A 72,089-nucleotide genomic window follows, 5' to 3' on the forward strand; every position below is an offset into this window, starting at 1 on the left:
GAAACCAAACTATCACTCTTTGCAGATGATATGATGGTATACCTAGAGAACCCCAGAGATTCTACTAAAAAACTATTAGAAATAATTCATAATTTTAGCAAAGTAGCAGGATACAAAATAAATCCCCATAAATCCTCAGCATTTTTATACATCACCAACAAAATCCAACAGCAAGAGATACAAAGAGAAATTCCATTCAAAATAACTGTTGATAGCATAAAATATTTGGGAATCTATCTACCAAAGGAAAGTCAGGAATTATATGAGCAAAATTACAAAAAAAGTTTCCACACAAATAAAGTCAGACTTAAATAATTGGAAAAATATTAAGTGCTCTTGGATAGGCCAAGCGAATATAATAAAGATGACAATGCTCCCAAACTAATCTATTTATTTAGTGCTATACCAATCAGACTTCCAAGAAAATATTTTAGTGATCTAGAAAAAATAACAACAAAATTCATATGGAACAATAAAAAGTCGAGAATCTCAAGGGAATTAATGAAAAAAAAAATCAAATGAAGGTGGCCTAGCTGTACCTGATCTAAAATTATATTATAAAGCAGCAGTCACCAAAACCATTTGGTATTGGCTAAGAAACAGATTAGTTGATCAGTGGAAAAGGTTAGGTTCACAAGACAGAATAATCAACTATAGCAATCTAGTGTTTGAGAAACCCAAAGCCCCTAACTTTTGGGATAAGAATTCATTATTTGATAAAAACTGCTTGGATAACTGGAAATTAGTATGGCAGAAATTAGGCATGGATCCACACTTAACACCATATACCAAGATAAGATCAAAATGGGTCCATGACCTAGGCATAAAGAACGAGATTATAAATAAATTAGAGGAACATAGGAGAGTTTCTCTCTCAGACTTGTGGAGGAGAAAGAAATTTGTGACCAAAGATGAACTAGAGACCATTACTGATCACAAAAAAGAAAATTTTGATTACATCAAATTAAAAAGCCTTTGTACAAACAAAACTAATGCAAACAAGATTAGAAGGGAAGCAACAAACTGGGAAAACATCTTCACAGTTAAAGGTTCTGATAAAGGCCTCATTTCCAAAATATATAGAGAACTGACTCTAATTTATAAGAAATCAAGCCATTCTCCAATTGATAAATGGTCAAAGGATATGAACAGACAAATTTCAGAGGATGAAATTGAAACTATTACCACTCATATGAAAGAGTGTTCCAAATCATTATTGATCAGAGAAATGCAAATTAAGACAACTCTGAGATACCACTACACACCAGTCAGATTGGCTAAGATGACAGGAAAAAATAATGATGAATGTTGGAGGGGATGCGGGAAAACTGGGACACTGATGCATTGTTGGTGGAGTTGGGAATGAATCCAACCATTCTAGAGATCAATCTGGAATTATGCCCAAAAAGTTATTAAACTGTGCATACCCTTTGATCCAGCAGTGCTCCTACTGGGCTTATATCCCAAAGAGATACTAAAGAAGGGAAAGGGACCTGTGTGTGCCAAAATGTTTGTGGCAGCCCTGTTTGTAGTGGCTAGAAACTGGAAAATGAATGGATGCCCATCAATTGGAGAATGGCTGGGTAAATTGTGGTATATGAATGTTATGGAATATTATTATTCTGTAAGAAATGACCAGCAGGATGAATACAGAGAGGCTTGGCAAGACTTACATGAACTGATGCTAAGTGAAATGAGCAGAACCAGATCATTATACACTTCAACAACGATATTGTATGAGGATGTATTCTGATGGAACTGGATTTCTTTGACAAAGAGACCTAACTCAGTTCCAATTGATAAATGACAGACAAAAGCAGCTACACCCAAAGAAAGAACACTGGGAAACGAATGTGAACTATTTGCATTTTTGCTTTTCTTCACGGGTTATTTTTACCTTCTGAATCCAATTCTCCCTGTGCAACAAGAGAAATGTTCGGTTCTGCAAACATATATTGTATCTAAGATATACTGCAACATATCTAATATATATAGAACTGCTTGCCATCTAGGGGAGGGGATGGAGGGAGGGAGGGGAAAAATCGGAACAAAAGCGAGTGCAATGGATAATGTTGTTAAAAAAAAATACCCTGGCATGGATTCTGTCAATATAAAGTTATTATAAAATAAAATAAAATTAATTTTAAAAAAAGAAACATACCATTTTCACTTTATTTGTTGATTTGTTTGTTTCTCAGAGATTTTCCAGAATATTCTATAAGTTAATGACATTTGAAAAAAAGATGAACAAACAAAAAACAGTTTCAAAAGGTCAAGTAGAAAGAAATAAAACTATAAAAAAAAAAACCCACTGAATTTAACCATTAAGAAATCATTTCATACCCTTGAAGATAAAAATTTTAGACAACTGATAAAGTTAGAAACAATATTAGAAGAGGTTTTAACTGAGTTTTTAATTGGTTTAGTGACTTGAAGTCTTTGAAGTCAGCTAAAACTTCTCTTATTTTTTTGTTATCTTGTTTTTCTCTTCTCATTAACTATTTTTCTTCTCTGCTTTCCAATTCAAAGACAATTCTTATCAGCATAGATAATGTAGCAAAATGGGTTCATAGTTCCCATTTCTCTTTCTTACCTATAGTCCTTATTTCATTCACTCCCACAAGAAGCACCACTATCTTTGTCCTCTTTTCTCACAGAAAACTATTGTTGGGCTAGAGAATCTCACAGGATGACAGATAATTAGCTTAGAAAATCATACCACTTTCTTTTATTGGTCTTCTGTTTTCTATTCTTTTTTTTTTCCCTTTAACTATATCTTTGCAAAAAATATAAATTCAATTTTATTAAGATCTTTTTCTCTTCTTTCTTTTTTATGATTGGAATCAAACTCAATTTTGTGGACAGAATTTTCTTAACTCTCCCATTCTTGTATCGTATCCCCAGGAATTAACACAATTTCTGGCATATGGGCAATGTTTAATAAATTCTTTTTTTTTCATTCCTTCATTCATTCAGAGGTGACATTCCTCTCAGTGCATAAGGATATATCTGTTTCATTCTTGAACCCTTTGAAATATTATTTCCACTGCTTATCTATCAGTAATTCTAACATGACATATCTGGTCACTGCATCCAAAGGTTCTCAGAATTTTCATTGCAACTAGGAGCTCCTTTTGATTGGTCAAAAGGAGGTCAAAAACAACAGGCTCTCTTGTTGCTTTCCTCCTGAAAGATGAATTTATTATCTGCTTTGCTTCTAGCAGGAATCTTCTGCAGATGTTGAAACCCTCCTTTGCATCACATTGTGAAATATGTGTGTGTGTGTGTGTGTGTAGACACATATATACATATATGTGTGTATATGTGTACACACATAAATACATTTGTACATATAACATTACATGCTTAAATACATTCATCTGTAGCTATATAATTTTCTAGATATAGATATAATATTGATAGTAGACTATTGAAAATGGTAGAGGGAAATAAAGATAGAAATAGAAATGAGCTTATATAATCAGTATAAATTCCCTGTGCATCATTTCTTCATCAACTACACAGGAACAATAAGATCTTTATTCAGGAACATTTTGTTATATGATTTTGCACAATATACTTTTAATTATTTTTGTAGAATATTATTTCCTTGAGGGCAGAGTATGTTTTTGTTTCATTTTGCCTTTCTACCTAAAGCATCTAACTCAATGCTTGGTAATTGGTAGGTGCTTAGTAAATACTGGGCAGCCAGGTTCTAGATAGAGTGGCAGGTCTAAAGTAAGGAAGACTCATTTTTGTGAGTTCAAATCTGGTCTCAGACTCTTATTTGCTTTAAGACTCTGGGCAAATCACTTCACCCTGTTTGCCTCAGTTTCCTCATCTGTTAAAATGACCTGGAGATGGAAATGGCAAAGCACTCCAGTATCTTTGTGAAGAATATCCTAAATCGGGTCACAAAGAGTCAATTGAACAACAACAACCTAATAAATGCTTATGGAAGTGTATGTATATTTTATAATTCTGTTTCTTCTTTTATAATTTATAATTCTTGCTTCATTGGTTCTTTGTAATTAACATCATAATGACTCCTCCCACTCAGCTAGAGATAATCACCTTCTAGAGGGGATCCCCAAGAAAACTATTTCCTGTTAATCTTTGTTCTCTTTCTCTCCTCCCTAGTGAAATTTGGCGAGTATCCTATCATTTATAAAATAAATAGCACAACATTCCTGAACACTCACTTCTGCTAGTGACAAATATATAAATGTAGAATGCATTAGTGAAGCACCCGGCATTTTCAATAATGCATGTTTGGCACCATTTAATTATTTTGAAAACATCTGTTGAAGAAAAATATGCTCCAGAGGGGAATCAGGAAGTCAAGTGCACTGGTGACTATGTTAACCACATTTCACTCTGTCAAGTTAAAAAGCCTAAAGGGAAGCCCAGGATCAAGGAATCAAGGATGCTGAAAGAAAACTGGAAATGTCAGGCTTGCCCTCCGCACCCTGAGATGAAAGAAGCAGAGGCTATTTAACACTGTGTACTGAGTCAGTTTCTGCACCTAGGAGTGAGCTGAAGAGCACCAATCTGTCTCTCTTCCATTCTTCTTTCTGGGGATTATGATATTTATGTAAATGAGATTAGCCAGTATATTTAAATACTGGACACTATGTATGTTTGTATGTATATATACACATAGATATATGTGTGTGTATGTATACATATATACACACATATGTGTATATATGTATATATGTATGTATATATATATATATATATATATATATATATAGAGAGAGAGAGAGAGAGAGAGAGAGAGAGAGAGAGAGAGGCTCACATGCCCACATATCCACACCCAGGCCCATACACACTTATATACACAAATATGTATATGTGTGGACACATACATAAGTACACATGTACATATATAACAATGCATGCTTATGTGCATTTATATGTGGCTATATCATTTTCTAACTAAAGATATGATAATATTGATAGATAATTCAGAAGTGATAGAGAGAACTAAAGATAGAGATAGAAATGGGTTTTAAACATATATGAATATATTAAATACTAGAATCAGCAGTTATATCTCCAAATCCACAGTACATTTTTCTTTCCAGCAAATCATATGTCTTAATTGATCTTGCTACTCTCTATATCCTGATTTATTAATGTCAAAAATAGTGTGGTTATACTGATTATAAAGACTTCTTCTTTGTGAAAATGATGACAAATCATAAGTAAATAGAGTTCATTTTGCGAAAGTCCTACTCTTATGTACCATTTATCTCTCATATGAACTTGGTTCATAATTTGGAAATCATCTATTCTAGCTGTTCCATTTTTACATATGATTAAATAATCCCAGAAAGGTAAAATGTGTCCAAGGTCACTTCACTAATAAGTAAGAATAGAATTAGAACTCAAATAATTTTGATACATATATTCATATTTGAAGATTTTGAGAAAAATCAGTTGGTGCTTCTGAGACTTAATTACAATATCACTTATTTCCAAAGTTAGAATATTATTCTTAGATCAAGGTTTTTTACTCATTTTGTGTGATTAATGGATTCCTTTCATAAACTACTGAAGCCTATGAATATCTTCTCAGAATGTTTTAAATTTATAAAATATAAAACAAATAAATTAAAATAAAGTCATAATACTAAACAAGTTTTAGGCTACAGGTTAAGAACTTCTGGCATATAAGGGTATATAACTACCAATGCTTAATCCATTCTTAGAGAGTATGCCTGAAAAGTTTGGATGTTGGCCTGTTGAAGTATGGTTTGTCATCTCAAGAGGAGAAACAAGCATTATGTACCAGTCACTGTACTAATTGGTTTATGAATTAATCTCATTTGATCCTCACAATCATGCTGGGAAATAGATACTATTATAATCTTCATTTTACAGTTAAAGAAACTGAGTTAGATAGAGGCTGAATTGTTTTCTCAAGTTCATATAACTAGCATCTGAGGGTAGATCTGATTTTTCTGGTTCTTGGCCCAGCATTCTGCCTCCATTTCAGGAATGGCCTAGCTCAATTTAACACAGTTCCTTCCTAGAACACTTGAAGAGAGATGATTGATTTTTTGAAGTTCAGAAACTCAGTATGATTATTACTAAGACATAAAAGTAAAGTATAGTAAATATAGTAGTAAATATATAGTAAATAAATATTAATAAAGTATCCACACTGATGAAATAACCAGTTCTTGAGTACAGAGGGATGAACACAAATTTCAAATTTTAAATTTCCTTTTGATAGTTTCATAAATTTGCCCTTGCAGTTCTATTCTTTGAGAAGTAATATGGTGTAGCAGTTGGCCAAAGATACAAGAAGACCTGAACTGAACTCCTGCCTAGGATGCACATTAGCTGTTTGATATTTGGCAAGTCCTTTAACCTCTCCTTACTTCTGGGGACTTACTAAGACTACAATTTGTAGAGTAGGTACCAATGTGCATTGATGGAGGAAGTTAGCTCATTGAGTTCCCTATACACATGTAATCATAGGACTAATTTAGCTCACAACAATAAATCAAATCTTCTACCCTCCTCCTTCACTACTTTCCTTCTGCAATTAGGTGATACAATGGATAAAATGCTGAGCCTGGCTTCCTTCCAGTCCAGGAGACCTGATTCCAAACCTAGTAATAAAAATAGAGACAAAAACATTGTCTTTTCCTTCAGGAAGGTCACATTTTAATGGGAGGAGGGAGGATTGAAGAACTAATAGAAAAAACAGAACAAAATTATGTATAAACAAGATATATAATGATATGATGATCAATTGTGAATAATTTCGTTATTCTTAGCAATACAATAAGGACAATTCTAAATGGTCTTATGAAAAATGCTGCTTACTTCTAAAGAAGTTAATGCAGATTGAAACTTACTTTTTAAATTTTATTTTTTCTTGCTTATTTGTTTTATTCTGTATTCTTTTTTGTAATATGACTAATATGGATTTTGCATTTTGCATGACTGCACATGAATAATCTATAACAAATTGCTTACTATCTTAAGGAAGGGGAATGGAAGCAAAGGGGGAATTTGAAAATCCAAAATTATAAAAATGGATATAAAAATTATTTTTACATGTAACTGAGAAAACAAATTTTTAGAATCTTAAATACAGAACAAAATATAGAGAGTATAAATGGAAGGTACAAATCCAAACCCTATTGTGCCCTAAGATTGAAAGAGAAAGCCATAGGAGTTCTCTGCTTTCCTCTTTTAAATTTTTCCACTCCTTTTTACAGACTAAATGAAACTTCTTTTCTCTCTATCATCCCTCACTTGAAATTTAAATTGAAGAGTTCTTTCCTTCCATTTAGGACTAAAGGGTCATACTGATATTTTCTGGATTTCAAAAATTCCAGAGCAGAGGTCAATCTTCTCCAAACTGTTTTTTTCCTTCACCTTTTTTAAAGAAGACATCCTTCTTCAATATATAGATTCCCCTATAGATACTATTTTGACATGCTTTGTTCTTTTATATCTTGTGGATGTTGCTCTCACAGAATGAAAGTACATCAAAACTTAGAAGTGTACCTACAGGTCACAAAATTTGTTTTTCCTTATTAGGTAGGGAAAGTACTTACCAAAGTTACTGAGCTAATAAATAGTAAACCTAAGGTTTTGAACCAAGACTTTCAGACTCCTAGTTCAGTGCTATATCCTTCACTCCATGCTTCATGCCTATACAATGCATACCATGACTTCACAATTCTCTTATATTTGGCATTAAATTTATGCAAGCAACAGGTTTGTGGAAAGGTGAATATGAAAAGGAGCAACTATAATGAGAGTAATTTCCCAAGTTTCTCTTATATGCTTCAAATGGATCCTGTAATCTGGAATAAAGTAATTTTTAAGACACTTAAAAAAAAATAAGGCATACCAATGAACTAAAAATGTTATTTCTTGCCTATGGGATTACTCTTTCTTTCAGTCTCTCTAATGATCCTAACTTTGACTTGTCCAAGACCGTATCTCCCATATACTTTATTACTCAGATGAAAATTTATTGCCTTTTTAAAAAAATCATAAAAAAAATCTTCAAGTAATCAATTTCACTATTTAATAATTCATACTTTTGGAGACTCATACTGCTCAATCTAATGTTTTCTGCTAAAATTTATTTTTAGTTTATCCTCTCTTTACTAAAGAAAACAATAACTTCAAAAGAAAAATGTTGATTTCTACATACAAACATTTGACTTTCTCATGTTTTAATATATTAGCTCATTTTTTTGTTCTTTGCATCATTCTTTTTGGGAAATAACATATTTTTCAGAGACTATCAATAACTTAAAAGACAACTATAGTTATGTCACAGTGTATAGTTACACCAATTATTTGCTATCAAGTGATAATCATGGAAAAAGTTACAATTAAAAAAAAAGAACCTGGTCAAGAGGATCCACTTTCAAGTAAAATTAGTAGATATGATTAGAAAAGTCTTATTTCCCAGTGTTTAATTGCTAGACATTCTAGGAGTTATAGCTACTAAGTAGTTGTCATGAATTTTGCAGTCCCAACATGAATCACCTTGCTATACTTAATACCTGGAAATAAAAAGGATTACCTGTGGAAAAGAATCCAGTCTCTTCTCCTTCCAAGCTCCAATTTCTTCCTGATTTTGCCTGAGCCAGTATATGGGTCAGTGGGTGAATAGAAATTGCTTCCCTATGAAACATTCACAAAAGATAATTCACATGGGTGTGTGTGTGTGTGTGTGTGTGTGTGTGTGTGTGTGTGTGTGTATCTATCTATCTAATTGAATGAATTATTATTCTTTCTCTGTCAAGATAATGGAGATTCAGCAAGGGAAGGATTCTACATTCTCTGATTCTTCTGTATCTTCCCTAGTTAATAGATATTTGTGATTGATGAAACTATGTGGACATAAAGAAATAATTAACATTTAGGAGAGGAACCAAAACAAATAAAAAATTCAACGTTAAGGACTTGGGGACTGAGGTTGATATATTTCTTAAAAAATGTTTCTCAGAAAAGTCTTTTAAAGTTTATAAGAAAAACTAGGACACTCTTGGATACAAATATCTCTTGCAAAATAGCATTTTAATGACTTGAGTGTAAATGAATCTGAAACATATGAATTAAATGTCCTATAAAATACACATGAGTTTCAATTTAATGAGAAAATGGTTAGCTAAAACATTTGGGGATTTTTAAGCTCCAAATATTTGAAAGTTATTATGATATTTTTGATAGTCCCAAATGATATCAAATTTTCCCATGTCTAATGTAAATCAAAATCTTTCTAAGGAAAAAAAATGAAGTTTTCACAGAAAATGCAAATTTTATAATAAAAATTCTGGAAGCTTTTTTTGGTGTTGTATTAACTCTGAAGTTCCAAATACTAGAAGCCAAGGAGAAATTAAATGTCACAAGATTTCACCACAAGCAGAAATCAGAGGCAAAACAAGAGGATGAAAAAACTGAGAGATAGTATCATTTAGTAAAAAGATCCCTTTTCAAAGAGTCCTGGAGCATAGAAATCAGTACCCTTTGGTCCAGTCTTAGATCTTCCATTTTCAAACTACTCAACCTTGGAAAAGTCACATAATCTTATTTAAATTAAGCTTTCTTCTTTAAATATTTGGGATAATAATTCTTATTCAGAGTTCCTGTGAGGGTTAGGTGAAGTAAAATATGATAGGGTGCTAAAGCAAGGTGAAAATCACAAGTCAATTGTGAAAAAAATTATCCTTAAAATCAGATGGATACAAGACACTAAAAAGTAAGAAGCCATTTTTTTCCTTTTTCTTTTTTTTTTTATTTTATTAAAGCTTTTTTTTTAATTTTCAGAACATATGCATGGTAATTTTTCATGCAAAATCTTCTGTTCCAAATTTAATCTCCTCCTTCCCCCTGCCTTCTAGATGGCAGGTAGTCTAATAGATGTTAAATATGTTAAAATATATGTTAAGTCCCATATATGAATATATTTATTTATACAGTTATCTTTTTGCACAGGAAAAATTGGATAAAGAAAGAAAAAACTGAGAAAGAAAAGAAAATGCAAGCAAATAACAATAGAAAGAGTGAAAATGCTATGTTGTGCTTCATACTCAGTTCCCCTCGTCTTCTACTATGGGTAATGATGGCTCTCTTCAGCATTGAACAAGTGGCACTGGTTTGAATCATCACATTCTTGAAGAGAGCCACGTCCATCAAAATTGAGCATCATATAGTTTTGTTTATACCTTAGTCTTACATGCTCTTTGATCCAATGAAACTTGCCTTCTTAATGTTGCAGCTACAAGACACTTCTCTCAGCTCCAGGCATTTTCTCTCACTGTTCCTCATGTTTGGAAAGTTTTTCCTCTTCATCTATCCCTTCTGGTCTCTCTGGCTTCCTTTAAGTCCCATCTAGCCTACTACCTTCTACAGGAAGTTTTTCTAAACCCTTCTTAATTTTAGAGACTTATTCTTGTTAATTATTTCCTATTTGTACTATATATTTATCTCTACTTGTATGTATTTATATGTTGTTTTCCTCTTTTGATAGTGAATGCCTTCAGGGTAGGACCTGTCTTTTTTTTTTTTGTTTTGTTTTGTTTTGTTTTGTTTTTGTAATATCCTCAGAGTTTAACACAGGACCAGGTGGGAAACTTCTTTTTTTTTTTAATATTTTATTTTATTTTATTTAATAATAACTTGACAGAATCCATGCCAGGGTAAATTTTTTACATTATCCCTTGCACTCATTTCTGTTCCAATTTTTCCCCTCCCTCCCTCCACCCCCTCCCCTAGATGGCAAGCAGTCCTATATATGTTAGATATGTTGCAGTATATCCTAGATATAATATATGTTTGCAGAACTGAATAGTTCTCTTGTTGCACAGGGAGAATTGGATTCAGAAGGTAAAAATAACCTAGGAAGAAAAACAACAGTGCAGATAGTTCACATTCGTTTCCCAGTGTTCTTTCTTTGGGTGTAGCTGCTTCTGTCCGTCATTTATCAATTGAAACTCAGTTAGGTCTCTTTGTCAAAGAAATCCAGTTCCATCAGAATACATCCTCATACAATATCGTTGTCGAAGTGTATAATGATCTCCTGGTTCTGCTCATTTCACTTAGCATCAGTTCATGTAAGTCTCTCCAAGCCTCTCTGTATTCATCCTGCTGGTCATTTCTTACAGAACAAAAATATTCCACAACATTCATATACCACAATTTACCCAGCCATTCTCCAATTGATGGGCATCCATTCATTTTCCAGTTTCTAGCCACTACAAAGAGGGCTGCTACAAACATTTTGGCACATACAGGTCCCTTTCCCTTCTTTAGTATTTCTTTGGGATATAAGCCCAGTAGAAACACTGCTGGATCAAAGGGTATGCACAGTTTGATAACTTTTTGGGCATAATTCCAGATTGCTCTCCAGAATGATTGGATTCATTCACAACTCCACCAACAATGCATCAGTGTCCCAGTTTTCCCTCATCCCTTCCAACATTCATCAATACTTTTTCCTGTCATCTTAGCCAATCTGACAGGTGTGTAGTGGTATCTCAGAGTTGTCTTAATTTGCATTTCTCTGATCAATAATGATTTGGAACACTCTTTCATATATGAGTGGTAATAGTTTCAATTTCATCATCTGAAAATTGCCTGTTCATATCCTTTGACCATTTATCAATTGGAGAATGGCTTGATTTCTTATAAATTAGAGTCAGTTCTCTATATATTTTGGAAATGAGGCCTTTATCAGAACCTTTAACTGTGAAGATGTTTTCAGGTGGGAAACTTCTTAATAAATGTTTAAAAATTAGTTGACTGATAGATTTAAAAACCTCTAGGTTCACCAGAAAGCTTTCTTGACATCAGTTCACTGATCACTGTTCTGATCACTGCTAACTATTCTAAAGTTTCCCAATCGGATTTTAATCCTGATTTTCGGCACATATATATGTTCTTAATCTTTCTCTTGCTTATTTTTATTTCTAATCAGTGATATGAACCAATGCCTGATGACTACATATTTCCTGACTGCTCTGTGTCTTGTTTCTTCTTGGTGACCTCTGCTGGTCTGAAAAAAAAGAGTGTAAACAAATAGATACCTTGTTTTACCCATATTCTTTTTGCTTCTATATATTAGACCAGACTCAATTAAAAATAATTTTTTCCTTTTCCTCTTATATTCTTGTACAAAACTTTTGTGTACTTTGACTATTTTCATACCACAGGGAATCTGCATCTCATATACCATTAGGTACTCATTCCCTATGTATGAGGAGATGATACCTAAATTAAGATCTTTATTTTCTTATTTTACTCTAAAACAAGAATGCTTGTCTTGCAAATCTTTTTCATTTATCTTGTATGCCTAAAGCTCTTATTATCTTTCCTTGATTAATTCCTGAGATTACTTTGGATATTGAATATATCTGCACTTTCATTAAGAAAAGCCTTGATTTGCCTATTCTGGGACGCACTCTACTTAGTTTACCAATTTTATTCTATCTCAAGTAGGTATGGTAAAGTATCAAAGCTTGGTAACTAATTGGATGGATATGAATGACCACATTTAATAATGTTTTTAAAACCACCAAACATTTTATATGCATTACTTTATTTGATCCAAACAACAATCTACAAGGTACATATTATTATTACCATCTTCTAGATGAGAAACTGCATCTCAAAGAAGTAAAATTAATTGCCCAGTTTATAATAGCTACCTAAGATAGAATGCCAGGAACCCAGAAATATACTGGAGGAATTTAGAATTTTTTTGGAAAAGAGTAGTTGAATCAATCCTGGACTTTATGTGGAAGCAATAGGCAGGCTACATGAGTTGTTGCTATTAGAATGGTTTGGTGTCAAATCCTGGGGAAAAGTTAGTGGTCAATCATCAGAAAACATTGGTAAGGGCTATAGATATAATCAGGAGTTTTACATTTGTAAAAAAAAAATAAATAGAGAAGAAAGTGGGGCACAAGTCTCAATGGAACTGGATAGTAGGAAAAGGTATCAATGTAAGGTCTAGAAATTGTAACTCTAATTCAAAGTGGTGATTTATTGAATAAAGTATCAGCAAATTTTCAGAAATTCAGTTAAACAAACATGAGCAAATATTTATCTAGTACCTGCCATGTGCAAAGAATCATGTTGTTTTCAGGGTGTGCAATAGACATATACGATCTGATGGTAAAGATATATGCATGTCTATAATGGAAGGGGAGAACATTTAGGAGGATAAGCTTACTTGAGAATGTTCCCAGGCTTTGCTTTTATTTTGGGACTGAAATTCTCTTTACAAGGTGCAAAAGATACCCACTGAGACTTACTTCTGACCTTGATACTTTTCTCTTTATGAGGTATGAAGTTCCTTGACAAGGCAAACTCTTTAAAGTCTGAGTCTTTGAACTCACTTTAATCTGGTATCATTAAGTTATCTCCTCCTCAAAGATTTTGGGTAATTATGTCCCAGCTGAAACTCATTTGCTGATGATGTTAACATTTAAACTATTCCCCTTGGGCTTAGTCTTTGAAAGAGGACTAAAAGACCCCTAGAGAGGAGAAATGCTGGGGAGAAATCCAGGGGAGAGAGAGTAGTGGTTACATATAGAGTATATTTAAGTTCCTGGGGACTAGGACAATACTCCAGAGATTTCAACATTGGAGTCACTGACAAAGTGATCATTTTTCTAAATTAACCGGATCTTCTGGTTAAGAGGAATAAGTCCTGGGCCATTGTAAGTTTCTGGATGAAACAAAGGTAAGCTGAGGAAGGACAAGAACAAAGGTCACCAAACAGAAAAACCAACTTAGACTTTCCCTTTCATTATAACTGTGAGTTGTACAGACTGTTCATCACAGAATCATAGAACTTGAAGTTTAAAAGGGACATCAGCTGCCTCATAGTTGAAGCTTTGTAATACATCCATAAGAAATGCTCACCATAGATTGTTGTTTGTCTTTCATTTCCAAAGAAGATAATGATATCAGGGAGATGATAACATGACATGCAAAGTGAATTGGATTTAAGTGAGAGAGGGCTGTGCACAATCACTAGCCACACTTACCCCACCATAGCCATCTGGGTCCAGTGGTAAGATAAAGATCAAGATGACTGGAGATGGCCCTCCATTAAGGGGAGATCTTGGGTTTTTAAAACTAAGGTTTTAAACAGTACTCAGTTTGAGGTGGCACCCATGCAGTGATTAAGATTAGGTAAGAAATGAAGCAAAGAATCTCCTCTTTCATGTAGTCCCAAGAAATCTAAATGAAGGAATGAATCTGGGAGAGGAAGACCTTCAGGGTTTCTGTTTAAAGCAGAAATGATTACTATTGATATTCAATCTGAGTAGATCAGAACCCAAACAATGACCAAATGGGGTTTGGTTTAGCATCTGTTGATGAACAATTAGAATCAGATTTCTTTGATTTAAGGTATGGTTCTTAAGAAAGAACTCTTAAGAAAACCTTCCTCCTTTCCTTCTTTCCTTCCTTCCTTCCTTTCTTCCTTCTTTTCTTCCTTTCTTTCTTCCTTCCTTCTTTCCTTCCTTTCCTCCTTCCCTCCCTCCTTCCCTCCCTCCTTCCCTTCTTCTCTCACTCCTTCCTTCCCTCCCTCCCTCCCTCCTTCCTTCCTTCCCTCCTTTCTCCCTTCCCTCCTTCCTTCCTTCTCTCCTTCTCTCTTTCTTTCTTCCTTCCTTCCTTCTTCTTTCCTTCCTTCCTTCCTTCCTTCCTTCTTTCCCTTCTTCCCTCCTTCCTTCCTTCCCTCCTTCCCTCCCTCCTTCCCTTCTTCTCTCACTCCCTCCTTCTCTCCCTCCTCACCTCCTTCCTTCCTTCCCTCCTTTCTTCTTTCCCTCCTTCTTTCCTTCCTTCTTCTTTCCTTCCCTCCTTCCCTCCCTCCTTCCCTTCTTCTCTCACTCCCTCCTTCTCTCCCTCCTCACCTCCTTCCTTCCCTTTTTCCTTCCTTCCTTCTTTCCCTCCTTCCTTTCTTTTTTTCTTCCATTATTCCATTCTTCCTTCCCTGTAACATGTTTTTCTTTGCTTTAAAATATTCCCCAAAAAGGAAACACTGCCTCCCAAGGCATCCTATTTCATTTTTAGATACTTCTAATTATTAGGAAGTTGCTTTCTGCCATCAAGACTAAATCTGAATTTTCAACTTCTCCCCATTGCTCTTACTTCTTCACTCTAAAGCCAAACATAACAAATCTATTCTCACATTCTCATGACAACACATCAAATATTTGGAGACAGCATATGACCACTGAGTCTGATTTTCTCCAGAATAAACGTAAGCAATTATTTCAACTTATTTTCATATGTCATGGGCTGAAGAGATCTCAGGATTTTCATTACTCTATTCTGAACACTCTCAAATTTACCAGCGGCTCTCTATGAGGTCTTTTAAGGACAAAGTATAGTGAAACTATTATCTCCATGTTCCTCAATATTATGCTATTCTTAATGGAGTCTAACTTTACTTGGCTTTCTTGTCCTATTCCACTAGAGACTCATAGTTAATTTGCAGCCTACTAAAATTCCTAGATCATTTTTTTCTTTACGTCATATCTTTATTTTGTCAAATATGCCTCAATTACATTTTAAATTATTTGTATTTACTTCATTAAATATTACGCAGTTACATATAAAATTATTTAACATCTTTTTTTTAGAATTTTGAGTTCTAAATTCTCTCCCTCCCTTGAATACTAACCCACTCCTTCAGAAAGCAAGGAATTTGATTTTGATTATATATGTAAGATCACACAAAACATTTTCATATTAACCATATTGCAAAAGAAAATACAAACAAAAACAGCACTAAAGATAAAAGATTTATTATTTTTTTTTTAGCATCTTTTAAACTGCAGTTCTTCCTCTGGGAGTCTCTTCCTTTCTTCCTTCCTTCCTTCCTTCCTTCTTTCCTTCCATCTCTCTGTCTCTGTAACATATTTGATGGTGGTTGTTTTCTTTTGCTTTAAAATGTTCCCCCCAAAGGAAACTTACTTCTTCAGTTCTTTCTCTGGAAAGTGAATAGCAGTTTTCATAATGTGTCCTTCAGAATTGTGCTTAATCATTTTATTGATCAGAATAGCTAAGTCTTTCACAGATCATCATTACAATATTGCTCTTACTGTATACTGTGTTTGAGTTCTGCTCACTTTCCTTCATTTCATATAGCTTTGAAATTTGAAATTTCTTGAGCTTTTTTTCTGAAAACATCCCTCTGTATTATGTCTTACAGCACAGTAGTATTCTATTACAATTGTGCACCATAAATTGTAAAGCCATTCTCTAATTGATGGTATCATAAACAAAAATAGCTGCTATAAATATTTTTGTATTTATGGGTTTGATCTCTTTATGACACAGACCTAATGGTTCTATTGCTCAAAGAATATGGACAGTTTACAAACCTTTGGGTATAGTTCCAAATTATTTTCCCAGAATGGTTGGACTAGTTCACAACTCTACTAACAGTATATTAATGTGCTAATTTTCCCACATTCCCTCCAGCATTTATTGTTTTCTTTTTCTGTCATATTAACCAATCTGATGGATGTGAGGTGGTGCCTTAGAGTTGTTTTAATTGTATTTATCTAATCATTTGAGAATTTATCAATTGGGGAATTACTTAAATTATAAATTTGGCTCAGTTCCCTTTGCATATGAGAAATACTTCTTTATTAGAGAAACTTGTAAATTTTTTTTCTAAATTTTCTATTTTCCTTCTAATTTTGGCTGATTAGTTTTGTTTCTACAAACATTTTTTCCAATTTTTTTATTATAGCTTTTTATTGACAAAACATATGCAAAGGTAATTTTTTGCCTTGCACTCACTTCTGTTCCAACTTTTCCTTTCCCTCGCTCCACCCCTCCCCTAGATAGCAGGCAGTCTCATACATGTTAAACATGTTAAAGTATATCTTAGATACAATATATGTATGCAGATCCATACAGTTCTCTTGTTGGATTGGATTCAGAAGGTAAAAAAAACCCGGGAAGGAAAACAAAAATGCAAGTAGTCCACATTCATTTCCCAGTGTTCCTTCTCTGGGGTAGCTGATTCTGTCCATCATTGATCAATTGGAACTGAATTGGATCTTCTCTTTGTTGAAGAGATCCACTTCCATCAGAATACATCGTCATAAAATATTGTTGTTGAAGTGTGTAATGAGCTACTGGTTCTGCTCATTTCACTCAGCATCAGTTCAGGTAAGTCTCTCCAAGCCCCTCTGTATTCATCCTGCTGGTCATTTCTTATAGAACAATAATAGTCCATAACATTCACATGTCACAATTTACCCAACCATTCTCCAATTGATGGGCATCCATTCATTTTCCAATTTCTAGCTACTACAAACAGGGCTGCCACAAACATTTTGGCACATACAGGTCCCTTTCTCTTTAATATCTCTTTGAGATACAAGCCCAGTAGAAACACTGCTGGATCAAAGGGTATGCACAGTTTGATAACTTTTTAAGCATAGTTCCAAATTGTTCTCCAGAATGGCTAAATCTGTTCACAACTCCACCAACGATGCATCAGTGTCCCAGTTTTCCTGCATCCCCTCCAACATTGGTCACTATCTTTTTCTATCATCTTAGCCAATCTGATAGGTGTGTAATAGTATCTCAGAGTTATCTTAATTTGCATTTCTCTGATCAATAGTGATTTGGACCACCCTTTCATATGAGAGGGGATAGTTTCAATTTCATCATCTGAAAATTGTCTATTCATATCCTTTGACCATTTATCAATTGGAGAATGGCTTGATTTCTTAGAGTCAAGTCTCTATATTTTGGAAATGAGGCCTTTATCAGAACTTTTAGCTGTAAAAATGTTTTCCCAGTTTATTGCTTCCCTTCTAATCTTGTTTTCTGCAAACATTTTTTAACTTCTTGCACAAAAATATTTAGAGCAGGAAAGGAAAAATGGAAGGATGGAAGGAAGGAAGGAACTCCCAGAGAAAGAATGACAGATTAAAAGATGCTAAAAAACAAATAAATAAATCTTTTATCTTTAGTGTTGGCTTTTATTTGTATTTTCTTTTGCAATATGGTTAATATGAAAATATGTTTTGTGTGATTTTACATGTATAATCAAAATCAAATCCATTGCTTTCTGAAGGAGGATAGAAGTATCTATTTTTCTTTCTGCTTATCTCTTCTTAGGTCATAATATTGTCCTTTTCATTAGATTTTACTCGTGCTCCTTTAATTTAATCATGATATTACCCTTTGTCTCTAAAACATTTATGCATTTTGACCTTATCTTGGCATATGGCAAAGTGTTGTTCTATGCATAGTTTTTGCCAAATTACTGTCTAGTTTTCCCAGAAATTTTTGTTAAATAAGTCCTTACTCCTAAACCATGGATGTTTGGATTCATCAAACAATGGAATAATATGGTCCTTTACTACTGTGCATAGTGAAACTAATCTATTCCAGTGAAATACAACTCTATTTTTCAGCTAGTACCACATTGTTTTGATGATTACTGCTTTGCAATATAATTTGAAATCTGGTTTTCTAGGCTATCTCCCTTTACATTTTAAAAATTAATTAACTTTTTTCTTCTACATGAATTTTTTTAAACTATTTTTTTCCTAGCTCTATTATTTATTTATTTTTTTTGAAGCAGATTAAATAAGTAAATTAACAGGTAGAATTGTTATTTTTATTATATTGACTTAGCCTATACATGAGCAAATAATATTTCTCAAATTGTTTAGCAGTGTCTTTGTATAAAGTGTTTTATAATAATATTCATATAATCCCCGGATTTGTACTGGCAAGTAGAATCCCAAGCATTTTATATTGTCTGCAATTATTTTAAATGAAATTTCTCTTTTTCATTTCTCTTTGCTGAATAGAATATAGAAATGATGATTTATGTGGGTTTATTTTATATACTGCTAATCTGATGAAGTTGTTAGTTGTTTCAACTAGTTTTTTAAACTATTTCTCCAGGGTTCTCTAAATATACTATCATATCAATTGCAAAGAATAATAGTTTTGTCTCCTCATTGCCCGTTTTTATTACTTTAATTTCTGTCTCTTGTTTTATTTCTATAATTAGCATTTCTAATATAATATTAAATAAGTTAGGAGATAATGGACACCCTTGTTTCATTCCTGATCTTATTGGACATAGTTCAATTTTATGTTATAGATAATACTAAGAGATGTTATTAAGTAGTTACTATTATATATATGTAGATAGATAGATGATATATCTATTTATATATATAATTTTAAAAGGATCCATTGATTCCTGTGACTTTTAGCATTTTGTTTTGTTTTTTAATAAAAATGAGTTTTGTATTTTGGGATGGACTACTTCTTTATATCCTCCCCCCCCCCCCCATCCTCCCCTCCCCTACACACAATTGTTAAATAATGTATTGGGATTCTTGTTGTTATTGAATCATTTCAATTTTGCTGTATTTTCTTGGCAAAGATAATAGAATGGTTTGTCATTTCTTTCTCCAGCTCAGTTTACAGATGTGGAACTGAGGTAAACAGGGTTAACTGATTGGTCTAGGATCATCTAACTAGCAAATATCTAAAGCCGGATTTGACCTCAGGAAGATAGACTTCCTAATTCCCTACCCATTGTACCATCTAACTGTCCCTGTACTGGGATCAATAGCTTTTTAAATGTTCGGTAGAATTCAATTTTGAATCTATTTGGCTCTGGAGATTGTTTCTTAGCATGACCATTGATGTCTTGTTCATTCCATCCAACTCAAGATAATTCTAAATAAATACTTTATTTCTTCTTTTATTGTGAGCAGTTTCTATTTTTGTAAAATTCATCCATTTTACTTAGATTGTCAAATCTATTAGTATATAACCAGGCAAACTATTTCCTAATAATTGATTTAATTTCTCTTCATTGGCAGTTCATTCACTCTTCATTTTTTATCTGTTCTTCTTTCTTTATTTTAATTATGTGAAATTTTAATGTCACTCTCCTGATAACATTGTTGTCTTTGAGAATGAAGGACTAACAACAATTTGTGAATAATAGTAGCTGCTGCAATGGGAACCCAACTAGTTAGGTCTCTATTGGACAATGCTGCTATTTTCTTCTTTTCTTTCTTCCTTCAGTCCTTTGTTGCTTCTCTCTCTCTCTCTCTCTCTCTCTCTCTCTCTCTCTCTCTCTCTCTGTCTCTGTCTGTCTGTCTGTCTCTGTCTCTGTCTCTCTGTCTCTCTCTCTCTGTGTCTGTCTGTCTCTCTGTCTCTCTCTTTCTCTCCTCCTCCATTCCCCCCATTTCTCTTTCTTTTCTCCTCCTTCACTTTTTTCTCTCTTTTTCCACATGAAGAATTAGGCCTGTACACATGGGCAATCTGTCCAAGAGAATATAACTTTTGATCCCTCATACCTCACAAGCTATCTTGATGTTTGGGGGCTAGTGGTATTTCTAAAATCACTTATGTTTCTTTAAAAAAAAAACTGGGATAATTAACTCGTTTCACATAACTTTTATTTATGATTTCTTGAAATATAGCTCCAAAAAATCAGGTTTTTATAAAGCTTATCAGAGTTACCCACATCACTCTGGTCCTCACTTATTGGCCAATAATAGTTCCTAAACCAAGCCTCACTTGTTTCTTTCGAAGTTCTTAATGGCACAGAGTGAATGTAAATAGCAAATATTTCTGTTCTGGCTAAAAATCCTCAGGATCTTCTTCTCCCAGATTAATTCTTTTGAGGGGGCAAACTAGACCATCTCTTACCTCATTTCTCACCTACCCTTAATCATTAAATGAGTGTTGCCTCAGATAAAATTAGACTTGGAAAAATCATGACCATTGCTTTTTTATATCATTGCCACTGAATTCTGATGATTCTAGAAGGAAGAATAAGGCTGATGATTTTGCATAGTCCTGTCTCACTTAAATTCAATTCAAAGAAAGTTGGGGCTTGAATTTTTTGAACCTAAGTATGTTTCTATTTTTATTATATAGAATAGAACTAGAAGTCTGAAGGGATTTCTTAGGTTCCTAGAAAGGTTGGGCCTCACAGAAAAAGAGGTTTTGATTCTTCAATAAACCCAACTATCTTCACATTGTAATGGAGGCTTTACTCTTGGGTAGAATTACAAATTTTGAAGACTATATTGATTTCTCAGAGAGACAGAGACACATAAGAAAGTTTAAAATTGTTGTTTTATGTGTTTATCAGATCAGAAATGAGTATTTTTGTATTTTTTTATTGAAACAAAGCCTACTTTACAGCCAATATTATTTCATCTTATGTGTTTATGTAAAACCTTAGAACTCTTAAGCAAAATTAAATATTCCTAGGGGAAATAATGGGTTTGGACATGACCCAAAGAGAGATTTTCAAAATTTACTCTTTAAATTGTCAGTATAAACCTAGAACTACATTTCTAGTCCATGGTTTATTCCCAAATACTTAAAATACAGGGGGAGATGAGTTAGAAATAAAGTAAAGATAAGCTCAGAGATCCCAGAGGAAACAAATTATTGTCATTGGAATTGTGGAAAAAAGAAAAGCTTTTAAATAAGATAAAATATAAGATGAGCCTTGAAAGCAGGAAGTGAGGTGAAGAAAAGTATTGGGGGCAGGGATTGTGAGACTTCTACAAGGAAAAAGGAGAAGAAAGAATTAATTCCTGATATCACAGTGATCAAATGTAATAGACTAGACAAATCAGGATGGAATTTGAAAGGGAAAATAATACACTTTGGCAATAATATAAAATACATGTAGAGAAAGAACTAAAATAAAGTTGAGCAGATATGTTAGAACTAGATTGTGAAGGGCTTAGAATTTAAGGTTTGTATGTTTATATGTGTGCGTGTGCATGCATTTTCATAAGAAGTGAAGATCTAAAAGAATTTTTTGAGTAGAGAATTTACATGATCAAACCTGTGAATTAAGTATGTTAATGATGCAGTAATATATATGATATGAAAATGTGAAATGCTGGATAGACTAGAATAACACAAAGGTAGCTATTTTAACAGTAAACTATAGATGATGGCTAAAATATTCTACTTTTATAGCATTATTAACCAATTGTTCCTTGAGGAGAACCTAGAAATTATCTGAGATAATTTAAATAGTTTTAACCAATGATAAAAATTATGTTCATGATTCTATACTGATGTGGCCAAAGTTAGGAGTGAATATTCTAACAGATAATCTTGAGCCATTTTAAAAGTTATGATGCCATTTATATTAGAAAAATGTAGAAGATCATTAGTATTTCTTATTTTGGGACAAAGGAACAATTGAGATAATAATAAAGTTATCAGGATCCAATAGCCTTGGATGTAGTTGTCTTTGACTTTATGACATCATTATCATTGCTCAACCATTGACATTTTTAAAAATCGAAAATATTAGGAAGTTTTTAGAAGCTTTGTCTAGCATGTTGGATTGCCCTGGAAACATATACATAGTGAGGATATAACTCCCAATATACAAAGCATATTACCCAGAAACACCAGTCCCCTAAAGTACTTTGCCATAAAGTGGAGTTAGTCTTATTTGGATCCTTTGCTCTTTCTTCTAACACCAATCAAGAACTTTAATATACACCAGCCCAGATCTGTCTTTTCCTGCTTTTATGCTGCCCTCATATCTTCCAAATTAGAGGATTTGGTTGCTCTGTGAGGGCAATTTGATGTCTTACTGACACCAACATTGACTGTCTTTTATCCATCAGTGTAACTACAAATATCACTATTATAACTCTTTCATTCATAGCAAATTTATGAAACCTCTACTAGGTCTTTTTTTCCTCAAGCATTGTCTACTCCTTCCTGCTGTGCCTTATTGAGTATGTAGCCATGATCACCCCAATCCAACCATTTCATACTAGTATAAACATTCTCAATGTTCCATCCTTTATTTTAGTATATTACCCTTACAGAAAAGCAATCAATAATTCTGATTTCTGCCTAGAGACTTTATATATGTTTGCCCCTGATTAAATTAAAGAAGGAATTATATTTCATTTCTTCTTGTGGTTATGAATCATACCTACCTATTCAAAACTGCCCATACCTAGCAGGACATAAGACAATGAGCCTCTACTTCAGGATCTGAACTTTTTGGGTTTATCAGAAGTTATCATTTTCTCTGAATTCTTAGATTTAAGTCTCTTGCTTACTTTGGCCGAGAATATTTGTCTGATTGTTGTTGCTTTCTTACCTAATTCCCCTAGAATTCAAACATTTTCCTACTTGAGCCAGACTTTCTAGACTTTTTCTACATACTAGTCCTCTCCAGTTGCCATTCATTTCCTGGCAGAAATTTCTCAGTCAACAAAAGCATGGAATTTTTTTTTCCCCTTTTGGTGGAAAGTCATATGGATATAATGAAAGTCATCAGCCAAAACAAGCAGTAGAAAGAAATTTGATTTTTCAGAGAATTCAGTGATATTTACTTCGATATTGATGGCCAAAGATCTATCACTACATATACATTTTTCTTGAAATTAAAGTCCAAATTCTGATATGGTTATGGAAATGAAAGTTTAAATATTAAATAAAAGAGAAGTGAGGTTTTTTCCAATGAGTATTTTTTTTTCTTAAGTATATGCACAGCTAAAATGATTTCAGCACAATTCACATAATTTAATATTTTCACAGCCTGGGCAATTATCCTAATAGCAGGGAACCAGGCCCTACTAGTAAGTCTTATCCTCTTTTTGTCATGCTTGTTACTTTGATATTGGAAGCCAGTTGCATACCACAAGGGGAGATCTAGGGTTTTACTAAAAGGAGATCAGTGGTCTGTTAATCTAATTTAAAAGCATTAAAAGTAATAGAGCAACATTAATTGATTTGTTGGAAGATTTGTAACCTCTCATCAGCCTTAAAGTTGTTTTTTTTTTTTTTTTCCCTGTCCCCTTTTCTATTTGGCTGTATTATAAAAATGGTAACCTAGGTAGCATTATATTCTAAGCATTTCTTCCACTTTGCCAAACATTTCTTGTCAGAGGTAGGGGGCAGGAGGAGAGAGGAAGTGAGAAAAGGAGGGAAGAAGAGAAAGAAACAGAGACAGACAGAGACAGAGACAGACAGAAAGAAAGAGAGAGAGGCCCAGAGAAACACAGAGCCAGAGAGAGGCACATACACTGAAACACACAGAAAGAGACACTAAGAGACAGAAACACAGAGACATATACACATACAGAGAATTCATATGTGTGAATGTGTGTATGTGTATGTGTGTGTATATAACACATATGTACTGATCTTCATAAAATAAAATTAAGAAAGGCAGATAGTGTGAGCAGTGAATAAAAGTTCTTGGGGGAAGTCAGGAAGATCTGACTTCAAATCCTACATTAGACACTTACTAAATGCTCAATTTTAGTAAAGTCAGTTATACTCCTTGTGCCTGAGTTTCTTCATCTGTAAAATGTAGTTAATGGTAGCACCTTAATACTTAGAGTAGTTAGAGAGGCAGTCTATTAAACAAAAAGTTATTAAGTACCTAGTATGTATCTGGGGCTGTATCAAGTTCTATGGGCATGAGTAAAGCCTGAAATAATCACTACTCCCAAATCAATATTAAATTCAAGGGGGAGAGATGAGTTTATGTATTTATATACCTATGCCTATAATATATGTATATATACACACAACAAATAAAATGAATAAATGTTAAATAAGCACAAAAGTTAAATTTAAAAATTACTTTAAGAAACCTCTAGTTCAAAGTATTTTTTTTTTGTTGTTAAACCTTAAATGGTGGTGCATGAATTATAGGTTAAAGGAAAAGAAAGACTTTATGAAGTATATAAAAGGACTAAATGCAAAAGTACAAAAATAGGATGTGGAATCTCAGCTTCAGGATATTAGGGCTGCTTAGTAGTGACTTGTAATTGAGAAGAGTTGGGTTTCAAAGTCATTTATATGACATTTACTTGTACTGTTTTCACTGAACAAATCACTTGATCTTTCAATTCTCAAAAAAAAAAAAAATCCCTCTAAAACTATAAACTGCAGAATAATTAACAATCTCCTTAATGGAAGTTCCCGAAATCATTGAAATCACAGATATTATTTTTTAAAAAATGAGAGATAGTTATCTGTACATTGTCCTTACCTTCAGTAATATACAAGAAATAATCTTGGACATCAAGAAAAACTTACCATGCATGACTGTATGAGTAGAGAGAGAAATAATGTTCCTTTTTGTTTGATTTGAGTACATCTGTACAAAAATATCCATTCTACCCACTGACCACAATGACAATCCTAAATTGGAGATTTTTTTTTAATTGGAGTTTTAGCTATTGTTATAACTTCAAATAATGTCATTGATGGATTTATTTTAAACCAATCATGTTTTCTTTTAACTCAATTGGCAAGAACTTAGTTTGTCAGAAATATCCCATGTTATCCATCAGGTTTTCATAGGAGAAAAAAACAGACCTTCATTAAGAGAATCATATGAAGAACAGGTGAGTTTTGTTAAGGAAAAAAAGGCTTCTCAGATTCAGTGGCTTGTAGAAGTAGGAGAATAGCTCACAAACAGACTGTGTCCCACAGACAAACTTCACCTATCATATTATTTTTGCTAGGGGTTAGGTTATTTCTTAAAGTTTTCAAAATTTGTTAAGTCAGATAACATTAAAATGAAGGCATTTAATTTATCAATGCAAATCAATAATTTGTGTGACTTAAAATCTTAATTAAATTAAGAACAAGTGTTCTAAAAAATTAATTGCTAGTGAATTTCCTATCTTTTCATTGGTTATGCTATGATCTGTGAAAAACTAGATTATACCAATAGTTGAGCAATTCATTCATGATCAAAATCAATGCCTCATCCTGAAATAAATATTTTGAGGATTTACTCTTCTGAGAAGGACATGACATCAAGATCCTACTTTCTAGAGTTCTGAGTTGATTTTACCATGGGTATTTACCAAAAGTGTTCCTCATTGTCATTATACTTCAACGATATGGTCATTTTTCTTTGCATCAAGGAATTGTAAATGCATTCATAGGGGTCTGTACCCTGGGTGTTTAGAAAAAATTCTCTGAAACTATGCTTCTTGTTATTCCATTTGAGTAAATGTCTTTTCTAAAAGATAGTCCTCATATACACTAGAATAAATACATAGCAAGGAATCCCATTTCATTTTGGGGCAACTTTAATAGCTAAGAATTTTTTCCTTATATTGAGCCAGCCATCTGCCTCTGTGTTACTTCGGTCCATGAATATTAGAGCGGACCTTTGAGTCCAAGTAGAATAATCCTATCTCTTTTCTAATCATTTGAAGACAGTCATCATGCATCTCCTAGCTTTCTAGATCCTTCAAGTCATCCTTAGACAGCATAGTTTTTAACTTTCCTTATCTTCCTTGTCATCTTTGTTAAGAGATTCTTCAACTTTGCTATATAAGTCCTGAAATCTGTTGCTCAGAACTAAATACAGCATTCCAACTATGGTCTGGCCAGAGGAGAGTGCAGTGCCAATAGCTGCAAACGGGTATTGTCATACCTTACTATTCACTTGGGTTACAGGCATCAAAATAAGTTATCATCAGTCATCTTTGCCCTTTGAAATTTAAATTAGCTGATTAACCACTGCTCTGTGTTTTCCATTCCTCAGATCCTTTAACATGGAGAGAATGTAGTTTGAATAGAATAGCTGTAGTAACCCATGGGGAAAGAATTCATTTTATGGGCTGCAGTATGAAGTAGTTATAACATCAACCCCCACATTGAAATCTAGCCCACTCCTGTGTTATAGGAGGCAAAAGGAACAAGGGAGGAAACTCTCTTTTGGCTAAAGCCTGACCAAAAGTTGTTCCAGAGACCTTCAGTGTATATATAACATGTCAAAGTGTTCTGGTATGCGGGTCAATCATTTTGTAACACTTTGATAACTGTCATCAATGAAAAACTTGACTGAGACTTGATCCCTACCTATGAAAAGTATAGGAAAACAAATAATTTTGATATGTGTTGAAACTCTAACATACTTTTGTTTACTAGTGGATTTAAGCAAGAGAATATTATGTTTAACCCAAATAATTATGATTAACTTTGACAAGATCTCTAATTCATGAATTTGCTTATTAAACCCCTTCTTTTTTCAAAGACTAGACAGTGTTCAGTCAAAAAATACACACATATACCTATTTCTCTTTTTTATATACATTATCTTTATTTGTTTTATTGATGATCTTTCAAAAAAAGAACATTCATATGCCTAGAATAGATTAAATTTTACCAAATTTCAAAAAGATGTACCCAGATAAAAGCTGCTGAGATCTCCTTTAGATTTATGATTCTTTAATTTCATTTTAAAATAAAAGTACATTTTAGCTACACATTCATTCAACAAGTATTCATGGATCACCTACAATGTAAAAAGTGTCATAATGAAGTTGATCATAGCCTATTCTGTAACATAATTTAAACACAAAAATGACAGCAAATTTGTCCATCCATTGGAATATGATTTGAGTATTTGGCTATTCTTTTTAAAGCTATAAGTTGGTGTTTGAGAATATGCAAAGCATTTATTTTTTCACTCCAGGAAAAAAAAAAAAAGTCATTTCAAACAAAGTCCTGAAAATGGGATCCTTTAAAACACACACACACACACACACACACACACACACACACACACACATACACACACACACACACACACACACACACACACACACTGTAGCTTTTGAGACTTTTTTTTCCCCTCCTTTTCCCTTCACTCTCTTTTTGTGCCTGTCTTATTTCTGGAAGGCATGATGTTCAATAATTCAGGAGGAGCAAGAATCAGCATATCTTACAGCATATTTGATGTGCCAACAAACAGACTGGAGATTGTTTCATTTCAATTAGCCTCTTTGTTGCCAACAAAAGACTGACAAACACACTGAGAGAGGGCCAGGCATAGAGAGCCTTGGCTTTTCACATTGGTTTTTTTTTTTTTTTTTTTTTTTTTTGATGCCTACTTTCCTTATCTTCAGCCTCTTACCATTCATTCCCCCTCCTCCTCTCCCCCTTCTCCTCCACTGCCATGCTTTATCTACTATTGTTCTCCGTGTATCATCTTACCTGGGATCAAGTGACTCTCTCCAGCACAAAAACAAGGCCTCGGATTCTTTTTCAGGCCTCTTCTGATCTCCTAGGCTAATTGGCTCAGGTGTAAACCAAGCCAGCAGGGCTGCGACTTTGATGTGACACTTTAGAGCCGAGCACCTGGTAACATCCCTGTTTTTGTGTCAAATACCAGCCGGCCTCGCCTGCTGCTCAAGCCCAGCTAATAAAAAACGCTCGTAATCACGTTGTATTACAAGGCTCAAATTCATGCTGTTACTTTATTGCAAGGTTGTCATTAATTTTGCAGGGTGAACCTGGAATCCGATCTGACCTGTTTTTAATAAGTGTGGGTGTCTGCCCAAGTGTGTGTGAGTGACACAGAGGTGACTGCCAGCTGTTTCTTCTTTACATATGGAGTCACCCTATGCTTTGATCAATAATGCTGTTTCACTTTAAAAAGGAGCTCATTTTGTAAGGATGCAGGGAAAGGGCCTCTCCGCCCCCTGTCCCTGTGGTTTGTTTGTAAAGCATACACAATTATGGAAAGGTCAGTCAACAGTAAATAATACCACTTGCTGCTTTTCCTGACACTGTTCTTCCTTGGCTTCTTTAAAGAGCCACCCTGGCCTGTCTCCATATTTTTGGTTAAAAAAAAAAAATGACAACAAAGTGACAAAAAGGAAGCAAAATCAAACTTAGTCTTCTTCATTATGTTCAGAATTTTTTTTTTCCTTTTAACTGAAATTGACCAGATTAGGGGTAGGACAAGAGGGAAATACTTCTGGAAAGTAAAATTATTTAGAATGACCTTTAACCATATATACTTGAACTTGGTTCTGGTTTTAGAGCAAATCATGCTTAATTCCTCTCCAATAAAAACCACATATATAATATAGTTTCATTTAGAGGGATGCAACACACTCATCTTACTGGACCCTACCTCAAAAAAATTAAAAAAAAAAAAAAAAGGAGGAAAGGTCTAATAAAGTAATCCCATGATGAATGTCTAACTTTACAGGATTTAGATCTGGAAGTTAAGGTTCATCTTCATTTGACAGAAGATAATTTATGTGTGTTCCTTAGGACTCATTGTTAGTATTTTTTAATCTATTATAGAACCTTGTTTAGTTATCACTGATAATTCTGGGGTTCTATTCTGGACCTATATACAGATACAAAAATCTTCATCTAGGGACAGATTTCAAGATGTCCATGAACTTGGGAAAAATTACATTCCTTGGCTTTCCTTATAATTCTATGTATTTTATTTTATAAAATTCAAAGCATTGTTCTAAAGAGTCTATCAACCTCACCAGAATGCCAAAAAGGGATGCTATCTTTCTTCTGTCTCTCTGTTTCTCTCTCTCTTTCTTTGTCTTTGCCTCTGTCTCTGTCTCTCATTCTCGCACTCTCTCTCTGTCTCTCACACACACACATTTACACAAAAGGTTAAGAATCCCTATTCTATGACATTAATATTAAAAACTGATATTTTTCTATGCTCTAAAGTTCTAGGCTTATTACTATTTACCATACTGTCTTATACAATGTTCTCTTCTATCTTTTTGTGATATAAAAAAAGTTGAAAGTATGGGAAAGGGAAACTAGTAAAAAATGAGTAAAATATAATTAAAAAAAATAATACTTAACATTTACATATTACTTAGTATATGCCAGGCACTCTACTAAGTGCTTTATAATTATTATCTCCTTTAATGATCAAAAGAAACCTGCTATTAGTATTATTTCATGAATGAGGAAACTGAGGCAAAGAGGTTAAGTGACAAGTTACACAGCTAGTAAGTTTCTGAAGCTGTATTTGAACTCAACAGTGCCTCTAAAAACAGAAGGAAGGAAGGAAGGAAGGAAGGAAGGAAGGAAGGAAAAAAGGAAGGAAGGAAGGAGGGAGGGAGAGAAGAAAGGAATGAAGGAGAGAAAGAGAGAAAAAAGAGGGAAATAAAAGAGAGACAGAGAGAAAGAAAGAAGAAAGGAAAAAGGAGACAAGAGAAAGGAAAAAGGAAAAAGGAAAAGGTAAAAAAGAAAAAAAATCCAAACTCAGACTTTAAACCCTTATCATATATATGGGACAGAGTTAAATATAGAAGCAATGAAAGAAAATAGCTGTCACTACTAGAAAAGGTAGATAAAAATACTAAATATAGGCAAAGTCCATGTGGATGGACAAGGAGTCATAAGAGTACACAGAGAAGGTATATAAATTGAGGAAGATATTTTAAGTAGGCTATTGTATGTATGTAGAATAGATGTTCCATTATAAGGATTGTGATTTTTTTGGGCCAGAGTTCTTTAGCCATTTTCCTAAGTATCTGTGGAAAGGGAATACTTATCACTAGATTAGTCATTCCTCCTGTAATAGGCCTCTCACACTCCTCTAACCTGTAATGACATGTCAAGACAAATATCTAACTTATTACCATCCATCCATTTTCAGTTTAGGCCCTACTGGAGGACCTATTTGTGTTGCTTTGAGAACTCAGGGTCATCTTTATTCATTATGAGGCACTTTAGAGGAGCATATTATTCTATGAGATCAGTAATAATTGGTAAAATATTTTGCAATCACTCAAATTTTTTTTAATAGACTTTCCTTATCCTCAAAATTACTAGAAGTTTTCCCAAAGGTTATATGATTGCTGATTCTTTCTTAGCAACAATTCACTAATTAATTAGTTACTAATTTGCCAGCATTACTTTATCCAAAACATCTCTCATAAAGATGCTAACATTTTAACCATCTTAATCAAAAACAGCTTATAGACAGGGCTCAAATATAGATGCATGCATGAATATATGAATTCATAAAAAAGCATTTATTAAACTCTTAATATGTGCCAAGCATTGTTCTAAGCTCCAGGGATTACAAATTGAAAAACAAGACATTTCCTGTTCTCAAGGAGCTCATATTTTGAAGGCATGGCACATCTAAAGGGGATCAAATGAAACATTGAATATTCTGTAAGGAAAGTCAAAAGTAGAAAGAGATTTCGATGCATATCCTATGGCATCATTTCTATTGATAAAACATACCTATTTTTGATAATGAATTGTACAACAGTATCAAGGACTTTTGTGATGAAAAAATATTCTGTAGCCATGATTTCAATATCTACAGAAGCAGTTTCTAGTTCCCATCTTCATGGAGATTGCTTCCTGGAATGATGACTGTAGGAGCTAAATTGGAAAAAAAAAAAAAAAAAAAGGTAGAATGAGAGGTGGCGATATCCCCAGAACTCTTCAATTTACATGTCTGTGGATGGGCGTTAATTAGCAGTTGGGTTTGAAGAGAGAGAAAAAAAAAAGTGAGTTCCTTCTTTATAGAGATTGTCCTCTCTCATTGAAGTCTATAGAAGCAATTGCTAAAAAGTCATGACCCATTAAGACCAATAGCCCTCCTTCTAATGAGGGAGAGTCATGACCCTCGCCAAGGCTCTTGGATTCAAGATTCTTAGATGTCTCAATCAAGGTTTGAGAAGAGATGATGATCAATGTAAAATCAACGATTGACTTACCTGGCATATATTGCCTTCTCTCTTTTCCTCAAAGTTCCTTATTTTTTCATCTAGACTGATTGTCTTCCTAAAAAGCAAGATTTTAACAGATAAAGGACATAATCTATCAAGAATTTCTTCAGTTTATAAAACTATAAATTTAAAAAGACCCGACAAAGTCATTAATTTTAAGGAACTTATTTCCTATTAGCTAAAGTAAATTGTAGAGCCAAAATGCAAGCTCAGGGTCCCTAACTCCATTTCCAAGGACCACTGTATCGGATGACTCAGGGCAAATTGTAGAAAAGGAATTACAGATTGCTGTCCCTAAGGATATCAAAAACAAAGGAAATTTAGAAACTGTAAACTGTAAAGAAAAAAAGAAATGTAAAGTAGTTTTTTAAAGTAAAATCAAATGGAACTTTTAAAATGATCAATAAAAAATTTCAAAATGACTGATTTCTATCAAAGCAGCACTTAATAACATGATTTTTCAATTGAAAAGTCTAGAAAAATAGTCAAGTAACACCAAAGCAAAATTCTTCCAGGTGACAAAACAACAGATCAATTTCTAAAGACCCATCAATACTCTTGCATAATCTCATATGCCTCTGAAAAACAACAAATAGGTGATCAATATTATTGGTATGTACACTTTAAATACTGCACTGTTAAATACATGTTTTGTGTATTTCAAATCCGTGGGATTGTTTTATATGTAGGCATTAATTCAAAATAACTTGATAGCTATACTTGAGGTCTATGCATTCAAATCTTTTGCTAATTATTTCTATAACATTTTATTTCATCTTTTAGGTTATAGGAATACTATAAATAGCAGCACTCAGGGGTAACTTTGTTAACTCACAACCTGAGATTTATTCTGCAAACCACTTACTTTCTGCTTTATACAATTATTTCCAAGATTAAAGCATTTTACTTTCTATTTCTACTGGGCAAAATATTTCAATGTTATAAAAGTAAATAATGATTTATACAGATTATTGCTGTAATTTTCTGCAAAACTCCTTATTAAAAGTTTTGTCTTTCCATCTAAAACAATCCTACATTGTCATCAGCATTGTCATGAATAATTCTTACTATCCCTAAAAAGAGATACAATTCAAAGAAAGGCTAAAGGCCTTACAATGACCAATGCATTTCCTCCTAAATTGCATAAAATTCCTTTCTCTTGTCATTTGAATACAGCACTCATTTAAATTCTCATTGCTGGAGTCCTGAACCTGCAAACTTTCCAAAGGTCCTTTGAAGAATTAAACCTTATGCACTCTTGACATTTTCAGGGAGACAGTGGACTAGAGTTTAGGCAAGATAGTTTAAAAATCTGCCCCTTGGTTTTTAATTATTACTGAGGATAGAAAGCCTAGGGAGCAAGAAACTATTCTAACTGTCCACCCTTACCCCCAGAGCATGGCTAATTATTGAACTGAAGCTAAATGAGTGCTCCTTGAACACAATGGGAACAAGGTTTAGGACACTACATGGCAGGGAAGAAATGGAACTTTACATATATTATCATTAAGTCTGTTTCAGCCAGGGATTACAGATTTAAACAAAAGAAGTAGGAACAAAATGATTTATTCAGATACAGGAAATTTGTTTAGAATTGGAATAAGACTTGGAAATAGAACATACAAAGGTTAGGACACTAACCTTTATAAAGACATTAAAAAAAGAATCTCCTTCACCATTGAACTTAAGCACTATTATGTGAATCTATGCTTAACTGATGTACATATTCCATATTCAACAATTCCTTTGGCACTGACCAGTACGTCAGGAACATTACTGAAATGTTAAAACCTTTTGCAGTGTGCTTAAAAGAGACCAGTTATGGCCTGACCTCTTACTAATTTAAATGAATGCTTCACCAACCTAACAGGCTTTATTCTGTTTTAACTAGCAGCAAAGTTTCTAGAAGAAAGTGATGAGCAGGGATGTTACAAAATAATTATGTCTTCAGTTCAGCCTGCTATGTGATTATCTGTTGGTGTCAGCTATGAAACGCTGCTGTCCCAGCTGAAAAATTCAAGTATTCCATGGTAGCTTCCACAAGGTTACCAGTCATCCAAAAAGCTGGAAAAAGTGAATCTTCTGGGCATGATGACAGAAGGAAAAGAAATTGTAAAAGTCCTAGGTTTGCAATTAAATGATATCAAGGTATGTCTGTTCCATCAAGATATCACTTCAATAACTCAACACAGGTGTACTGATCCCATAACCTCAAGTGAATTGTTAGTCTCATCATTTCTGTTGGGTCAAATTTTAGTAAAGCTTGGGTCTGTCATCCAAGAACCAGACTTCTTAAGTATGGACAGACTCATTAGGATTATATATATATATATATATATATATATATATATATATATATATATATATATATATATATATATATATATATATATTGTTTTGGTTTTTACTGCAACAAGTCTTTGCTGTCTTCTAAATCATTGAAAGAATGCTAGTTGAGGGAATGAGCTTTAACAGTTTTTAGATCATGTTTTTGAATTACTGAATTACTGAGGGTAGAATGTAAATACACTAAGAATTATGAACATTCTCTTCCTCTGTGGGATAACAAAGTTCTTGGACCACTATTTCCAGATGACTACTCACTCCTCAGGAAGTCTAATAGATTGTCTTAGCTAAGTCAGATTTACAGAGTTCATATAGACAAAACTCTGAAGTATGAAAATAAGAGGGCATGCCGCACACTGAGGGGCTTTCAGTAATGACTTGCTAACTCCTTTACCCTAGACTTAGGTACATATACCTTTTCCAAAAGAACTTATTGGTAGAGAATCAAAAGACTCTTTCTGTGGTTCTTTCCTCTCTCAACCCATTTTATGGATGAATCTTGAGGATATTAAAGCTTAAATATAGATCAAATTTCCACAGTGACTTCTTCAATAAGGTTGGAATGATTTTATACTTATTATTCATGAATTCTCATAGCACTCCTGAGAAACATTTTAATATCTCCATCTATGCTTTTTGTGTTGCATAGATAGATGTCAGTTGCATTTATTTGGAACAGTAAAATGGACTATAACAGATTTGGAAAGTATCCTCAAAAAACTAGTATTAATGAAATATAGGACCCATAACTAGACTTGTAGAAATATTAATGCCATCCTATTAAAAAAAGGAAGAGGGTTGTTAGACATTTTTAGAATATATATAATGCCAAAAGACATTCTAAGAAAAATGGGCCAAAAACTTGAAAAAAAAAATTTTTTAGAACAAACAGATAAAGCTTCACTGAATAACTGTGGAGATTAATAATAAGTATCCACTATTAAATTTGTCTTTTTTTACTTCCTTTACTACTTGGTTTACTTCCAGAAACAGATAAAAAAGCTGAAATTCAAAAACAAAATAAAAGAACAAGTGTTTGGTTGACAATATACACATGAACTTGGCCAAGATTATGCCAATAGTTACATCATATGAATTTGTTTATGAAAACAGGGAGTTTATCATGGCAATTCAGCTCTACATAATTCCCAAAGAAATTGTAGACAGTTTATCTTTAAGAGGAAAGAGTAAAAGAATGTGCAAAAGTCATTCCAAATAATTTTTAAAAATAGTTCCTATTAAAGTAGCTAACAAAACATGACTTGAAATTTGCTGTGTTTCTTGGGCTGATAAATTTCAAAGTTCCTCCTACTCAAAGTGCAGTCCTCAAAAATAGTCTTGAAGATACAATGAGTAAAGTATGCCAGAATTAGATTACTATCTCTCACAGACTTAATGTTGCCCATAGTTACCAATATATAACATTGACCTATAAAAGTCATAACAATATTTAACATCACCATATAAAATCCTTCAAGTGTCTAATTTACATGTAGTAAAAAGCTTTCAAAGTATAGAAGCCTAAAAGTTATGAGGAAATCCTATAGAAACAAGATGAGATGAATCTCATCAGTGCTGTCATGCCTGCCACTAGAGTTATGCTAAATATGATTCCAGTGAATCTATGGAAAATGAGTTTATAGTCTAATCCTTTTACTCAACTTCAAAAAACAGGTTTTTTGATTTTTTTTTAATCCATCTGTGCAATAATTTATACAAATTAAATATAAGATAACAATCACAGGATAGTGACTTGTCTCAGTTCCATTTACATCTGAAGTCCAGCAAAAGAGAAAAATTATTGGACATGATAAAGTTATAAATATTCAAAATATATGATAAATTATTAATATTATTATGACAGCAGCAGCATATCTTCATATACAACTAGGATTATATAACACATATATGATTTTATGATATTCAAAAGTAAACATAGTATAGCCCTAATTTCCCCAAGTATGGAAATTTAGTCTTATAGAATCAAAGTTGCTTGGTCAGAGTTACACAACTAGTAAGTAGCAGAGCAAGTTTCCTTATCTGTATAATTGCAAAAGTACTACCACCTCATAATGATATTATGAGAAGAGTGAAGTTTCAAGACTATAAATCTCTACGTAAATATCAGCTATAATAGAAAATATTGAACGGAAAGTTTAGAATTCAATTCAATTGAAAATTTTTTGAATCAATGATACATTATATATGCAAAGCTTGATCTTAACCTTAAGATTCCAAGATACTATAATTTAACAAGTATTAAATACATTATGCATAAAACACTGTATTAACTCTTATTCCTTAAAACTATTAGTATGATATTTTATTGTGCCATTGAAGTGACCCATTGCTCTCCAAGAAAGTTCTAGGAAAGCATGAAGTTGAAAATAGTTTCTATTATGTTGTAAAGACTTTAGCAATGACCCCAGCCAAATAGAATAGTTGTTTTCAACAACTACCCTAGATAAACATAGAGAGTTATCCTCAATAGGCTGTCTAGTTGGTGAGGAGTCATTTGATTACAACATCCAAAAAAAAAAAAAAATAGGTTTAAAAAAAAAAAACCCATAAAATAGTCTTTAGATCTACGTGGCTTTCTTCTTCTTTTAAAGTAAGATTGGCAGATTAACAGAAAAAGAAGACCGGGCATAATATGCTCACAATATGAACTATAGATTTTCTCGTCCAATGTTCATTGAATAAGCATGCTATTGAAGGAACTGAAAGTTCTAATTTTGGCATCCTGAGAAGTTTGCAGCTAAATGAAGCTGCATTTTCATTGAAGACAAAATGAGCTGACAAAATTTATTTTTATCTTACATCCAAATGCAATAGTTGGATAGAAAGATAGATGGACATATTAGACAGACTAATAATAGACAGATAGACAAACAGAAATGGAGATAGAGATATATAATTTCTTGTTATATTTACTTATCTTGGATTTCAATGTTATGGGCATTTACAAGAAAACTATCACAAAAATAATTGTGACTTATGAACCAGGATGTGCTGGAGAGAGGGAGCAAATAGAAGAATTCTGGGAACATCTTGATAACACCATCTGAGTCATAAACTTCAATGTTTAGTAAATTTGTTTTAAAAGTGCACAAAGGAGATGATAGCAAATAACCAAATAAACCATTCATATTTTGAGAATTGTGGTACAGAAATTATGAAGGAAAAAGAAAAATGAACATTTTATTGCAAAGAATTTATTTTCATATATGTAGAGTTATTCAAGAAAAGAATAAGTACTCAACACGACAATAATGAACTATTACTATAACAGATGAAAATGATTGTATTTCAATAATTAGGAAATAATTTATTACATATGTAGCAGCCATTACTATATCAGTTGTCTACATATATTCATATCACCATCATGTTAGGATAAAGATAAAAATATACAAAACTGGAATAAAGAATAAAAAAAAATTATAATAAGATGTGGCATATAAATAAAAAAACTCCAAGCTGACCTATTTCAATGAACTGCTCATATTGAACAATTATAAGTGGATGGAGAAAAAGATATCAACAGTTTCATTAATTTCCTACAATCTAATGGTTATAAGTCAGTAAAGCAAAGGATAGAGAACCCATATTTAGGATGCAGTTGCTGAATGTGATCTTTATTCAGTTATGGGCTGAAGTTAATGGTCCCTTGAGGTCCTTTTCTATTCTGAAATTCTGAGTGGTGGCAGAGGAAGACCTTCCTGGATCAGGACATAAGAAAAAAAAAGTCAAGAATAAAAGAATAGAAGTTTATATACATACATACATATATATATATATATATATATATATATATATATATATATATGAAGATTAGGATTACTAGAGTTAATAATTTTTCATGACAAGTAGATAGGGTTGAATAAATAAGGCCAAGCTAAAGAATAGAAGCCTTTAGGTGTCAGACAATTTTTTAGACAATTGAAAGTCATTAAAGTCTCCCTTATACATTTATACGAAGGACAATCTTTTAGTTACAGTAAGACTTGATTTTAGGTGTTACTACTGGAAAGTGGTAGAAGAGCCAGCTCCCTGCTGAGATATGGAAATGTGAAAGGAAGTTCAAACATCCTTGTGGGGGGAAAATAATCATTTATTCTACAAATGGTTTCAGTGAGGGCAGAAGATCTAAGGACATGTTTACACAGAAGTATTGACTCATATTCTTCAATCAAGTCTTTTTTCCCCCCTTCTATCTACAATAAAATATTTTTAATGCAAGAATGTGTTTGGGTAAAAGGAGTCCTCACTTCTAAATGCTGAAAACATTGTTTTATGGTTCTAACAGTAGTCTGTGGAGCCTAGTTGGAAGGCTTTGTTGCCAGTAACAACTTTTCTTCTTTGCCTGTAAAAGTGTTTTATTAACAGAACTGATATGTGAGGGGATATTCCCAACTCTTACTAGCTATTGAGTCTATGGTAACCTATATATTTAGGCTTTGGTTATAGGGCACTGATAACCTGACACTTCTTCCCCTCAGTGACTAAAATAGGGACTTTTGCTCTTTAAAAAAAGATGTATTTAATTGAAACTATGAAACTCATGGAATATTAGTAAATTCTTAGCTGAAAAATAGACATACAAATCTAGTAAAATCAAAATACCAAGCATATAAATAAATCATATATAATATTATTATACTAATAATAATCATGAAATTCCATCAAAACTAATTTTCCCCCATTGCAGAGTACAGGAAGGAGAATTAAATATAATAAGATAGAAAATAGTTAGGACCATGTTGTAAAAGACTTTAAAAACTCAACTAAGAAATTAATGTTACTATAAAGGTAATAGTGAACCAAGAGAGTTTACTGAAATGACATATTCATCAAAAAAAAAAAATTAATGATATTGTCAGGCCTGCATTTAAAGAAAACCACTATAGCAACTAAATAGAAAATGGAACAAGTGAGCAGAGATGAGAGAGGGAAAACAAATAAGAGTCAATGGCAGTAGTCCAGGGAAAAAGGTAACAAGGGACTGATCTAAGATAGTAATTGCATGAATAGAAAGAAAGACTTCGATCAACTGCTTAGTTATGTGAAGATATAAAGACAGGAATACAAATACACATGTTTATATACACACACATATATATATACAAATACATATATACACATGCCATACATATACATGCTTATATAACTTATATAATTAAATTATAGCTCAATGGTTTCTCCCTCTTTTTTATCTGTACATTTGTTGCATAGATTTTTACATACACACATACACACACACACACACACACACACACACACATATATATTATATTTATACAAAGAAAAATTGCAGTGTACTAAGAAGATTTTTGAAAGGGAAAATCAGTATTCTGGTTCCAGTATGGACACTTAACTCCTTGTATGAAAGTCAAAGATGCAAATCTTTGGGCCTTATTCTTCTCCATGTCAAATTAGAGGGACACAGTATAATTTTTAAAAATATCTTCCATGTCTAAGACACACTCACAATATACACACATTCATTTAGTATTTATATGTATACACACATACATACACATATATGTATATATATACACACATATGTATATATAGACACATCTTATACACGTGTATACACACAAATTCTCTCCACACTCAAAACATATTGTTTTGTATTGGGGAGAGGGATGATAAACTTGCAATATTTGGGGTAGGTTCCTTAGAGTGTTCAATTAGAGATTTCACAGTCATTCTTTTCAGATGTAATTAACAGATAAGGAGAGTCTATATAACAGTAGAGAAGAGTAAGGAGCAGTAAACTTCACTTCATTATCCCCACCCCACCACCCTATTAGCTTCATTGAGTGCCTCTAATCAGAGGTTCACTAAGTTTTCTCCTTTGACTATTTTGGCAAAACTTTTTGAGATTAAAAAAATGTTTATTTAAATCACTTTTGATTTATTTTAAAGTTAATATTAGCTTTTAATAATCCCAGCTCTAGAGTCACTTGGTTTTTAAACTGTTTACTCCCTATTTCTGGTACAGCTGCTAATTATTTTCTTTCCTATTATTTTGAAAAGGCAGCAGGTCAGTTTTAGGGTACAAAATCAGCATATGCCCTTATAATAACATGAGGAAGAGAGAGAAATAGATCCTTTCTTTGTTATTTTGCTTAACAGGACAGAAAAATCTTTGTCATGTTTCCTATTGAGATATTTGGACTTAGTTACTCATCTGGAAATTTTCCTGGAATTCATCACCACTTCACCTCTTGAAAAAAAATGTTTCCCTCCTCCCTAAGAAAGGAAAAAAAAATTATGAAAGAGGTCCCCAAGAATATTTTTTCAGGACATACAGTAGTTACAGTGTTGGAGCATGCAGCTCACATCTGTTCTCATTTTTGCTCTTCTTTGTAGTAGGACAATTCTTTGTGTATATTTGTACTAGTTCTTAGGATATAAAAGTGCTTTTTAGCCAAATTTTGGAGTTCAAATGGCAATGTGACCTGGAGTAGCCCTGTTCAGGTGAATAACAGAAGTATAAGTAGGCGGTCTATGTCAGAATTGTGTTTGGACCTTGTGAATCAGAAGGCAAGGGTCAGAAACTTAATAAGGCCTTTGGGATTTGAGGGGTAAGGATCAGAGATTGAGTAAAAATGAAAACTCAGGTTTTCAGAAGAAAACAGGAATCGATGACACAAGAATGAAGAAACTAAATAGTCAGTGTTCAGAGTTGGTTTCCCTAGCTATCCTTGCCCATTATTGCAATTATAGCTGACTTTAAGATACTTTCTAATTTTTTTTCCTTAATTATTTTTTTGGTTTATATATATATATATATATATATTATATATATATATATATACACATATACGTATATATATGTATATATATTAACTTTTAAAATACACATTTCTTTATGAATCATGAGAGAGAAAACTCAGAACAAAAGGGGAAAAAAACCAAAAGATAAAAAAATAAATAAATAGAAAAAAGAAGTGAACATAATATGTGTTGATTTACATTCAATCTCCATACCTCTCTTTCTGGATGCACAATGGTATTTTCTATTCAAAGTTTATTGGGATTGCCTTGGATCTCTAACAGTTTTAAAAAGATAATGGGAGTAAAGTATTTATTATATACCCTCTTACTCGGGTCTAGAACATTCCTAAATTCCAGTGGGTCATGCTGATTGTATTAAGGATTTAGCTTTTTTTTTTTTTTTTTTTTTTTAATAGCATAGGACCTCCTTGATTGAAGATTTTTTTTTTTTTTTTAAGGATACTTCCTCAGAGCTTTGAAATTAAGAATATTCAGGAGCAACAGAACAGATTTGAGCAGGTACATGAAAAAGACCATGTTTCCAGGCTAGAATAAGTCTTCTGATGCCTCTTTCTGATTGAAATTTCTTGGCCATGAATCCATAAATTGGCAGGGTTCATTTATTGAACATCTACTATGACATAATACCGGAATGCTATCAATTATAGCCTGGCTTCCTATTTCCACTTTGGTCCTTTCTATTCAGATTTATCTTCTTGGTCTCATTTAGGTGTAGAAAAATTGATTCAAGTTTTAGGCCCAAAAGCATATTTAAAAAAAAATAAAATAAAACTAACAATGACAATAATAACAAACCATGTAATTGCCCCATTGAAATAAAACCATGGTTTCCAAGTCATGCTTTGCTGGATCCCATACTTACAATCCAAAATCTGGGTTTCCCCAATTCTTTTTCTTCAGTTCCTCCATGACCATATTCTGAGATGGCACTTAAAATACTTTGTGTTTATATCACTATCTTCTTTTTTCTAGCTTTTCAAATCCAGATTCTGATCTTCTGTGGTTCAGGCTCTCTGAACCTGGTATCATGTCCCTTTGTTTCAATATTTCCTAATATACCCCACCAATAGTTCCTAGGTCAAGCCCTATTTGATCATTGTTTGGGACCTGATTGACTCAGATTAAATGTAAATAGCAGTCATTTCTGCTTTGGCCAGAAATCCTGAAAGTCTTCTCTTCCCAGATTCAGGTTCATTTATTCATTCATTCATTTATTTATCTAGTAACATATACACACACACACACACACACACACACACACACACACACATATATATATATATATATATATAAAATTTGCACTAGGTGAAAATGGAGATTTTTTTTTTTTTTGCCTCATTTGCTACCCAGCCTTAAACATTAAATGAGTGTGGCCTCAGTCAAACTGAGACCTGCTGAAAATCCTAGCTTTAAAAGGTAAAGGTCTCCCATGTCATCCAGACCCATCTCCAGTCTTCTTGATCTATAACTTGCCACTGAATCCAGATGACTCTGGAGGGGAAAGTCAGGCAGGTGACCTTACACAGTCCTCCCTTCACTCAATTCACATGCATTCATGGCATCATCTCCATGGTGTCATGGTCCTTTTCCAGAACAAAGGATAAACAACAATATACCCCAATCCTGAAATCTGACCTGCCCTTCCTATCAGAGCCTTATAAACTACCTATCTGCTTTTAGTAGCCACAAACCCTCCTCTGGTCTAACTAATCACATGGACCCTGAGGCCAAGCCTATCTCTCTGAGAACTTTGTATTTACAGGGTACTCCATCCTTCCTGTGATGATTCTATTAACTCTGAACTTTGCCTCACAATCCAGGTATTTACCTAAATGTCAATAATATCTGACATCTTGAACTTGATTTTGCCACTCAGGTTTCAGTATGACCAACCTGGCCTAAGTGGATTTACACTTCTAGATGTGGGGATTAAAAACAAACAAACAAATAAATAAAGAAAAATCTATAAGATATTGAATTTCCCAGCAGGAATAAAAAGGACAGTTATCGAATCTGCAGTTGTCACAAAATTGGAAAGAAAATATACTATGAGGGATGACAAAATTAAAATTCAAAGTTAGTATTTAGACAACAATTAATGGTAAAACACACAAAAAATAGATTTAGAAAAAATAAATATACTTTGCTGTCCACACTATCTGGAGTGCTGTGATGAATTCTGGGTGCAAGATCTATTGGATGTGGGTTATGTCTTTTTTAGATTGAAAAAAAAAACTAATTTATTTTTAATTAAAAAAAATCTCTTTTGTCATTTGAATAATGTTTATTTTTTTCCCAAATACATATCAAGAAAAATTTTATCATCCATTTTTATAAGATTTTAAGTTACAATTTTTTCTTCTTCCTTCTCTTATCCTCTTTTGAGAATGGTATGTATTTTAGCATAGGTTATGTATGTGCTATCATATAAAACATATTTCTGTATAAATCACAGTTGTAAAAGGAGAAACATATGAAAAAGAATAAAGTGAAAATAATATGCTTTGATCTGCATTCAGAGTCCATCATTTCATTATCTGGATGTGGATAACATTTTCCTTTGTGAGTCTTCTGTACTTGTTTTAGATCACTGTGTGAAAGAAAAGAGCTGAGTTATTCATAGTTGGTCATCATATATTGTTGTGTACAATGATTTCCTGGTTCTGATCATTTCACTTTGCATCACTTTGTACAAGTCTTTCTAAGTTTTTTTTTTTTAATCTCCTGTTCACTACTACATAAAGTATTCCATTACATTAATATATCACAACTTATTCAGTAATTTCTGAATTGATGAGCATCCCCTCAGTTTCCAAGACTTTGTCACCATGAAAAGATTTCTTATAAATACTTTTTGCATATTTAGGTTCTTTCTCCTTTTTTCTAATCTCTTTGGGATTTAGACCTAGTAATGACATTGCAAAATCAAAGACTATGCATAGTTTGGCTGTCTTTTGGACATAGTTCCAAACTGCTTTCTGGAATGATTGGATCAGTTCACAATTCCATCAATAATCTATTAGTGTAGCAATTTTCCCACAACATTTAGTATTTTTCTTTTCTGTTATATTAGACAATTGATAGGTGTGAGGTGATATCCCAGAGTTGTTTTAACTTGCATTTCTCTAATTAGAAATGAGTTAGAGCACTTCTTCATAAGCCTATATGTGGCTTTGATTTCTTTATCTGAAAACTGCCTATGGTCATATCTATTGACCATTTATCAATATGGAAAGGACTTGTAATTTTATACATTTGACTCAGTTTGCTATAAATTTAAGAAATGAGGCCTTTATCAGAAAAAAAGATAATCTTGCTGCACAAGATATCTGCCTCCCCTTCCCCCCACCAAACTTTCTGATATCCTTGGGGAATGGCTGAATGAGTTGCAGTGTATGAATGCAATGGAATATTATTGCTCTCTAAGAAATGATGAGCAAGTTGACTTCAGAAAAGTCTGGGAAGACTTACATGAATTGGTGCTAAGTAAAGTGAGCCAAACAAAGAGAATATTGTACACAGTAACAAGACTATATGATGTTCACCTATGATGGACTTGGCTCTTTTCAAAAGTGAGGTGTTTCAAGGCAATTCCTTGAGAGGAACCACATCCAGAGAGAGAACCTTGGAGAACTATGAAGAATGTGGATCAAAGCATAGTGATTCCACCTTTTATTGTTGTTGTTTATTTGCTTGTTTTGTTTTTTCCCTCTTGTGTTTTTTTTTTTCTTTTTGACCTTTTTTTTTTTAATGCAGTAAGACAAAAATAGAAATATGTTTATCCTATAACATCTTGCTTATTTTTGGGGGAAGAGAAGGAAGTAGGAGAGGGAGAAAAAATTGGAACACAAAGCTTTACAAAGGTGAATATTAAAAACTATATTTGTATTTAGAAAAATAAAATACTATTAAAACAAAAAGGGGGGGCTTATATAATGACTTAGACCTAGATCCCATAGTAAGAGCTCTAGGGCAAGATGTATACTTCATTACCATTAATAACATCTTTATTAAATATTGAACTTTTATTTCTTTTCCTTTCTTTTCTTTCTTAATCTTTAAAATTTATTTTCCCCACTTTGGCTAAATCCACTTCTTAGAATCTAAAATATAGAGTATAACAACAGGATATTTTTATTTATAGAACAGGAAATATGAGGGAAAAAAATATACAGTTAAAATAGATACAGAGAAAATTAATGTGAGTGCGAATACATTCTAGCTCCTTGCATAAATGCAAGGAAATCCCTGCAGTGGATACAGCAGTGAGTTTGATGCAGTTTGAGAGGACTAGATTCCTGGTGGTCTAGATATTAGTGGCTATAAAAGAGTTGTTAGGAATCCCCTTTAAATGGGCCTCAGGCTCTAGGAGTGAAAGAATTCACTCATTCCCAAATTATTAGTTGCAAAATGAAAGTTTATTGTTAGATAGAAATCAGTTTACCAAGAGACTGATTTCTATAGTGGCAAATCTATTGGAAAATGGAGTTTTGCACTGAGAGAATGCAGTTCTCAGTGGACAGAAAGTTCTGGGTCCAACTAAAAGACTTTAGTTGATGCTATTATATTAGGTGTCTTGGTGGGGGCTGGGACAGCCCAAGCAGATCAGACCCAGTGGGGGCTGAGACAGCCCAGATCTCCTATTAGAATTAACAACACTTCAAAGGGGTGCTTTTTTGTTGGAATCTTTACAAAGTGTTAAAGTCATTAGAATTGATAGAGACAATAATTATCTAATTTAGCATGGTTCAGTATGATTGATCTGATCCTACAAGGGGATGTTATGGGCCAGAACCTGAAACAAGGACTAAGTGGAATTGATGGAAGCAATGCTTGTGTGCTTGGGTTTGCACCTTTAAGAGTTAGCATATTTAGAACTCACACATTGGAGTTAGCTTCCTAACTTTGTGAATTCACACCTCCCATAATCCCACTCTCAGAGGAGGAGTCAATCTTTGAGAGAGCATAAAAACAGCTGAGCTAAGTCAGCAGAGTCAGTTGAAAAGATGCCAGTTCAGAAGAGAGTCAGAGTGAAGCTAGAGCCAGAAGTCACTTCGGAAGATTGACAGAGTAAGAGTTCAGTTCGGGAGATTGAGAAGCTAATCTTCCATCGGGCAGAACCAAGATTCAGAGAGAGGCTGAAGCTAGCAACAAGAGCTCTCTGAACCAAAGAAAGCTAACTGGGCTATTTTGGAAGAAACAATAAAGAACTACTTTAACACTGGCTGCGTTTGAAGTGATTATTGATCTGAACCGAAACTAAGGCTGCCTCCAGAAAACCTCCCCAAGAAACCTGCTCCACACAGAACCATCATTTATATTATACAAAAGAAGAAGAACACTACACTTTTTGACTGGGATTTCTAATTGAAGCAAAGGCCCTAGTATCCTGGAAAGATAACTTATCTAGGGGGATATGCCTTCCCCAAGAATAGTTGAGAATCTGAAAAGGATCACAGAGCAATAGGAAATATAGTTTCTTAAAAGTAACCACAATCTGCTTCAAGTCCACAGTGAGGAAGATGTGAGTTCTGCTCTGGTTTCAGACATTTACTAATGTATGATCCTGGGTAAGTCACTTATTCTTTGTTTACTTCAGTTTTCTTATTTGTAAAATAGTGATAATAGAATGTACCACCCAGGATTGTTGTGAGGATCAAATAAGATAATAATTATAAACCAATTAGCACACTGCCTACATATAGTAAGTGCTACATAAATGTCAGCCATTGTTTTTATTATTATTAAGAAGTATGATATTAAATGGAGAACAAATTGCTTTAAGAGATTGGGCCTTCTCATTTCCAAAATATATAGAGAGAATTGACTCTAATTTATAAGAAATCAAGCCATTGTCCAATTGATAAATGGTCAAAGGTTATGAACAGATAATTTTCAGATGATGAAATTGAAATTATTTCTACTCATATGAAAGGATGTTCTAAATCACTATTGATCAGAAAAATGCAAATTAAGACAACTTGGAGATACCACTATACACCTGTCAGATTGGCTAAGATGACAGGAAAAAATAATGATGAATGTTGGAAGGGATGTGGGAAAACTGGGACACTGATGCATTGTTGGTGGAATGGTGAATGAATCCAACCATTCTGGAGAGCAATCTGGAATTATGCACAAAAAGTTATCAGACTGTGCATACCCTTTGTTCCAGCAGTGCTACTACTGGGCTTATACCCCAAAGAAATACTAAAGAAAGGAAAGGGACCTGTATATGCAAAAAATGTTTATGACAGCCCTTTTAATAGTGGCTAGAAACTGGAAAATGAATGGATGCCCATCAGTTGGAGAATGGCTGGGTAAATTGTAGGTATATGAATGTTATGGAATATTATTGTTCTGTAAGGAATGACCAACAGGATGAATACAGAGAGGCTTGGAGAGACTTACTTGAACTGATCCTAAGTGAAATGAGCAGAAGCAGGAGCTCATTATATATTTCAACAACAGTACTATATATGAGGATATATTCTGATGGAAGTGGATATTTTCAACAATGAGAAGATCCAGTTCAGTTCCAGTTGATCAATGATGGACAGAATCAGATACACCCAGAGAATGAACACTGGGAATTGAATGTTGATCACTTGCATTTTTATTTTTCTTCCCAAGTTATGTTTACCTTCTGAATCTGATTTTTCTTGTGCAACAAGAGAACTGTATGGCTCTGTACACATGTATTGTATTAAAGATGTACTTTAACATATTTAACATGTATGAGACTGCCTGCCATCTAGGGGAGGGGGTGGAGGGAGGGAAGGGAAAAGTTAGAACAGAAGTGAGTGCAAGGGACAATGTTGAAAAATTACCCATGCACATGTTCTGTTAATAAAAAGCTATAATAATAATAAAAAGAGAGAGACTGGGCCTTCCACAAGATTTTATTAATTAGGCTTGAAAATGACCATCAATTTTAATGTTTTATATGAAAAGACTTTTCTCTATAAATTGACAAGGCTCTTGCACTAAGTACTATCTTTATCATACTATTCTATAATCTGTATTACTTTGGTCTTACTTTGGAGGACAAATTGGTAATGGGGCATTTCAATAACCAAATAAATCAGAGTTCAGAAAGACAAATGAAGAGTCCCTCTTTGTGTGTTTTCAGTATTGATTCTTTCAGCCAGTACTTGATCTGGAAATGTGCTTCAGAAACAGGAAGGCATAGCAAACTCAAATAAAATGAATTTAGCTTTAATTGCTTGGAGCAAGGTCCATTTTACCTCCATCAAAGGAAAAGTTAACGATGAGAACAATTCATTCTGCTACAAGAAAAAGGGTCAAATCTAAGAAGGAATTGTTTACTTTGAGAACTATGCTGTAGAAAGGTGACCAGATGAGAAATAAAAGGTAATTTTGAATATAAAGGCTATATTCTTTGAGGTCACTCTGAATCACAAGTAATGGCAAAGTTAAAACCAAAAAAGCAATTTTCACTATCTACCTTTAGGTATATATATATATATATACATATATATATATATATATATACATACATAAAATAAATGATTCAAAGGAAAAGGACAAAAGACTTGAATTTCAGTTTTTTTGAGATGAGAAGAAGAATAAAAAAACAAGTTCTCAGAGAAAGTTACAACACAAGAGGCCTGTGAAAATTACAAGGCATAAGGCTACTATAGGTCTTTCAGTGGAGCTTTTGCGTTTAATCCTTATTTTCATAGAATTTGACAGTCAGAATAAGCAGTAACATTGCCGACAATGCAGACTCATTTCTTTATTCTTGTGCAAAAGGATAAGAGAACGCAATGTTTTCTCCTCCCCTCCCCCTCCTCTCAACCAAGAGCTAGCATAAATGAAAATAATTGATATTAGTGACATTCTAACATCAATAATCAGTTTTAGAGCTTTGGTTTGGGAAGGAGAACCTTCTGAATTGTGATAATCTTTTTTTTTTTCATAATTATAACTTTTTATTGAGAGAACCCATGCCTGGGTAATTTTTTACATTATCCCTTGCACTCACTTCTGTTACGACTTTTTTCCTTCCTCTCTCCTCCCCCTCCCCCGATGGCAAGCAGTCCTATACATGTTAAATATGTCACAGTATAGATACAATGTCTGTGTACAGAACCGAACAGTTCTCTTGTTGCACAGGAAGAATTGGATTCAGAAGGTATAAATAACCTGGGAAGAAAAACAAAAATGCAAACAATTTACATTCATTTCCCAGTGTTCTTTCTTTGGGTGTAGCTGCTTCTGTCCATCATTGATCGACTGAAACTGAGTTAGATCTTTTTGTCAAAGAAATCCACTTCCATCCGAATACATCTTCATACAGTATCGTTGTTGAAGTATATAATGATCTCCTGATTCTGCTCATTTCACTTAGGATCAGTTCATGTAAGTCTCTCCAAGCCTCTCTGTATTCATCCTGCTGGTCATTTCTTACAGAACAATAATATTTCATAACATTCATATACCACAATTTACCCAGCCATTCTCCAATTGATGGGCATCCATTCATTTTCCAGCTTCTAGCCACTACAAACAGGGCTGCCACAAACATTTTGGCACATACAGGTCCCTTTTCCTTCTTTAGTATCTCTTTGGGGTATAAGCCTAGTAGTAGCACTGCTGAATCAAAGGGTATGCCCAGTTTGATAACTTTTTGAGCATATGAACTGTGGTAATCTTATCATTTTATTGGCATATTAAATGAAAAAGAAAATTACCAAATAATCTCTTTGGGATAACTGGTATCAATCATAACATCAACTAATGAAAAACTAGTTTCTAATTTCTTATATGATACGCATATATACACACATACACAAACTCACAGAACCATACTAGATTATGGAATTAGATGTAGCTTCAGTAATTTCAGTTTAGAAATTTTTTTAAAGTTTAGCTTTTTTCCTCCAAAGGTATTAGAAGGGTTTTTTGTAGGGAATGGAGACACTGAAGAAACAGCAACATTTAAATTTGGATACTTTGCCAAATCCCACTAACTCACAGTCTGTATTTCAGTAAGGATCAGTATTAAATTATATTCTTCTTATGATTTCTGAGTCACATTCTATAATTGTATAGTCAAAGCAAATGTATTATTTAAACAATAATATATTCTCTATTAGTTCTTGTATTCGGTTAATGGCTGACTAAAGTAATTATAGGACTCCAGGGAGTCAGGGAAGAGGACCAAGATGCACCACAGATATGTCCCTTTTTTATTGCATTAATTAAAGTTTTTTTTTATATATATAGGGTACTAGGTGATTGTAGGAATGTTAAGGACATTGTAATGACCAATAATTTTCTCTTATGCTAATAAGGAAAAGGGAAAAGGAAAGGACATTTGCTAAACTGAATAGGAAGTGTGAAATGTCAAATATTTTTCTTAAACTCAGAAACTCTACTTAATAGGAAATATCAGATCAGTCATAATTAAACAAAATTTAAAAACAAATAGAACTTGAGAGGATAAATAAAAATTTAGACCTATTGGATTTAATAAATGTCTTTTCCTTTATATGTTAGAAGACAGTGTCATGGCAGAAAAGAAGTTTCCTGAACAGATTTAGAGCTGAAAGAAACTGTAAGGAATATCTCATATCATCCAATTATTTTAACTTACAGATAAAGAATCCCTTCCAGGGAGCTAAAGAGACTTTTCAAATCTTACACAGGTAATAAACAGGATAGCCAGGATTCTACTCTTGACCAAAATCCAATTCTCCTGACATTCTTCTGTGAACAAAATACTTTCTCTCTCTCTCTCTCTCTCTCTCTCTCTCTCTCTCTCTCTCTCTCTCTCTCTCTCTTTCTCTCTCTCTCTCTCCTCCCTCCCCGCTCTCTGTGTGTGTGTGTGTGTGTGTGTGTGTGTGTGTGTTTTGCCTTTTGGTTCAGCAGCAATTGTGACTTCTCAGTCAGTAATGATGTTCCATGGAATTATTTACATGGAAACTATTTAAATCACTGGGAGAATATGGGGGTTAAAATTGTGAATTATTGAAATATGTGTGTGTCAGATATTTGTAATATGTTGTTCCTTATGATGCCAACACATATTCAATGAACATAGTTTATCAATGATCCGCCTACCCAATGAGTACTCTCCCTTTCCTATTCTGATCTTTGCACAAATAATAAAAAATTTTCCCATATCCCTTTTGTGTAATCTATCCTCTATGATTGGACTTATCCCCACTTTTATCTCAGTGTCTCAGAATCCTTAACCTCCTTCAAGACTTCAGTTTTAGACTTCTTGTATTACTTTGTACAAGATGCTTGTCCTGATACAACCCTAGGCCCCAGCTCTATGCCACATTCTTCATGTTTCTTTTAATTTTTTTTTTTTAGATATCTGTATGCTATATTATGCCATCCAGTAGAATGTTTAAGTTCCTTGAGAACAGAATTCATTTGTGTCTTTGAACTCTTTGAGCATCTAGCATGATGCTTAGCAGCCAAGCATTTGTAATTGATGATTGATTTAGTTCATTGAGATATGGATGAAAAAAATTATTTTTGTATCAACTTTTTAAGACTGAGGACAAAATATTATAAATTAATCTTTTGTGGAGCAGATTATTCTTATGGAGATGTGTACAAATTGGTAAATTAAAAGTGCATAAGATAGTTGGAAACAGTGTTTCAGCATAGAGGCTTCTTTGCCTCTATCAAACCAGATCTAAATCTGTGGTCCTAGGAACTCTTGTCAAAAATACTTTTTATATAAAAATTCCAAGATTATATTTTTGAATGCCTCCTTTATTCTAAAAAGTGAAACAAATTATTCTTAAATTTGCCCCTCCTCAAATTATTGTACTATCTTTTTCTTTCCCTTCATGGACAAACTTCCTGACATAAGAGAGGATAATCACAACCTGTACTTCCTCATTACTCCTTTATCCTGGAAAATCTCACTGGGACTTTTAACCTGCTTAAAGGAGTTCTGTCTCAACTTTGTTTTTCAACCCAACATATAGACTAACTGGATTAATATTTCTTAAGCATGGCTTTAATTATAATACTTTTCTAATCAAAAGATTTGGAGAGCTTACCACTGGCATTTGCACATCTTTTAATATTGGCTTCTGCCTACATTTCCAGTCTTCTTAATTTTTTGTACTTTTACAATTCAGTACCACATCTCCTTGTTCTTGCACATAATTCTCTTTCCAATTATGTACCTTTACACTAATTTTGTTCCCTATGCTTAGAATACTTTCATTTCTTACCCTCTATGTTTGAGTTTTCCTCAAGATTCAACTTAAAGGCTTTTTTGGTCCCTCCAACTATCCTACTATTAGCAACTTTACTTCTAAAATTGCCTTCCACCTACTCTATGTATAGCTCATCCATACTTAGTTGCTTGCATGTTGTATTTCCCATTAGAATGTGTTCTTCTTGAGGCCAAGGACTGCTTTTGTCTTTTTTTTGTATAGCCAGAATTTAGCACAATGTTTGGCATATAAAAATAATTTAATAAATTTAATTTTAATTTAATAATAATAATTTTAATTTATTATTTTTATAATAATATGTTTTATACATATTATATAACATTAATTTTAATATAATAATTAATAAATTTAATAAATATTCATTGACTCTTTACTAAATTAAATGCAGATGTCATTGTCCAAATTCAAGAATTTTCTTACTCTTAACCCAGCTTAGATTTCCATCCTTATGTACCTTTTTTTAGACTTGTTTTAGAGTGCAGTCAATGAAGACTACTCAAATTTCTGAATATGCATCAAATCCTCCCCCCACCTCTATATCTAAATTCATGCTGTTCTATAAGCCAGTAATTAGCAACCCTTTCATGTTGGCCTGTCAAAATCCTATCCATCCACTGAGGCTTATTTCAAGTGTCACTTCCTTCAAGAAGCCTTTGGATTTCCCCTACCAGATGTGTTTTTGTGTTTTCTCTTTCGCTGAGCCCCCATAGCAATTTGTATCTCTCTTATGATACTAACCACATCCTGGCTTGTATTATAGTTATTTGTGTATGTTTCTTATCCCCCTACTGTATTATAAGCTCCTGGAGGGAGAGACTGTGTCTTAATCATCTGTAGATCCCCTGAACCTATCCCACTTCCTTGAATATAAAAGGGGCTCAATAAATATTTATTGAATGAATCTTATTAATTATTGTCAAGCAGCTGAAATAAGTTGAACAAATGCTTGTTCCACAAAGATCTCAAACTTTACTGTCACATAAACTTAGAAGAAGAGAGACAGGCTATATTACGAAATTGAATTTAGTTTGAATTTGTCATGGCCTGCTGAAGATTGCTTGGCAAGAGCCCACAACTTCAGCATGAAGGCCAAGCTTACTGGTGCCAAGAAAAAGGCCTTAGAGGAACCATGTTTATGTTTCTTTCTGAGTATTTGAACATATGCCACTTCATTTGACTCTCTTCCATTTTTTTCTTTGAGGGATTGCCAACAAGTCTTTCCATTGACCTACCCTCTTTGTTTCTGTTTCTTTGCTTTCTAGGCCCTTCACAAGAAGCAACAACTAGATCCAGGACTCAGAATTCCCAACAGGTCTTTACTCTGAAACCTTCTCACAGTAGCCTACTTTCATTATCATAGTTTATGGTGTTTCCTTTAATGCCTAACTAGTAAGGCTTGTGTTCCTCATTCAGTCAAAAAAAAGTCATCATATATATGTAAATTTGTTTTTTGAGATCTAAAATATTGCCTTATTTTCCCCACATTATAACAAGGTAATGATAGAAAAATAAGATCCTCTTTTTATTTTTTATTTTTTAAGTGAGATCAATTAGTTTCAATGTAAATATCATTGTAGTTTAAATACTTTGGATTGACCTGTTTTTAAGAAGTCATTCAGTACTATGATACATCAAACTAGAAAAATGTTTACAGAGATTTATGACATACTAAATATACCTTTCATATACAATATTATAAAATAGCCAGTAATATAGGACACATAAAGAAAGCATATAAAACTATGTATAGATTTAATAACAATATTCTAACCAATGAATGAGTCAATGAAGCAGTTACAGAAAATAACTGTGAAAGAAAGATTTTGGGTGGGTCCATCCCATTCACATTCACAGTTATGATTACGAATTACATATTTTCCTTCATCCTACAATTTTTTTTCTTTTTGTCCTTCCATGCCTTTTTTAAATCCTGTTCATCCTCAAAAGTTTATTTTACTTCTGACCATTGCCTTACTTAATCTTCCTTACTTTTTCTTACTGTCCTTTCTCTTTTTCCCTTCCCTTCCTACTTCTTTATAACTGTAGCATAGATTTCTTTTCTAATTGAGTGTATATATTTGTGTATTCTTTCTTAAATGAGAATGATGTTTAGGTATTGCCCACTATCACCCAACTCTATTTCCCCTCTACTGTAAAAGCTCTTCTTTGTGCCTTCTTTAATGAGACATAATTCTGCCTCCCCCCTTGTCTTAATGCACCTCTCTTTCTTTTTTATTTTTTTATTATAACTTTTTATTGACAGTACATATGTATAAATAATTTTTTTTACAACATTATCCCTTGAACTCACTTCTGTTCTGACTTTTCCCCTTCCTTCCCTATCCCCGTTCCCCTAAAAGGCAGGCAGTCTTATACATGTTAAATATGTTATAGTATATCTTAGATATACTATATGTGTGCAGAACCAAATAGTTCTCTTATTGCACAGAAGAATTGGATTTGGAAGGTAAAAATGACCCAGGAAGAAAAACTAAAATGCAAATAGTTTACACTCATTTCCCAGTGTTCCTTCTCTGGGTGTAGCTGATTCTGTCCATCATTGATCAATTGGAATTGAGTTAGATCTTCTCTTTGTCGAAGATATCCACTTCCATCAGAATACATCCTCATACAGTATTGTTGTTGAGGTTTATTATAATGATCTCCTGCTTCTGCTCATTTCACTCAGTGTCAGTTCATGTAAGTCTTTCCAAGCTTCTCTGTATTTATCCTGCTGGTCATTTCTTACAGAACAATAACATTCCATTACATTCATATACCACAATTTACCCAACCATTCTCCAATTGATGGGCATCCATTCAATTTCCAGTTTCTAGACACTACAAAGAGGGCTGCCACAAACATTTTGGCACATGCAGGTCCCTTTCCCATCTTTAGTATCTCTTTGGGATATAAGCCCAGTAGTAACACTGTTGGATCAAAGGGTATGCACAGTTTGATAACTTTTTGGGCATAATTCCAAATTGTTCTCCAGTATGGTTGGATTCGTGCAGAACTCCACCAACAATGCATCAGTGTCCCAGTTTTCCCGCATCCCCGCCAACATTCATCATTATTTTTTCCTGTCATCTTAGCCAATCTGACAGGTGTGTAGTGGTATCTCAGAGTTGTCTTAATTTGCATTTCTCTGATCAACAGTGATTTGGAACACTCTTTCATATGAGTGGTAATAGTTTCAATTTTATCATCTGAAAATTGTCTATTCATATCCTTTGACCATTTATCAATTGGAGAATGACTTGATTTGTTATAAATTAGAGTTAATTCTCTATATATTTTGGAAATGAGGCCTTTATCAGAACCTTTAATTGTAAAAATGTTTTCCAGTTTATTGCTTCCCTTCTAATATTGTTTGCATTAATTTTGTTTGTACAAAGGTTTTTTAATTTGATATAACCAAAATTTTCTATTTTGTGATCAATAATGATCTCTAGTTCTTTGGTCACAAATTCCTTCCTCCTCCGCAAGTCTGAGAGGTAAACTATGCTATGTTCCTCTAATTTATTTATAATCTCATTCTTTATGCCTAAATCATGGACCCATTTTGATCTTATCTTGGTGTATGGTGTTAAGTGTTGATCCATGCCTAATTTCTGACATACTAATTTCCAGTTTTCCCAGCAGTTTTTGTCAAATAATGAATTCTTATCCCAAAAGTTGGGATCTTTGGGTTTGTCAAACACTAGATTGCTATAGTTATTGACTATTTTGTCCTGTGAACCTAACCCATTCCACTGATCAACTAATCTATTTCTTAGCTAATACCAAATGGTTTTGGTGATGCTGCTTTATAATATAGTTTTAAATCACATACAGCTAGGCCACCTTCATTTGATTTTTTTTTTCATTATTTCCCTTGAAATTCTCGACCTTTTGTTCTTTCATATGAATTTTTTTGTTATTTTTCTACCTCTTCTTTTCTCATTAAAAAAAATTTATAATTATTTATTTATTTTATTTTTAATTACAGCTTTTTATTTACAAAATATATGCCTGGGCAATTTTTCAATACTGACCCTTGCAAAACCTTCTGTTCCAAATTTTCCCTGTCTTTCCCCCACACCCTCCCCAAGATGACAGGTTTTCCAATACATGTTAAAATATATGTTAAATACAATATGTGTATACATATCCATACAATTATCTGCACAAGACAAATAGGATCTAGAAAGAAAAAATAAAACCTGAGAAGGAAAACAAAAATGCAAGCAAACAACAGAAAGAGTAAAATGCTGTGTTGTGATCCACACTCAATTCCCACAGTCTTCTTCCTTCATTACTGAACAATTGGAACTGGTCTGAATCAATTCATTGTTGAAGAGAGCCATGTCCATCAGAAGTGATCATCATATAGTCTTGTTCTTGCTATATAAAATATTCTCCTGGTTCTGCTCATTTCACTTAGCATCAGTTCATGTAAGTCTCTCCAGACCTCTCTGAAATCATCCTATTAGTCATTTCTTACAGAACAATTATATTCCATAAGATCCATATACCATAATTTATTCAGTCATTTTCCAATTGATGGGCATCCATTCAGTTTCCAGTTTCTAGTCATTACCAAAAGGGCTGTCACATACATTTTTGCACATATGGGTCTCTTTCCCTCCTTTAACATTTCTTTGTTGGGTCAAAGGGTATGCACAGTTTGTTAATTTTTTGAGCATAGTTCCAAATTGCTCTCCAGAATGGTTGGATCTATTCACAACTTCACCAACAATGCATCAGTGTCACAGTTTTCCCATGTCCCCTCCAACATTTGTCATTATCTTTTCCTGTCATCTTAGCTAATATGACAGGTGTGTAGTGGTATCTCAGACATGTCTTAATTTGCAATTCTCTGATCAATAATGATTTAGAGCACCTTTTCATATGACTAGAAATAGTTTCAATTTCTTCATCTGAAAAATTGTTTATATCCTTTGACCATTTATTAATGGGAGAATGGCTTGATTTATAAATTTAAGTCAATTATCTTTTTATATTTTGAAAATGAGGACTTTATCAGAACTTTTGAATATAAAAATGTTTTCTCAATTTATTGCTTCCCTTCTAATCTTGTCTGCATTAGTTTTGTGTGTACAAAGACTTTTTAATTTGATGTATTCAAAATTTTCTGTTTTATGATCAATAATGATCTCCAGTTCTTCTTTTGTCACAAATTCTTTCCTCCTCCACAGGTCTGAGAGGTAAACTATCCTATATTCTTCTAATTTATTTATAATCTCATTCTTTATGTCTAAATCAAGAACCCATTGTGACCTTATTTTGGTATATGGAGTTAAGTGTAGTCAATGTCTAATTTCTGTCATACTAGTTTCCAATTTTGCTTTTTACATAGGGAAGCATACCATATGTTTGATTGACATCAGCAATTGATAGCTCAAAAGAATGATTGGGGGAGAACTGAATATGATCTGACTCATCAGATTTATTTGCATAATGTTGGACAATGTTGTGAAAACTGAGTTAGCATCCTGGATACTTTAGAATCAGCCAGAGTCAGGATAAGCAAAAGTCCTTGGTCTTTATTCTTGGTCGAAGTGAGAGGAATGGACACAGGAATCTCCACAACCTCTCCTCTTCATCTCCTGCCCAGAAGTTACTCTGGCTTGTCTTACACCACCCTGTAATCCCTTCTCCAATTCTCTGTATACACCAACAGATTAAGTCAGTACAGCATAGTGGGGCAGGCCATTTTCCAAGCATATGCTAATAGAGTGTTGTCCAATAAGTAATTAGCCTTAAGTGCTGGGTTGTCCAAGTGCACCTGCTCAGAGTTTCAATCCTTTACATCTCCCACTTTCTTCTGTTTTAGAAAACAGGTGGTCACGCCATCCCTGACTTCTCAAGGAGCTGAGAACCCCGAAAAGAAAGTGATCATGCCCTCCCTGACATCTCAGGAAGGGAGATGAAAAACAGCAAAGGGAAGTGGGGGTTGCTAGCGGATTTCTGGGCTGAAGGGTCTTATTAGAAACAGGTATGCACAAACCCATCAGCATGGGAGGTATTACACAAGCACACAACAATAACGCACAGGCTATTAGTGGTGACTCTCCCCACAGCCAGTGTAGGCTCAATGTGGTGTAACAAACATGAATTGTACATACAAGTAGTGATATAACAATATAAATCAACATGGTGTTGTAAAAGATTTCCAGAAGTCCTAGAAGGAGGGTATGTAAACAGAAGTCACACATACGCCTTCTTCAGCATCCAGAGATAGTCCAAAACCAATCTATTGTCCATTGCTTCATGTGTCAGGGAATCCAATGATCCCCGCAAGTTTTTGAAGTCCTGCAATAAAATTTGCCACTCTGGGATGGTTTCACAACACACATAAATTTGTGCATTAGTATAAAAGGTGTATATCTTGTCAGGTCTTATCCTGGATAATTGTACTGCTCGCTTAATGGCCTTTAAGAAAATTCTAGCCACAAGCACTGGGTAAGGAATAAGGCTTTGTTCTGGTTGTGCTGGGAGATTCACCCACTTTATCACACTGTTTCTTGATGAAGGACTGCAGTGGGTGTCTTTGTAGGAAAAACTGATATTTCCTAGGGTTTTTGAGTGACTCTTTCAACCACATTGGATAAAGCCATTCAACTTCTCTCAAAGTCTTTTGAGCTTCTTGTGTAAGTTGACATGGTGAATTTAAAGCACTGTCTCCCCTTAAAATGTCATATAATGGTTGCAAGTGATAGGTAGTCAAGCCTAACACTGATCACATCCATTGGATATCTCCTATCAATTTCTGAAAGTCATTTAAGATTTTTAGCTTCTCTGTTCTCAAGGACAGTTTTTGCATTGTAAGCACCTTAGGATATATTTCATATGCTAAATATTGAAAAGGAGCATGTCTTTGAATTTTTTTCTGGAGCTATGTACAATTTGTAGTTCCTTAGTGTTTCTATGGTCTTTTGTAGACATGCTTCTAACATTTGTTCCTCAGGTGCACATCCCAATGTGTCATCCATATAATGTTATAACATTACTTTTGGAAATGCTTTTCTTACTGGAGTAAGAGCAGCAGCAACATATATTTGACACATAGTAGGACTGTTTTTCACTTCCTGTGGCAAAACTGTCCATTCATATCTTCTATAGGACTCAGCTAATTTAACATTGGGCACTTAAAAGGCAAATCTTTTCATATCCTCCTTATCTAGAGGGATAGAAAAGAAAAAATCCTTAATGTCTATAACCCAAAGAGGCCATTCTCTAGGCAATTGAGTAGGAGATGGAAGCCCAGGCTGAAGAGTTCCCATAGTTTCCATCTGTTCATTTACCTTTCTTAAATCAGTCAACATTCTCCATTTTCCAGATTTCTTTTTTACAACAAATACTGGGGAATTCCAAGAACTTAGAGAAGGTTGTAAATGTCCTTGGTCAAGTTGCTCCTGTACTATATCTAATAAGGCCTGAATTTTATTGCTAACTAAGGACCACTGCTCTATCTACACTGGTATATCAGTTTTCCAGTGGATAGAAACAGGTGAAAATGTTGCCAGGCCTTCAACAGAAGCCCTGTCTAAAAAACTGAAGTACTCATTTGTAATCCTAATTGTTATAAAATATCTCTTCCCCACAGATTGATGGGGATTTTTTCAACTATAAAATGAGTAAAAACTCCTGTTTCTCTTTCAAAGGGGTAGTACTAACTTCAGCTGCTATTGATCCTCCTACACCAGACATGTAGGTGTCTGACTTAATCTTTGGCCAGTGATTAGGCCAGTTGGCATCTCTAATGACTATACAATATGCACCAGTGTCTACCAATCCTGCTAATGGTAGGCCATTTATATAGATAGTGAGCATAGGTCAGTCAGTTGTCATAGCTGCTGTACATCCAGTATATTCCTGGATTTTGTTGCTTGAAGTCAGAATCTGGGCAACTATCACCAGGTTGCTTATTAGGAGTCTGTATCAGTAAACTTGATGCTACTACTTCTCTTGGGTGATAAGTCACATGTTGCCTACCTATATTAGTGACTGGGGTATTATCTACACATTCCCCAGTTTCCCACATTAGTATATGGATGGACACTGTTTTGTAAGGACGCTCAGGAGGTGAAATGATCAAGCTTACTGTGCCTGGAGGCAAGGGATCCATAGACTGGAGAGGAACAGATTCCACCTCTCCAGGGGGTATCTCAGTTGTCCCAGATGCATACAATCCTATTCTCCCCAATTGTAATCCCTTTCTCCTGTCAGGTTGCTTCCTGGCTGATTGATTGTGTAATCCCTTTCTCCCATCATATGGCTTCCTGGCTGATTGGTCATGTCTGGGTACTGGACTTCTAGGCACTCTCTGGGTGCACCATTGGCTGCCATCATGCCCCAAGTGTTTTTTTGCCTTGGGCCCCTCATCCCGTTTCCCTGAATCAGTCTACATTCTGAGGCCCAATGGAAGCCTCTATTGTATTTTGAACATGGGATATTGGGTCTTGTTCTCCCATTCTGTTTTCTCATTCTGTCTCTATATCAACATTGAGCTTTCAGATGCCCTACTTTACCACGCTGAAAGCATTGCTGAGTATCCCTGGAAATCCCTTGCCAAAAGGGACCCTGTCTTCCCATGTTGGGTTCTTGGGAAGTCTGCATCATAGCCTGGCTCTAAAAGGCATTTTTGTTCACTAAGGCACAGCATCTTATGATCTCCTCTAAAGGAACATCCTTGCATTGTTCTAGTATAATTCTTCTACAAACTTCATTAGCATTTTCTTTAGCAAGGTGCCTTATCAAAATGTCTGTTACTGCATTTTCACCATTAGTTCGTATGATAGCTGTCTGCAAATGTCCCACAAAATCAGCAAAGGGTTCATTTGGTCTTTGTGCAATTTTTGTGAAGGCCTCACTCTTGTCGTTTTTATTAGAGAGAAAAGTCCATGCTTTGATAGCAGCAGGAGCAATTTGCTCATATGCTGCTATGGAGTAATTAATCTGTACTGAAATTTCTGTATAAGAATCTACACTTGTTAGTTGGTCACAGGTGATTGGAAGATTAAGTTCACTTTGACTATTTTGTTGGGCTTGTATCCTACAGAGCTCACTATATTCAGAAAGCCACAACAAGTTTTGTGCAGGTTCTAATCATGTCCTTACTGTAGATTTCCAGTCCCTAGGGGTTAAGACTTCATAAGCCAAATTTTGTAATAACATCTTAACATAAGCTGATGTAGCCCCATAAAGAGTGTAAGCCTTTTTCAGGTCTTTAAGGATTTCTATATCAAAAGGCATGTATCTTCTACTTTCTTGACCTGAAGAATTAAACTGTTGAATCACAGGATACAGTCCTATTTTCAAATCACCTAAATTCTGCCCTTCTTCTGTGGCTTTAAGTATTGCCTTTTGCAATCTAGTCAGGTGATTGCTGGGGGTGATGGTTCCACTACTCCTCCTCCCTCTATCCCAGAAGGTAGAGTTGATGGGGGCATGTTAAGGACCTCCTCCATGGGTGGAGTTGAAGCTGCCTTGTGAGAAGGAAAATCATCATGCCCTTGAACCTCACTTAATTTCTCATGCCCTCTGGCGATGTCATAATCTGTTCTTTGTCCTCCTCTTTTTCCTCTGGCTGTTTCTAAAGCTTTTCTTTTTTCTATAACTTGCAGGATTCTTTAAGGTCAATTTTATTATGTTGTATGTATAGAATGCTTCCTTGGAAATTGAATGAGGAACTTTATCATTGTAGTATTCACATAGTTTCTCTCCTACCAGCTTCCAATTATCTAGCCCTATTTCTTCTTCCTCTAAAAACCAAGGGGATGGGCATTCTAATGTACCCAAGAGTCTAGCTATCTGTTGCCAAGTTACAGTTAGGCCTTGTCCCTTGATCAACTTAAGTATGCTTTCTATAGCACCTCTTCGGGATGGGGGTGGGGTTGGGGCTGGGGCTGGGAGAGAATCTTTTCCTAATATCGGCCCCATTTTAGCTAGAAAATATTACTCGTTTAGCCCTTAACAAAATAAGTTCTATGTTTATCTATTAAAATACTCACCTAATTTCTGGGTCACCAGGCACTTCTTCAGTAAAAGTAGGGTCCTTGGTCCATATGTTGGGCACCAAATGTGAAGACCAAGTTAGCACCCTGGATACTTTAGAATCAGCTGGAGTCAGGATAAGCAAAAGTCCTTGGTCTTTATTCTTGGTCGAAGTGAGAGGAATGGACACAGGAATCTCCACAACTTCTCTTCATCTCCTGCCCAGAAGTCACTCTGACTTGTCTTACTCCACCCTGTAATCCCTTCTCCAATTCTCTGTATACACCAACAGATTAAGCCAGCACAGAATAGTGGGTGGGCCATTTTCCAAGCATATGCTAATAGAGTATTTTCCATTAAGTAATTAGCCTTAAGTGCTCGGTTGTCCAAGTGCATCTGCTCAGAGTTTCAGTCCTTTACACAGTCACTCTTAATTATTACTCTAATTTCCTCTTAATTGCTGGACAATTCTCCCTTTTCATTTTTAAGATTAATAATTTGATCTTCCTCTTTCCTTTTTCTAATCAAATTTACTAAAGATTTATCTATTTTTTTTTCATAAAAACAACTCAGTTTTATTTATTAATTCAATAGGTTGGGTTTTGTTTTGTTTGTTTCAATTTTATTAATCTTTCCTTTTATTTTTGGAATTTCAAGCTTGGTATTTGATTGAGGTTTTTTAATTTGCTCTTTTTCTAGCTTTTTTAGATGCAAGTCCAATATTCATTGATTGTCTCTTTGTTTTATACAAGAAAGCATCTAGAGCTATACAATTTCCCCTTATTACCACTTCGGCAGCATCCCACAAATTTTGTTATGTTGTGTCATTATTGTCATTCCCTTGCATGAAATTATTAATTGTATCTATCATTTGATGTTTTACCCATTCATTCTTTAGGATGAGATTGTTTAGTTTCCAATGACTTTTTGGTCTATTTTCCCCCGGCTTTTTATTGAATGTAATTTTTATTACATCATCATCTGAAAAAAGTGCATTTACTATTTCTGCCTTTCTCCACTTGATTTTGAGGTCCTTATGTCCTAATATATGGTCAATTTCTCAGCATGAGCTACTGAGAAGAAATTGTACTCCTTTCTGCCTCCATTCAAATTTCTCCAAAGATCTATCATACCTAACTTTTCTAGCATTCTATTTACCTCTTTAACTTCTTTTTTATTTATTTTGTGGTTTGACTTATCTAGTTCTGAGAGAGCAAGTTTGAGATCTCCCACTATTATAGTTTTGCTATTTCTTCTTGCAGCTCTCTTAATGGTGCATATATATTTAGTATTGATATTGCTTCATTATCTATGATACCCTTTAGCAAGTTATATTTTCCTTTTTTATCTCTTTTAATTAGATCAAATTTTGCTTTTGCTTGGTCTGAGGTCAGGATGGCTAAGTCTGCTTTTTTTACTTCACCTGAAGCATAATAGATTTTGCTATAGCCTTTTACCTTTACTCTGTATTTATCACTCTGCTTTAAACTGTTCATTGTAAACAACATATTGTGGGATTCTGGCTTTTAATCCAATCTGTTATCTACTTCTGTTTTATGGGAGAATTCATCCTGTTCACATTTATGGTTAAAACTACTAATTATGTCATTCCTGCCATTTTATTATCTCCAGATTATTCTTTTCTCTTTCCTTTTCACCTTTCCCTCCTTCTCAGTATTTAACTTATGAGCACCACTTGTCTCATGCAGCCCTCCCCCTTTAGAATGCCTCCTCCTTTCTTATACCTTTCCTTGATTATTTCTGTTTTCCCTTGTATTTAGCCTATCCCTTCCCTTTTGGCCTTTCCCCTCCCTCTTTTCCATAAGGTGAGAGAAGTTTCTCTGTAAGCCAAATATGTCTAATATTTTCTCTTTGAGCCAAATTTAATGAGAGGAAGATTCACATACTATTCATCCCTCTTCCTTCTTTCCCTCAAATGTAATAGGTTTCTTTTGCCTCTTTGTGAGATGTAATTTCCCTCTCTTTTAACCTCCACTTTTCCCTTTTTCTGGTACAATCCCCTTTTCTCCTCTAGTTTCTTTTTTTATATTATAACAGTAAAATCAAATTAAACATGCGCTTCATATGTATACCCATAACAGAAATACAATTCTCAAAAGTTCTTTTTACTTTTTTATGTTTCTCTTGAGACCTATTTTTGGAGGTCAAAGTTTTTGTTTGGCTCTGCTCTTTTCATCAGAAATAAATGGAATTCACCTGTTTCATTAAATGCCCATCTTCTTTCCTGGAATAAAATAGTTTAGCAGGGTAGTTTATTCTTGGCTGCATTCCAAGTTCCTTTGCCTTTTGGAATATCAGATTCCAGGATCTTTTTCCTTTAATGTGCAAGCTGCTGGATCCTGAGTAATCCTCATTGTGGCTCCTCAGTATTTGAATTTTTTTTTTTTCTAGCGACTTGTAATATTTTTTCCTTGCTGTGATAGTTCTGAAATTTAGACATGATATTTCTTGGAGTTTTAATTTTGGGATCTCTTTCAGGAGGTGTTTAGTGAATTCTTCTTCTAGATCTATTTTCCAGGTCACCTCTTTTCCCAAGTAGGTATTTTATGTTTTTTTTCTATTTTTTTTTCATTTTTTCATTTTTGCTTGATTGTCGATATCATCGAGTTATTCATTTCCATTTGTTCAATTCTGATTTTTAGTGAATTATTTTCATTTACTTTTTTTTTACTTTTTGTATTTGTCCAATTGAATTTTTACATGAGTTATCTTGTTCTATGAATTTTTTTTTCCATTTCATAAATTCTGTTTTTTAAGTAGTTTTTTTTTTTCTTTTTCCACTTCACAAATTCTGTTTTTCTGGGAGTTATTTACTTTTTCCATTTCACAAATTATGTTTTTCAGGGAGTTGTTTTCTTTTTCCACTTTATCAAATCTATCTTTTAATGAATTATATGACTTTTCCAAACCCTCTTGCAGAGTTTTCCTTTCCTTTCCTTATATTTCTTCTAGCTCCCTTTTTAATTTCTCCGAGAAGAACCTTGGGTGATGGTGACCAGATTACATCACCCTTTGGGGTTTCATCTGGAGGTAATATGCCTTTAGTCTCCTCAGGGTTTGAAATCTGTTCTCTTTCACTATAAAAACTATCTATAGTTACAGTACTCTTTGCCTTTTTACTCATTTTTTTTTTAAAGTTGGGATCTGCTTTTAGGGCAAGGAAGGTTTTCCAAATTTACTCTACAGGCAATAGCAAAGAGGCAACAGAACAGCAGAGGCTGCACTGAGACTGTGCTAACTCACTCTCACTGCTAGGTGGGTATGGCCAGGACCCATGAGATTCTGGCATTTTGGTATCCTCTATTTACCTTTAGTGTTTGTGTTGGATGTTTTATAATTTCTCTGCTGATCTACTGGCTTGTAGCAAGGGCAGAATAGCCAACACTAGTATAGATTTTTCCCTGTACATTCTCTGCCATGAGGAATCTGCCTCACCCTGTGGAGACACACCCTGCCCCGGGTCTGCACAATGTGTGCTGGCATCCTGCACCTGGCCTTGCTCTTGCCTAACCAAAACAGACCTTTTCTGGTGATCTTTGAAATTATCTTCTGTTAATTTGCTGCACTCCCAACATTCGTGAATTCTGCCAGTTTAGAACTAATTCAGAAGTTGAATTTGGTAATTAGTTGAGGGTCCAGAGAGAAGATCAAAAGGAAACATGTGTCCTCTCTGCCACCTTGGCTCTGCCCCCAATAAGATCCTCTTTTAACAGGTTTTTTTTTTTTTTTTAATCTCATTTTCTCTGTCAAGTAACTTGCCCACGTGTACATAACTCTTTGTTGCAGAATTGATGCTAAATATAATGCTGGCTGAATTCCAACATAAGTTTGTTTGTTTTTTCTTTAAGAATATGCCTTCTATTTAGAGGGCATTTGTCCAGAGTCCTTTTGGCAGTTTGGTGAATCCTATGAATTCCCTTCTCATAACAATGTTTTAAAATGCACAAAATATGCAGGATTGCAAAGGAAATCAGTTATTGAAAGATTAATCAGAATATATAGATGCAAACAAATTCATAAACCTGAGGTTAATATCTCCTGGTGAAACAAATTGCTTAAATTAAGTTTAATTTGGGCTAGTTTATATTGGGCTAGTGATGATCCAAATTACAGTACCATCTATAATCCCTAGAAATTACACAGAAAACATATTTTAAAACGTCTTCCATTGTTGCTATGAAAAATATCCATGACTTATCCTCTTCAAATTTTCTAGGAGACTAATGGTATATCTTTAGAAAGCAGGAAGGAAACTCAACAACCATTCGACTAAATCTCAATTTGCAACTACAGAAAATGAAGCCCAAAGAAGTAATTTTTTTTTTGTATAAATAACAGAGGTTGGAAGTGACAGAGGCAAGATTTGAACCCAGTTTTTATGCTTCCAAATCCAGTGCTCTTATAAATTTAGTTATTTTCCATTGTTTCTGCTGGTCAAAATCTATTTGTAAGTAATGTGAAAATTCATATCTATATTCATATATTTATATATGCACATAACCACATGTATTCATACACAAATGTATCTTGTATTTACATAAAACATATTTGTATAAACTCATATGTATATGTATATATATTTATATATCTATTTATGGGTATGAATATATGTATATATGCACATTCCCAAAGAGACAACATTGAGGCAGATAAACATATTTAAAGAATGCCATGTAAATATGCAAAATTTGCACAATTCATAAAATTACATATAAATCATTAAATTATATATGGAGTAACTTACCTTATTCTCTACATGAACAGTAAAACTCTATCCTGCTTGTTCTCAGACATAATTTTTTGGGTCCAGTGAAACTGTGAGGGATATCAGAGAGATGTTTCTAATGGGGAAATAAATGGTCATTATTTTCTCTTGCCAGAACAGAACTAAATAATTAGCAATATGAGATTATAAAACATAGAAGTTAGAAGTTTCAGTAAGAAAGTGAAGGAAGTATATAAGATGAATTGGAGGAGAGAATGGAGAGAAGGTAATATAAAGCATTAAAAAGAGTTCTGGGTAAGAATACTTTTGCTATGTTCTTGTTTCTATTTTACTCCTTATGTGACTATGGGCAAATTACAACTTTCCTTCCCAAGCCTTAATAATGTGAATGAAGGGAAATAGGACTAGATTGTCATCAAGTTCTCTTCCAGCTACTGATTGAAAATTCTAAATGTGGTGGTGAGGAGGCTGTTGCCATAGTATAATTAGGAGAATAGCACAGAATTTAGAGGAAGTGGATAAGGAAAATTGACAGTTATTATTATTAGTGAAAAATTGATTGAAAGGAGGAGTAAGCCATTAAAAATGAAGGAGAAAATCAAAGAAAATTCTAAGATTTTTAACTTGGACAATTAAAAGAATGAGAAATAATGGTATTTTGAAAGATTTTCAACTAGGAATCAGACAGGGACTAGGAACAGAAATAAAAGAAGTGAACAGAAACTTTTAACAGTGCCAGGCTGAGTATTTTGGTAAGTCTCATATCCCTGGAGTCCACCTTTTTATGCTCTTTATCTTTGGGAGGATATTGAAAGGAGGTGGTTAGTTGAGGGTCAGAAGACTTTATTTACTTTTCTGTAATAACCAGAGAATAAATCACATTTAATCATTTTATCTCCCTTATTGTTTAGTATGGGGCATCTAGGTAGCACAGTAGATAGAGAAGAATTTGTACACATACTCTCTGGAGTTGAGAAGACTCATCATTCAGAATTTGTATTTGACTACAAAACTTTTTATTAGTTGTGTGAACCTGAACAAGTCCCTTAATCTTGTTTGCCTTAGTTTCTCCTCTGTAAAATGAGCTGGAGAAGAAAATTTCAAGCAATTCCAATATCTTTACCAAGAAAATTCCAAATAGGATCATGGAGTCAGACACAACTTAAAAAGGACTGAACAATAACAAAATTCTTTAGTATAGGGGTTCGAATACAATAGTTATTAATGAACTTTTGCAGAACTCAACTGAATTATAACTAAATTTACAAACCTCAGTCTTGTGCTTTTTAATACGACATGCTATTTCTCTGTGGTACAGTTAATCTCATGTGACTAAAGTTCCTCTTATTTTTGGTTGGTTAATTCTTGAAGTTCATTTGGCCCCTTTGCAAAAATATATGTGTATGCATGCATATCTTAACCTAATTGATAATTGTTGAGCACTCACTATATGTAAAACTATATGCTAGGTATCAAAAGGATATAGTGAAAGATAAGAGACTATTATTGTCTTCAAAGAGTTTAGAAAATTGTGGTGAATGTAGAAGTTAAATTTATGAAGAGTTAAATAAAAATATATATACACAACAGTTCATTCCCATGGTACGATATATAATTGATAAATAAGTGAAATAAAAGTCTTTTTATACATTACACATATAAAGGCATGACAGAGTGCCAGGTCTGAAGTCAGGAAGAACTGGATCAATCCAGTCTCAGATACTTTCTTGCTTTGTGATCCTGGGCAAATCACTTAATCTTTATCTGCTTGTTTCCCCAACTATAAAAGGAAGATGATAATTAATATAACTTATTTTTTAGGATTACTATGAAAATTAAGTAACTTAAATTATAAGAATTACATGAGATATATTTTTAAAAAGTGCTCACTTAGCACAGTATCTGACACATAATAAGCAGTTAATGAATGCTAAGCACATAGTAGGTGCTTTTTCCCCCTTCTTCCTTCTCTTTCTCCCTCCCTTCCTTTCATTACACCCTTCCTTCATTCATTCTTTCTTCCCTCTCTCTTTCCCTTCCTTTAGTCTTCCCCTTTTCCCTTCCCTCTCTCTTCCTCTCTCTCTTTCCCTTATTCATTTTTTCTTTTCTCCTCCCTTCCTTCATCTTTTCTTCTCTCTCTCTCTCACTATTACTGTTGCTCCCACTCTCTCTTTTCTTCCATTCTTTTTTCCCTTTCCCCACTCATTCTTTGATCCAATGATGTTGGTCATGTTGCTATTCCAAGCACAAGATTTGCCATCTCTATTTTCCAGGTAATTTTACTGATGTCCACCATATTCTAATTGTTTTCCTCCTTATCTCTACTTCTCAGATTCCCTGACTTCTTAGCAGGCTCAGATAAAATTCCATCTTTGGAAAGAGGCATTTTCTGATCCCTCTAATGCTAGTTCCTTCCCTCTTTTGAGTATTTCAAATTTATCCCATATATATCTTGTTTGTATGCATTTGTTTTCATCTTTCTCTCATTAAATTGTGAGCTAATTCATAGCAAGGACATTTTCCCCCTTTTCTTTGTATACCCTGTGCTTATCACAATACCTAATACATAGTAAGTACTTATTAAATGTTTAGTGACAGATTGACAATACCAAATCAGAGAGTGATTAAAAATATCTGCTTCAAATCAAAAAGATTTAAGTAGATGTAAAATGTGGTGAGCTTTTTCTTCTCAAAACACAGCCAGGTGATAAAAGTTCAGATCTTTTATTATCTCCAATATAGCCCGGTTAGCTTAGAGGCCTATCTCTCTGCTTGGTTCCAAGAGCTCTCTCCAAATGTCTTTAAATCCAAAGGTCTGGTCCTTCAGCCTCTGCCTCTGCTTTCTTCAGCCTCCAGCCAGCTCCAGTCTTCATGTCATTCCGGTGAAATCTCGACTTGTAGCGTCTTCCTCTGAAGAACTTCTTCGACTGGCCCATTGGCCTATTTATGCTCCTTCCGGAGAGAGGGATTATGGGTTTTCTCCCATAGTGCTCTCTGGCCCAAAGAACTTCAAGGGAGGCATGAACTCATTGAACTCCAATGAGTAAAGGTGTGAACACAAGCCTTGTATTAATTAGTTCTACTTAGTACCTTGTTTCAGGTTCTGCCCAAAACATCTTCTTGTAAGATTAGATCAACTCTAATTAGTTAGCAGTTAGTAAGGATTCCAACAGTAAAAGGGGAAGATCTAGATGGTAGGAGGGAGGTACTGATATCACTTTTTTAAAAAGATAGATCTAAGTTATTATTTAGGTCTGAGATTAATTTAATTTTGATTTTTTAACCTTCTTCCACCTTATTTATAAATAAGAAATGAACTACCTGGTTATCCTAGTACCCTGAAAAATTGAGTATAAATTTCATGAAAGTTGATACTTTTTGTATGTCTAGAGCTTGAGACTAGTACAGTGTTCATCCATAGTATATACTTAATAAGTTATTGAACTGAATTATGAATTCTAATGTAAGATCCTGATTCCCAGTTCCCAGTCCCAACACACAAATTCCTAATAATTAGTGACATTTATGCCATTTGTCTAAGTGTTATTTCATGGAAAATGGTTATCCATTCATATTCTTTATCTGTTCTAGAAATCTTTTAAACACATCCCTAAAAATTTTCCCAGATTATATAAGGAATTCTATTCCACATTTCAAGTGTGTACAATAATTTTTTTTAAAGGAATCTTGCCTCTTATTTATGTAACCAAATTATAGATCTGGATGCTATGAGTTTTAGTATTCTCTGAACACGGTCTTGATTCAAGAGGTTAAATAGCATGTCTGTGGCTAATTTTATGCTGTTATTAAGTTTATTATGAGCAGCTAATGATCTATTCAGTTAATCACTGTTAGGGACAAGATTATTCTGATAAAGTATAAGGTTCAACCAAAAAAAAAAAAACCTTATAAAAACATAGTAGCTTAACTTTTAACATTTTGATATAAAAAAAATGCCAATTTTAGGAAATAACTCATTTAAAATAAAAGCACTGACTGTGTCTTTGCACTTTTGAAATAAACCTCTTTTTACCCCTTAAGTAAAGTATCCCATAGTACTAAGCATCAATGAAATAACTAAGATTTATGTGAAAAATAAAATAATAATAATAATAATAATAATCACAATAAACAAGATATGCCAAAATACTGAACATTAAACCTATGGCATTATCATTGTTCCAATTTTGACATCTAAAGTTAATAAAAATGGAAATGCTTGATCAAATTGTTGCTAAGTACTATCAGTTAAAGAGTATCTTGGAATTTCTAAAGAGATACCTACAAAGGTAAGATCTACAGGAACAAATCTCAAACCCTTCATTACTCAACATAATTCAGAAAACAAAACAAAACCAAAACAAAAAGGAATTCATAGAATATGCTAACTCCTTGGAAAATGGCTATTTCTTATAACATGCCTCCAAGACAGATAAAACAAGATAATTTAACATTTATTAGGTGGTGAAATCTTTATTCTTTGCACTTCTCTTTTATACAGAATTAACAATACCTTTGGAGTCAAGATATCAGGTTGAGTAGCTGGTTTTGGGGACTCAGTTTCTTCATCTGTACCATAAGGATATTAATTGCAATGTTAATACTAGCACTTAAAGGCTTTCTATTAGGATCATTGAAAATAATGTATATAACACACTTTGTAAATTATAAAGAACTATATAATAAGACAGCATGGCATATGTATATATGTCATATATGACTATATATGTATTTATATAACATATATATGCTAATAATTATTATTATTAACTAAGGTTATTAGAGCATTTTCCCTCATTCTCTTTTTCTAACTTTCTCTATCCCTTTTTTTTCTTTCCAATTCACTTTTCCATCTGTATCTATTCATTCTTCATTTTATCCTTTACTTACTAAAAGCTTCAATAATCTACTTGGCTTCTCAATGAACTAATGATTTTTCTAGGGTAAGTTATTATCTTGTAAATTGTAGACCTTAACCTGCTGCACCATTTGCCAGCCACCACAGGTTAATCGTGGTTCTCAAATTACTTCTCTTACTTGAACAAGATTATTTGGCATTTAGAAGATATTTTGTTTCCCAGCTTCTGCTTTTATCCATTCAGGCCTCAGGATATCCCTAATTGTGTGCTTCTTAAGTCTGAGAGATTTATACACTGCATGATTGCTTCAGAGTTTACTGAAACTGTCTACTGAATCTATCTGATCAGCAATGAGGTATTTAACTCTATCAGTTAAAACTGGCTTTGTCAGAAAAGCACTATGGGGAATCAAGTCAGAGGCCCAATCCATCTTCTCCCATTGCACAAGCATAAATGAAGGAGCAAAGAGCTGAATAATAGAATAAAAGAATGTCAAGTACAGCAGCAATTTGTTTCTAGGTC

The sequence above is a fragment of the Antechinus flavipes genome, chromosome 1, assembly GCF_016432865.1.
Source record: "Antechinus flavipes isolate AdamAnt ecotype Samford, QLD, Australia chromosome 1, AdamAnt_v2, whole genome shotgun sequence".
Classification (NCBI taxonomy): domain Eukaryota; kingdom Metazoa; phylum Chordata; class Mammalia; order Dasyuromorphia; family Dasyuridae; genus Antechinus; species Antechinus flavipes.